Source organism: Saccostrea echinata, unplaced genomic scaffold (genome assembly GCF_033153115.1).
Source record: "Saccostrea echinata isolate AGI-Se365-2 ecotype Australia unplaced genomic scaffold, CSIRO_AGI_Sech_v1 ptg000004l, whole genome shotgun sequence".
Lineage (NCBI taxonomy): Eukaryota > Metazoa > Mollusca > Bivalvia > Ostreida > Ostreidae > Saccostrea > Saccostrea echinata.
The window spans coordinates 2,660,302-2,732,390 of NW_026889753.1; the positions used below are offsets into that span (position 1 = coordinate 2,660,302).

The window sequence follows — 72,089 nt, forward strand, 5'->3', positions numbered from 1 at the left end:
TTTACACACTGAATTGTTGACGGATTTTTCCGTTACTTTTCGATCATGACAAGGAGCACACGACGGGTGTGACCAGTCGGCAGAGGATGCTCACTCCTCCATGGCACTTGATCCCACCTCTGTTGTTTTTGGAGGTCCGTGTTTGCTCTGCTCCCAATTTGTATTGTTTTAATAGACTTTAGGCTTGAATACTGTTCGTTATCTCGATCCATATTTAATTGATAGAATTGGAAATTATAGAGTGTAAGATACACATTTAATTAGTGTAACTGTGAAGATAACGAACAATGATAAATCCAGTACACAAAACGTCAACAAGGCAAAAACACGAATGGTTGGAAACACCAGAGGTGGGATCAGGTGTCCAGGAGGAATAAACATCCCCTGTTGTTCGGTCACACCTATTGTGAGCCCTATATATATTGATACAGAGTACTCCGTAGTCAGACTAAGTACAAATGCAATGGCCTAACAAATTGTATCAAACGTCGTTTAAAAACGGCGATTTAATAAATATCATTAGAGAAATACAGGACGGACTTTTTAGGGTGATTAAACAGTAATTAACACTTGTAAACTCACCATTAACCCACGATCTCAATCCAGAGAGCACAATTAAAAAGATATGTGAAATAGCCACATTATCAATGTTCGGAAATTTATTTTAAAATAGAAATTGAAGGAAATTTCTTTTAAATTAAAGTATAATTTATTTATTTATTTATTTTTGACTAATCGAACCGTCATGCTAGCTCAGTCGGAAGGGTGCCCGTGATCGGAAGGTTTAAACTCCGGCCGTGACTGACAAAGTCGAAAAAAAAAGAAGTTGCAACTGTTCCTTCACCAAGCGCTCGGCACTTTGAAGTGAAAGTTGCGGGTCTTTCGGATAAGACCTTAAAAGCAAAGGTCCCGTGTCACGACAGGCATTGGTACGATAAAGATCCTGACTCGATATATCCCATTGAGCTGGAAATAAAAGATAACACAGATTCTGACACATCTGTTTCATATTTTGATATTTTACTAGAAAAGACATTAATGGTAACCTAACAACAAAGCTTTATGATAAACGTGATGACTTCAACTTTTCAATCGTCAACTTCCCTTACTTATGTAGCAATATACCATTATCACCTGCATATGGGGTTTATGTCTCTCAGTTGATTCGATACGCAAGAGCATGCTCTACGTATGAACAATTTCTAAAACGAGGCAAGCTATTGACAAACAAGTTGACGAAACAAGGATATCAACAGTCCCGTTTGAAGTCATCTTTTCGCAAGTTTTTCGGCCGATACAATGACCTTGTCAGCACAAACAACCTGTCATTAAGTCAAATGCTGACTGACTTTTTTAATACTGGTTGTTAGGCCATTATTTATACACTGAACTTTCTACGGATATTTCCAGTTTTTGTTTCCCGATCATGACAAAGAGCACACGACGGGTGTGACCGGTCGGCAGGGGATGCTCACTCCTCCATGGCACCTGATCCCACCTCTAAATTTTGAGGTCTGTGTTTGCTCTGCTCCTAATTCGTATCATTTCATTAGACTTTCGAGATTTAATACTGTTCGTTATCTTCATTTTTCATTCCTCACTGCTCAAAGTGCCTGAGTGCCGAGTAAATGTTTAAATTTGAAATCCTTCAACGGTATTTGGGGACGTCTCTATATAAGTTAAAAATTCTTGTTAAAACAACATATGTTGTACAATCAATCGACTACCCGATAACACATTTTCCAACCGATTACAAGTGGTCCAGCTGAGTTACCAATTAATCTGTAACATATTGCCATCCTTGAAAAAAAAGTTCTATCTATATTAGATAAATCAATTATAAGATTAATTTCTTCTGAGTTTTACCATATCTTATCATATCGATGTGACAGACTTGGTGGTGTCTCTCTGTCTTTTATTTCGAGTTTAATGGGAAACATCGACTCATGAGTAAAAATGAATAATGTTAATTAATAAATAAACATGTCGAATTCATTTACTTGCATTGTTTGTTTGGTTTGTTGTTTAACGTCCCTTCGAGAATTTTTCACTTATATTGAGACGCCACCACTTGCCGGTGAAGGGCTGCAAATTTGACCTGTACTCGGCACTTTCAGCCTTTGAGAAGTGAGGTACTTTTTTGTGCCAGCACCTACTGCCACGGGACTTCGATTTATAAGGTCTCATCCAAAGGACCGGTCTCCACGTCCCACAGTGGGGTTCGAACCCGCAACGTAAGGATCAACTCCTTACGCCGCGATTCTAGAACAAACTCTCTAACCACTGTGGTTCGTGAACACCAAATGTCGAATTGAAGTCCACAACAAGGTATTTGTTTTTTTAATGAATTCTGCTTCAGAAGAAAATAATAAAGGTTCGTTAATGTGAAGCACTATTAGAAAACATAAGGATTACGACAGATTATTGGAAGACCTGAGACTACATAGTTATAGTAAATGAGGAAATCAAGCAAATGTTTAATACCAACTTCAGAGGATATGTGTGCAGAATCAGAATATTTTTTCAACAAAATTAAGATTTTAGATGACCTATGCAAGTCACAGGTGATGTAATTTTACACCCTGAATTAGATTATGGAAGGGTTTTTTTAAATGGCCAACTGCTTCTAATCTAATAAAAATTATCTTATAGAATTTGCACGCCATATTTCTTCACCCTTTTATTTCTAATTTACATTGAATTGAAGTTATATATTGGTAATTAAAGAAACTATACAAGATGGAAATTGTATCGTTGCATTTTAGTGAAGAATATTGTGATATTTGATTGGTGTTTATTGAGCCACTAATTAAAGTTCATATGCCCTCTGAACGCCCGTATACCATTTTGCTTGAACGCTAATGATTTTCCAGAAGAAATTCAATTTATAATCGAAATGGGCAAAATTTCAGCATACTTTGTAGGGCAAAATTTGACAGAAATAACTTTCATTTTTTTTTTTACAGTATTATAAAGGATTGATAGTCATTTATATCCAAGTGGGAGTTATCTCCTCTCTTTTTTCAGAGGGTCGATAAACCTTATATACTTATAATTCCAGTAAACAAAATTAACGCGAACATGGCAAACAATTAAAAAAAAACAAAATCAAAAATTCCACCTACACTTTTCGCTTACAGAGGTCAAGATATCTAAAGATTACTGATTCAGTGTAGGCTGTATGTAAAAACAGGATATATATCGTCTAGATCATTTATATAATCCGACTTAATTCAGGTGGATGAACAAGATCATCGACCCTGGTAAAATCTTAAGAGGTGAGAACTGTTCTAATTCAAAACAAGAGGCCCATGGGCCACATCGCTCACCTGAGTAACTTTGGCCATGCTGTTCTTTGCCAGATTTTCCCATTGTAATACCTATTGTGGCCCCCCAGGATGCTTCCACATAAGTTTAAGTTTTTTTGCCCAGTGGTTCTTGAGAAGAAGATTTTTAAAGATTTTTCTTACATATTTCAATGTAAAACTTGGATTCCCTATTGTGGCCCCGTCCTACGCCCGGGGGTCCTGATTTGAACAATTTAGAATCTACACTACCCCTGGATGCTTCCACATAAGATTCAGCTTTTCTGGCCCAGTGGTTCTTGAGAAGATTTTTTTTATGACCCCACCCTATTTTTGTCTTTTCTTGATTATCTCCCCTTGTAAGGAGACCTGGCCCTTTATTTTAAAAATTTAAACTCCCCTTCACCCAATGATACTTTTTACCAAGTTTGGTTAAAATTGGCCCAGTGGTTCTTGAGAAGAAGTTGAAAATGTGAGAAGTTTACAGACGGACGGACAACGGGTGATCAGAAAAGCTCACTTGAGCTTTCAGCCCAGGTGAGCTAAAACAGTTGTCCAATAACATAGCCCTGGAAAAGGAATTTAAAATGTACTAAAAAGAGGGAAAATTATGAGAAAAAAGATAATCGCATGGACGGAAAGAAAACATGTACAGGAAAAGAATGAAGTTAAGGAACAGTGATCGATCTAAAAAAATATACAAACAATACAAATCTGTAAACAGGGCATTAAACACGGACCGACGGAAATAGCAGAGGTGAATCAGGTGTCTAGGAGGAGTAAGCATCTCCTGTCGCATAACACATCACAGTAAGCATCACACCCGCCGGGAACCCTATATATTGATCAGCTAGACTGAATATTCCGTTGTCAAATTAAGTATAAAAGAAAGGCCTAACAATTGATGACAATGACAATGAATTTATTCTCATAAACTGACATTAAGTACAGTGTAGAGACGGATTACAAATATAGTTAAACATATGTGCATGCGTGAAACAGAAAAAAAACTAACAATGACCTAACCAGGAGAGCCGATTCTCTCACAGATAATTTTTATAAATTTACACAGTTTTATCAATTTAACTGTATTTTTTGTATTAAAAAGTTGATCAAACTTATACACATTTGGATATAAATAGTAATACTTTGATATTAGTGATAATCTTGATTTCTGAATAAATGGATCATTACAATTGAATAAGTAATGTTATTATACTTTCATGTTAAATACTAAAATCTGATTGGTTTAGAGGCATTTAACAATCCGTAATGTTACCCTCAGCATTAGCAACACACTTGACAACGGGTAACATTACGAAAATATCACATGCGTTCAAATGATGCGCGTACGGTTCACCGTAGAATTCTCAAAACGTCGGTTGTGCGTTTGAAAGAAGTCGAATAAACGACGTCAATAAAAGCTTGCGTCCGATGTAGCTTACTTGAAAACAACAAACGACAGACGAAACATCCTTGCGAGTGCAAACTTTAGATGATAAAGGACTTTTTGAGTAGCAAACAAACAAAAAAGAGGTTGGTAAATCTTTTCCGAAGCTTTCTTATTGAAAAAATAGAAGTGGGGAGTGTGAAAGCTTTCTAAGCGTGAACTTAACGACGATCTCCGAATTTTTTGTATGATATCCGAAATCAATAAGACATTCAGTATAATAAAATAAATAGTGCACGTTTTTGAGGGTAACAGTTGAAATTGACACCCCTCGGAAAACCATTGTCAACCTCCGCTGACGCGTCGGTTGACAATGGTTTTCCTTGGGGTGTCAATTTCAACTGTTACCCTCAAAAACGTGCACTATTTATATAATATTCACGTCATTGATAAACACGTCAGCCAAAATACAACTCAATGATAGGCTACATTTGCTAACAAGGTCATTATAACAACCATAGAATTTACAAAATGCTGGCTTTAAACGAGGTTGTTGAAATCCCTGTAACATCAACTTTTACGTCAGTAGCCTGCTTCGGTTTAAAAAATTGATAATACTAAGAGCATGCTCTTGAATATCGAATAAGTTGAGAGACGTAAACACTATGTACAGGTGATATTGGAATATTACTACATAAGGAAAGTTGACTGTGGAAAAGCTGAAATCAACTCGTTTGTCATATAATTTAGTTGTAAGTTGGCCCTTATCTATAGTCAGTAAAACGATCTTCCAATATGAAACAGATGTGACAGATTCTGTGGCGTCTTTTATTTCGAATTCACTGGGATATATTGAATCGACATATGAGTGGAAGTAAACATTGTTAACCAACTGATAAAACGTCGTCGATATATCTGAAATTCGAGTTGAAGTCCACAGCAAGTGTTTTCTTCTTCGGGTTGAAGTTTTTGAATAAACTCTTCTTCACAGGAATATAAATAAAGGAGCACAATTAGTGCATAGCGGAATTCCAACAATTTGCTGGAATACCGGAGTATCTGTGTGTAGAATCAAGTAATTTTTTACAAAGTAATTCTATTGACGATCAGTCACAAGATATGAAAATTTTCAAGTTCCATTCTTAAAGAAGAAGCACTAGTCTTTAATACAAAAAGTCTAGTTTTTAATTTATCGTGAGGATTGGTTGTATAAAGTGGAAAAGTCGTGCTGACATGAGAAATTTTGGTAATTTTAAATTTTCTAAAAGTTATTTAGAGTTTTTGAGAATCCACATCTGATTTACACCACTTCTAGAATATGCTGTAGCATTGTACATCTGAAGTTTCTTCTTAATAGCAGTTAATATTTTAGTGAGGAGTTAAGATATTATGCCCTGTGTCTCATCTCTTAGAGACAGCAAAATTATACAAGAGAAAGAACTAGCTAGATCGTACAAAATATTAGTAGAAAAACTGCTTTTTGCCATTATCCCTTGAGTTAAAACTTAAATAGTAAAACACCACAATGTTATTCACCCAAAGACTCTTTCGTGAAATTGCGCAAGAGGTACCTAAAAAACCAAAAACAGGTCTGATTTTACCTTGGTTAGAGTCTGTTCAAGACCTATGCGCTGCACAAAAGGGTACTGGCTGATGCATAAAAAGATAGGGCTAGGAGGGAAAATACTAGAATATACTAGTACTTTTAATGGATGTGTCATGACCGCATACGATGGTTGTCCGGTAAAATCGTGGACAAAGCGCTTTTATCGAAAAATAATTGGCGCACAAAGCTGAAATTTCCAGCGAATGTTTATCTATTATATTTAAGAGCATCTTAATTGTTTTGGTAGAATATAGACAAAAATAAAGATTTTATTATGCTTGAATGTGCACAGGGTTCGGTCCTACGGTGCACGATCAAAAACCATGGTTTCATTGGAGAATGCATGAGTATTATTTCGAAATAAAAGTATTATCCTATTTTTAATCCGCTACATATTATGTCGTCTTTTCGAAAATTTCAAGGCATGTGCTTAATTTTTGACAGTTTCCCGAGCATTTGAAATGGGAATTAAAGTGGTAAACACAACACGTGAAAATGGCGACGTTTGATGACGTTACCGCGCACCGGACAGCAATTCAGTTTGATTTAAATGTAGTAATGACGCCCTAAGAGACTTTAAATGACTACAGAAGAAAAAAATATAAATATCAATAGATCTTTAGTATCAAAGTGAATGGGAGTTTTCTAAGCAAAATCTTTTTGATCGAGTCCCCGGGTAGAATAAAACATACGGACAAACAGCTACTGGCAATAGCGAAAGATGCTGTCACTTTAAACCGTCGAAATAAGATAGCCTATTCAATTGAATGATAGTGAGAGTACTGTCCATTACTTACTAATAAATCTTAAGACGGACCCATGTGTGAGCAAGATTGGTTCCTCGACTGTTTATGGAGGAATAAAGGAAACTTAAGTATGTGCATCAATGAACTTTTTTTAGCAATAAGGAAACATGACGCTGCTTTAGACACTTTGACGTTATCATCCGTCCGCCGTAAGGCGATACCACACATAACATAAAATCTCATAATTTGTTTCTTTATGTGTATATCTATTTGAAATTTGCTATGCATGTATATTCATGAAAAATATACTTAAGAGTGGTAAAAATTTTAGAACGCAGTGATGATTATTTTTCATTCTAGACAACTTGTCCACGATTTTACCGGACAACCCTCGTATTAGGCATACTTATAGATCATTGTCATTTAATGACTCCGGAAAGTACCTCTGTCTAATTACTCTTAAATATAGGTCTAATGCAGCATCCGAAGCATCTGTGCAAATTTGGCCACTGTACATAGGATCTATAATTTAAAAAAAAAATAATACAATTTCCACTTGATTGCAATATCTAAAGCAAATCAACAGATTCATTTGAGATTTTATATGCTCTAAAAGCTGTAATTGATCATTCATCCGGAAAATATGGGTCACATGCAGCTCTGAAACATGACTACGTTTGTATTTCTTGTGGCATTACCCATGAAAGTTTTTGAACATTGGATACGTGGGTACTTGGAATAGAAGTATTTTATAGACTTAGATCTGTTGATTCATGTACAGAAAATAAAGGTGTTGGAAGCACAATGTTTAAGGCAGGATATACTTACTGGATCCGAGAAAGCCGTCTTACTTGGCCTGTAACTTTAAAAACATTTTTTTTCTAAAATACTTCTTCGCCGAATGAAAGTCTTAGAGTTTTTTCATATATATATATATATATATATTGTAAATGTGTACTAGAAGAATAATTCATGAAAAAAATACATAAAAATATTTTTTGACCTGTGGGGCATATTGGAGGGGGGGGGGGTGTTCCTGTCCACAAGTACCTGTGAAATTACCTCCCATTTTCATTATAAATTTCCGTGCATAATTTATGCTTGAATGCTTTCATTTGGAGAAGAAGTATAAATGTGTTAGTCCCATGAATTGATACGGTATACTGAAAAATCCGTAGTCAAACTTAGTATAAAAACAATGTTTTGTTTGTTGTTTAACGTCCCTCTCGAGAATTTTTCACTTATATGGAGACACCACCACTTGCCGGTGGAGAGCTGCAAATTTTGACCTTTACTCGGTACTCAGGGCCATTGAGCAGTGAGGGATATTTTTCGTGCCAGCATCTACTGCGACACGGGACCTCGGTTTATACGGTCTCATCCGAAGGACCAGTCTCCACGTCCCAGTGGGATTCGAACCCGCAACGTAAGGATTATCTCCTTACTCCGTGACTCTCGAGCAGACGCTCTACCACTGCGCCACGCGGGCTATAAAAACAATGGCTTAGCAATTGGTATGAAATATGTCAGTCAAAAATACAACTAAAAATAGACTGTGTTTGCAAACAAGGTCGTCACAGCCATAGAAGTTGCCAAAAGCTGACGTTAAAAGAGGTTGCTGAAATCCTGTAACATCAACATATCTGTCAGTGGCCTTCCTGAATTATAAGAAATGGATAATTATTTAATCCTAAAATAAATCTTTCTCTCTCAGGTACTAAACACTTTCAATACTTTCATTACTTTGATTACTGAAGTTTGGTGTTTTTTTTTTAATCCTAGGGGGTTTCCATGTCCATTTCTTTCAATAGTTAGGTGGAGGTGCATTTCATGTGACTTCATACATTTTCTTATGCAAAAGAAGAAAAAAATTAACTTTATTATATTTTTCTATATTTTTATTGTAGTAAAAACTAGTAGAAAAACAAAGTTTCAAAAGGGTGGAAAATCTGGATATGAATGCTGGAACAACTTGACAACAAGAACAGGCTCAATGGAAGGAAGAGTTATTTGAAACAAGATATAATACAGCAAGCTCACATAATAACATGATTGTCACTCTACATGTTGAAATTCATATGAAAAAATCCTTCATCCATTCCATCAAAAGTGATCTAATAAAACTTTCTTTTAAAATGAAGTCAATAGACCCCATAATCATATTTGCAAAATACAATGATTGTCAAAGGTTAGACACACACAAAAACAGAATAGGACAAGACTTAGTTCTTGTTTTGGTAAATAAGCCAATATATCCAGGGTATTCAAGTTATCAGTGTTTCACATACCAAAGTTTTACTGTATTCAGTTGCAAACAATGAGCGCAAAAAAAAGATATCATGTTTAAAAAAGCCGATTTCTGTGTAACCTTCCTTCACCTACACATATCCTGTTTAGTCATGAAATAAGACCAGCTGCTAACTTGATATAATTTTATAAATAATTAATAAATCATGTATTTTGTATGGGAAGAGCTCTAATTAACAGTTCCAGTCTTAAAACGTGATAAATGTTAATATATTTTGATTTCACAATCAATCATCTTTGTGCTTTCCTCAAGCAAAACCCCTCATAAGAAAATCATGATGAATTGAAGAAAAAGCAAATGTTTATCAATTAATGATATCAGAAAATTTTAATTTTAAAAAATGTTTCCCCAATCTTTGACACTTTTTCAAATTTTTTTTTTTTTGAAATTGCTGTATATATTTTTGATTATTGCTATTTTTAGGTGCTTACTGCAAGTATGATTCTAAAGCAAATTATTTCTTTCAAGTCAGTTTAACTCCTTCAAATTTTTATTGAATTTTTAAAGTGCATTTGTAAGACCATAAAATGTCAAGAAATCAAAAAACCCTGTGTACAGATGTACATGTATGTATCTATTAAAGTATCTCATCCCTTGATGTTTCCATGGTTGAGCCTTAAAAATTTTTGAAAATAAAATCTATATCATTAGGAACCAAAAGAAAGTTAAATATCGGTATTAAGTGGAGCTAATATTTTAACTCCTTTGGCTCCTAAATGTATGGGTAGAATTAACCTTTTTAATCACTTTAGTTAATAAATGTATGGTATGTGTGCATGAAACTCAAGTCGTGTTTCATCTTGAAATATAATGGAAACAATATTATATTGTATGATATGCAACAACTGAGAAAACATAAATTCTTCTCGATAAACATTAAGCTTTACATACTGTCTAAATACTTTATAGAAGATCGTTTTTAAAAAAAATATATGTTGATTTCCTTTTTTGCTGAGATGAACTTTTACTAATTCCTTTTTTAAATGGTACAAATTCCCTTTTTAATGTATTATCCATCAATAAATATTTATGTCTGCTTTAAGACATTTCTGCAGCAAATCACTGCTTGTAAAATAATCCATTCAAGTTTGAAATGAAATGAGAAATGACAAATATTAACTTTCATCCAAAATTTCCATGAAATTTGGACATGATGTATTTTATGTACATATGATAAAATATGAGACAAAAATGTAACAATCGTAACAAATAAGTTCTGTGTTTGCATTTCACAGAACAGAAATCATGAGCATATAGATATCAAAAAAACTTCACCTATATACATGCCTGAAAGCTTTTGACTAGAATTTGAGATCACAGGAGTTTATATTTACAAAAAAGCAACAGTTCATTTTTGAAGATGAAAAATTTCCCATCATGCTTTGGAACTTGATGTTGTATTGTTCAGTAACTGTAAATATAAGTCTGATTCAAGGAATCGTGGGTAAGAGTCTTTCTCCATTAAAGCCTGAATTTTTTTCTGTGCATCCTCAAATGTATGCCGTGTGGGATGTTCTAAGTTTGTTACAGTTATCATTCGTGTTTTGGAATCCAAATTAATCTGGAAAAAAAAAAATAATTCAATTCATTAATTACTGCATTCTTCAAATATGATTAACATTAAAATATGAAATTCTCAAAACATTAGAACCCCAACCCCTCTCTTAGAAAAATTCTTATATTTTCTTAGAAACTGAACTGGTATGCTTTAAATCAAGCAATTAATACATGGAACTTTGTGAAATCATTAAGCAACTTAAATTCTTGCATTTAGAGCTCTAAAATTCTCAGAATAGATGGAAAGAAGAATAACTATCTACCTCCTTTGGTGCCTGAACAGCCACAAAGTCACCATAGATTTTCTGGCTCTGGGTTGGAAGCATTTTGGCATCTTCACACTGTTTGTACTCTTGACAAGCAATCCAGAATTCTAGGTTTTCCTCACTGAATTCCGACCTTAAAAATCCTCGGAACAACTCTAAACCACCTGTAAAAAGCAAAGGTCACATCTTTACAATTTCTGTTGATATTATAGTTCTTGATTTCTTAAATCATTCTTTTAAAGTTAAGTTTTTTTAGTAATGAGAGAAGTTGTACCTTTATCATTCAGTAAACTGTCGAAGGACCGACTCCACCTCTGAGCCTGGTCAGATGAGGGGCGCATGAAGGACGGGGTGTGACATTCCCCTCCAATTGCAGTGTCTGTATTCCTTCTTCTAAGGAACTGAAATTTCTTTTTCATATTCTTGGCTCTGAAATTAAAAATTGAATTGCATTAATCTACAATTATAAAAAATTTTCAAACAAAAATCTGTAAAAAAAAAATTTTTTTTAAAGTAATACATAAATTAAAATATTTACCTCTTGTGAATACGCATTTTAATAAGAGACATTATTCCATGCATTCTTCAATATTAATGACAAAAGCATACATATGTGACTATATATATATCATTTAAGATGGAGACAAATGACAATCCCTCCTGGTTCAACCAATGGAAACCTTTTGGTAAGAACCACTGACTAATCAATTGCAGAAGGAGTGTAGAGTATAATTTACATGTTCGCTTCTCTACAATTAGCACTCTCTTTTCTTAAAGACTCTGTGTATCCAATATTTGACTCATAGTTCAAAAAGTGGTCCTTTTAGAAATGCATATAAACAATCTTGAAAATTTGCTAGGTATAATTCTGAAGAAAAGGAAATCCAAAAATTTAAAGAAAATCTATATTGCTAAAGATCTATTTTAATATCAACTGCGAGAAGTAAAGACATCACTTACATTTAACCTATTGCAATGATTAATGTAAAATAAGTCCAGACAGTTTTGGCAATTAACATCTAAGAACACTGGAAGAACAAGAGACAATTCATTCAGATGAATTTTCAATGCAATTCTTTATTGTCCTTGAATTGTAAAACTCATCTGAGTATGTAACACCTGTAATTGTTGGTGATCTGTTTTACATCTTTGCCCATGGGTAAGCTCACCTTTAATTGTAAGTAAACAGACAATTCATGCAATGACCATTCCTGTACCTATAAGAGCACAAAATTCACTCAAAATCTTGCAAGTTCTGGACTCAAAAATAACTGTTTTTTCCCAAATTACATGTATTATCCACAATTATCCTTGGTAACATTAAGGTGGTATAGGATACCAAACGAAACTTCTCCTACATATTTATGTACCCATATTAGAAGGATTTGAAATACGCCCACCTTTCAGTATATTAAAGTGTAATTTTAATAATTTTTTATTATTTTAATGAGAAATACAAAAACGATTTTTTTTTCTTGCATAATTCTTTTTTCATAAGCTTAATATTATAGGCAGGCGTTTGCTAATATAAAGTGTTTATAAAAACAAAAATGACAAGAAATATGTCTTAGTATTTTTTTAATTTTCAACAAAAAATAAGCGTAAAAAACTGGGAAAACTTTATTTCTTGAAAACAGACGGATAACATTTCATGAAAGTCTACAATAAGAATGTATCTTAATATGTTAGCAAAGTGAAATAAACAAATTGAAAATATATATATAAATGGAAAATATAAAATGCATTTAAAAATTTTTGAATTAAAAGATCCGAGCGGAAGAGTTATCCTTCTTAATTTTCCAAGGGTTGAAAAAACCTGGGTGCTATTTTAGAAATGATGAGCATTTTTTTCCCAACCATAAAAAAATCGCACTTTGTAGTTTTCAACTTTGAACGGTTCTGAAAACAATGCATGGACAATCGCTTTCCAGGACGTGTCTTGTTCAGAGCAATTGCATTCATCTGAACGTTTTGGGACTACATATGTATATACAACAGCTAGCTGATTTGTGACCAAACAGTTACTTCTTGAATTAAATAACAAAAAAGTCCAGCTCTGGTTAACGTGATAATTGATTGGTGATAATTCAGCACAATTTGAAGTAATCGCACTTATCCATGCCTCACCGCACACAAGGTGCTGTACAGTTACTCAAACAATTGAAATACAGCTTTTGCTTAAAAGTGTTCAAAAGCAGCAATGTTGAAACTACCTTTTACAGGGGTTTGCTTTTTTAAATGTCCGTTGTACAATTATAAGTAAATTTATATACTTGCGATTTTTTTGTCTGTTTTTACTTAAAATGCCGACTTGTGAGAACTTGCATTGAAATAGGCTTCAGAGTGTTCTTTTCAACGGTGTATCTACAAATTTTGACCCGATAATAAGCACTCATGCAAATCAAAACAATACTTCAAACGGAAATACGTCATAACATAGAGGTATCCCATACTACCTTAAAAAAATACTGGTAGTAGGGAAAGAATTAAGCCCATGTAAAGCATATGGTTTCTGCCAAAGAATTCTAAAATATTCCAGTATCCACTGATTACATATGCCAAAAATATTGAACAGTTTAAATAAAGACCTAGTTACGATTTCATAATCTTGTCAATTAAACCTCAAAATTTTAGCCAACACATTCAACAAAGGACAGAAAAATAAGTTCACAAATTTGCGAATTGTCTTCCTGGTATCCCTAAATGGTTGCTAATGTGACAGAAATCAATTTTCTTGCACCATTGCAAGAGCCTTTCTGCCTTAATGTGACAAATGCAGCACTTCCTGTCACCCTCTTTGACCTAGTAACAGCAGAATCCTGACCGAATACCATGTGATGATGACAGTTATGTTGAATTTGTTTTCCATAAATGGGGAGAAATGGCTGAAAGCTTAGATAGGGGACAAACACCTTTTCTTACAGATGTTTCAGAAAATGCAAATCAATCAAATAATTCTAATAATTGAAGATATAATTTATCATTCACATTCTTATTGAACTATCTTTAATCTAACAAGATAATCATGTGACAGATGACCTTTAAAAGGTAGTCTGTCACATGATTATTTTGATAGTCTTCTAGATGACCTATAATTTAAAAGGATTGAAAATATGCATTTCATTCACTATATCCAAGGGAAAAAACTTAAAATGGGCTGGACTGGCCTCTATCCAAAGCTCTATACTGTACATTCCTAAATATACGCAAGGAATAAATTATCGCGTAATCACGTGAGAAGCACCACTCGTGAAATAAAATTACATGCTTTTATTTTTATGGTGCTTTAATGAATGTAAAATTTCTAGATAAATCACACATTCGCAAATTATTTTTCCCGCAATTTGATGCCCTTGGGCCATTTCGTGATATAAAGTACTTGCGTAAAATAAGGAATCTACAGTACCTGATGGAAACAGACTGTCAATTAAATGTTGTTGCAAGAGTAATTCTTGGTTCTAGTGACATGTATTAGCAATTATAACAAAATCACCAAATATATCCAGTCTCAAGATTTCAAAATTTCTGGAGACTTAAAAAATATTACAAAGAAGAGCATGACATAGAATTCAGCTAGTGTGCAATGACAGAAAAAGTAAAGGTGCAATGTCCCCTAACTTAGCATGATCATAAGAGAACAACGTAAAAAAAACACACCTGATATTATCATAAACCAAAAGTAAACAAAGGTTCAATACATGTAGGAAGAAGCAAGGGCAAACCCAGTAATGCCGGCCCACTCAAAAAGAAAAAAAAACTGACTCAAAAATATTCTGACAAACCAAAAGAAAAAAAAACCCAACTTATCCAAAACTTATGAAGAGTCCCTGTTTCCTGGGAGTGTGAGTGTGTGGGGGGAGGGGGAGGGGAGGGGGGGTCGAAGGTAACTACATGTATACTATTTAATTTTAATAACTCTGAAAATCCCAAGAGTGTCCTTGACTTCTAGATCTCCCTCTACATTCATTTTTATCTTTAGGTTTTTGATGAAAATGAGAGAAAAGTTCAACTTAAAATATAATTACTATTCGTAAAAAAAGCCTATTAGTCACAAAGCTCACTGGAGTCACCTTGACCCTGCTGTTCATCATCAGTTTTTAAAATTTTTTTTTGCCCTCTTTATTCCAACGAAAAATAAACATTGTACTAAATAAAATTCATACAACCTTGGTACCTTGGTACATGGGGAATATAACATGATAAATCTTTTATTGTTTATTTAGTGCAAATTATCCCTATCTGATGAATGGACAGACAGACACAAGGTCATCAAAAAAGCTCACTTGAACCTTCAGTTAATTAGCAGGTGAGGTGAGCTAACTATACTGACTGAAGCACACTCTCACCAATGTACATTACATGTATTCATAAGAAATCATACAGAAGCATGGCTAGACAACCATTTGTGTATTTTCTTCATGTAATCCAAACTGTACCTAGCTGTTTTTGTTTGCACAAGAACTTAAAATTTATTCTTAAAATCACTACAATGACTTACAAATTGCTGGACTTTTTGTGGCGAGATTGTGAGTTGTTTTCTTCAGTTCCCATTAAGGCTGCATCTGCTGAGCAGGTCTTGTAAACAGGTTTTCTAGCCGAACACTCCTTGCCCTCACCACCGTTCCCAATCAGTCGTTGACTGAAGACTGCCAGCTCAGATGCACGACTTTCCAACTGCAATAAGGAAGTGTAAAAACTCTCATTTCTTTTTAAAGTGGTGGAAGAATATTAAGATGTGTGCACTCTAATTAACTGTAACATTCAAATTACTGCTATAGTACTAATAAAGACAGAAAGATTTCGCAAGGCTATATTATGCTTGGGAAATAAGGGATAGGTTGTGCCTATAGCTTCAACTGTATTAAAATCATATTCAACTTATGAAATTAAGTTTTCAGTAAAATTATTTTATAATTAAGGTGTTTCCCCCTCATGTGATATCACAGAGTTTTGCAAAATCTTTCACTGAATTATTGTAAATGTACTTTTTTATTTATTTATTTTTTTTATTTTACACGAGGTCAAAATTTCGCAGAAACACCTTTTTTCAGATTAATCTGAGGATACAAAATTACGCTATATTTTCTTGGCCATTTAATTTCTAAAATGCACTTGAAATTTCCATGGAAAAATTGTGACTGCAAACATATAGCATGAATTAATCCTGCATGGAAAAATGTATTATACAGTTAACTTATTGCATGAAAGAAATACATATTTTGTAGAAATCTAATATTTACAATTAAGAATATAGATTCATAAATGATACTAATAAATATTAACATTAATTAATATTTCCAAAAATTAAGTCAATCGATCATTACCAAATGATGAAAAGGGCAAATCTCTTGTTTCTGCATTCATGCATTTCTATGATATATATAATAGATATGATTTCTCTGATATTCACAATAAACATTCTATATATATATATATTTTTTTTTTTACTAAGTAGCCCTTATTTGAAACTGTCAAAAAAAAAGAATGATGTCATATGAACCTTCTTTTTTTCTTCATTATTAATTGTGCTGTTTATTGAAAATATGCAGTTTAATATCGGACAATGACATGTAAATCTACATCTGATTAAAAAAGGTGGCTTAGCCTACCTATACATTTCTTGTGATTGTATTTAAGTAAATTGAGTGGAAATTAATACTCAATTTTTCTATTTTAAACCCATGCGCATGTATGTGTTCAGGTGGAGGCACTGGTATAGGCCGAGTTCAACAATTTTTCAGTTTAGATTAATTTCATGAAGAAAAAGACAGAAAAATTCATTAACAAGTCTTGCTGGAATTGAACAACGCAAAACAAAATATAACTTAAATAAGTACCTGTCAATGAAACAGATGTTATAAATCTCTTAACGAATGGTGAAATATGAATCTTAGCTGTGATATGAGCTTTGAATAACTGCATGAACTTTAAAAATACAAATGGTTCATCATAGCAGTCTACTTTTAATGTGTAGCATATGGGTCCACTCTCTACATTTTGAAGATTTTCTTTCAATAAAATGGAGCAGGGACTCACATGTATAGGAAAATGGGAGTTTTATAAAACAATACTTTTATTTCCAATCACATTGTGGCATACCCTGCATATATTTAACTGTAAGTGCATACTGATATTTTTACAAAAATTAACTTGGTACCATTCATCAAAATAAGAAATCAACAAATGAAATGAGGCATCCTGATGTAGTTAGCACTTTTGTTCAATTCAAGTTTTTAACAGCTACATTTCAAAATGTAAAGAATTTAAAATCTCTCTTTGAGTAACCATAGCAATGCCATTCACTGAAATCAAAATGCCATATCAAAAGCATGTATCTTATGTAATCAACACTAAAAGTACTAGTTTTTTGTTAAAAAATAAATTCAAATAATGTAAGAGTAGTGGAATTTTGAAATAAGTTGGAGATTTGTTTTTATTTTTAAAGACCATTGCAACACCACTCATCAAAAATAAATATGAAAAATTAGTTACATCATGTATATTTATTATTTCCAATTCATTTTAAATCAGAGGAGACTTACAGGAAAAGTATTATTTTGAAGATTAATCCATTAACAAATTGAAACACCAAATATCCTGATGAAGTCTATACTTACACTAAATTTTACACCAAAACTTGACATCAAAATCCATAAGTATACCAAAATCAGACAAAAATTGTTAAAAGAGAAGTGCTTTGAAAAAATGTTTAAGCTAGCTTTCCTCGTATGTGATCAGTAGAGCTAAGAAAGGAAATTAATTTACATATTTGCCAAATTAATAGATGTTGCATAAATAAATTAAAGGACAAAAAAAACAAACAAATTCCATAATATTATGATCGAGCAACATGATCAACAAATTATTATTATTTCATCAGTTGATGAAATTTATAATAATATTATGCCTGAGGTATGAATTGATCAAATGATCAGTTTGATGCAAACAACTTGTTTACGTTTTCCGTTAAGTTGTAACTGGTCAACATAATAAGTCTGACCAGAGGCCTAATTGTAAAGCAATCCTTATATTTAGTATGACTGATCTATAATGAGACACCAGAGAGAATCCGTAACATAATAATATGATACTCGAACAAAGCCAGGTCACAAATAGAACCTGCAAAACCAACAATGCTTCTGACAAGGGCAGAGAAAAATATTTTCTCCATTCCTCACAGTCAATATTTGCCCATAATGAAATGAGACCTTTTATTGGCAATTGATCATATTACACAAGGGCTAATGGATACACAACTTGTTTTCCAGTTAATTTGTTCTAGGATCATTTGCCGAGAGTGCCGATTAAAACAAACAATTTTTGCTTTTAATCTGCAACCGTGCAAACAGGCAATACTTTCAGCAGTTCAGACTTATTCAAATGACAAATGAGATTTATCTTTGACTTACTTTATTTGATTCTAAAATGTTTCTGACTCTAAAAACACCTCCAAACATTATCAATTCAGAAACAGTACTATAGTTTACAGATCTTAATGACCGGTAATACATCTATGTTAAAATTTAAGCATTATATGCTAAAATCAAAAACAAGTAGAATATTAAGTTATTCTTTTTAACAATGAGTAGATTATTTATCATATTGATTTAAACAGAAAAGATCATGATAATTCATTAAAAGAAATCCAAAAGGTGAGATTCATAACTAACCCCCCCCCCTTTCCCCTTTTCACTTGATTACAAACTGTTCTTGACAATAAAAAAAAAATTACTTCTATATGAATTTAAGCATATATAATGTACTAAAATTAAAGAAAACAAAAGTAAACTTGAATATAAATTTATTCTTTTGCACATGAATATATTAAATTTATTACAAATCTAAAGGGTGAGATCATTAGCGCCCCCCCCCCCCCCCCCCCCCCTTGACAGTGAAATTACATTTTAATGGATTCACTACTACATACATAAACTAATTCTAAACCTGGCAGGGCCTACACTGTTAAAATACATTACTGATAACTTATTAATGTTCATGCTGTAGCTAGAAAGTTCACAGTAAAAGGGGAATAACTCTTATTGAATTGTGTGCATTATGGTTCATCAATTACAGCTCTTTACTTCTTAGTAAAAAATAAATATAATTTTAAGTATTTTTTTTGGACAATTACTGCTAGAACTTTTTTTACATAAAAAAAAAAAAAACAAAACACAAGGATAATTTATTAAATTTAAGCTGAAAATATGAAGTGTATGTGTTATTGAATCTTTTCCTTGAGTTTTTTTCATGGTGGTAATTAAGGCATTCATTTCACGATCGGGATCGAGCCTCGGGTTTGACTCTCGATTACTTGCTGCATCGCATCCAACCTATGACATAAACAAAGGTAGTCACTCTTCCTTCACCATGCAAATTAACCCCTGGCATAAGAAGTGAAAGTTACATGATGGCATAATAAAGAACCCTTACTGCTCATTAAGGCTCAGAGTACCAAGCATAGGTCCAAATTTGAAACCCTTCACTAGCATATGGTGATGTCTCTACATGAGTAAAAGATTCAAAAACAGAACAACCTATAACCAATAAATCAATCCTAAATGACCCTTTCATTTTTCTTTACTTCACATTGATAACTATTCAGCTACTATGGAACCTTTTAATTCATGGGTGCCAATTTTTGAAGACGTCAAAAACTTCTTAGGCTCATGGGAATGTAATTCTTTTGGGGACAATTCATTATGAAAGACATTGCTTATAGTCAATATTCATCAAGATAATAAATTGGTGGATTAAGGGGTATTAAAATGCCATAAAAAATTGAATCTCTAAGAATTATAATTCAATTCATGGTATATTAAACAAACTTCCTTACCCCTCTGAAGGATTTGAGGTGCATGAATATATGGATTTTTACTGGTTCATGGAGGTAAAATATTAATTTACATCAATATCACTAGAAATGCAATAACCTCTAATTATACAGAGAGTGAGAGCTTTAAGTATATGTAGTGACTGCATGGTCAGAATTATCTCTTACTGAAATATAACCCAACGAACAAATGTTACAAGTTTTCTGTCACTATTTCCACATTTATTCCTGTGGTTTCTGAAAGATTGGATAATAGGTGTTTATAGGTATTACATCTGGAGTGGGTAATCACCTGGATAAAACACCAATAAACATAGATGTTTTACATTTCCTCAACCAGCATTTAGTACATATAGGTCACTGTACTCTCTCTCTCTCTCTCTCTCTCTCTAGCTCTCGTAATTTTGGAAAATAAAACTTTATATTTATTAAATCTTGAGAATTAACATCCATAACTTTAGATAACACCTAACACTTTCATAAATTTTAAAGACGTAATTTAAAGTTGTAATTCGCTTTTCTTATCAGAAAATTTGAGAGGGGCAGGGTTGAAATTTTTATCAACATGAGGCTGTAGGAAGTTGAAACTTTCAATACTTTGAAGAATTTACATTGTCACCTCTCACCTCAACATTTCAAAAAAAAAATGCTTTTATCGAGGTACATTTAAAAAAAAAAAATGCCCATTCAAAAACTTTTTTTTGAAGGGGGGGCTATTCACAAGGATTAATTTGAATCTTATTACTTAATATTATTAAGTTTTAATACATTACTTAATAATAATTGGTTTTGTGCTCTCTATAGTTATTAAAAAAATTAACTTGATATAAATTTTCTATGATTGCATTACTATAACAAATTACCAGTCACCCAAAAAGAACACTTCCTCAGAAGCATTTACCAGGTAACTTTATTATTGTAAAATTGAAACAATACAAAATCATAGATAACACTTACTGTATCTTCATCATCTGTGCTCTTCTCCAAGAAGTGTGTAGGAATGTCTTTCTCACAGCCCGCACTCTGACTACGTCTCAGGGGTCGGGTAATCATGCGTCGGAACCGCCTCTTTTTGGAATCTTTTTCTTTCTTTGTGTATTTCTGTTCCTTGTTAGCCGAGATCTGTGTTGGTTGGGACTCGGACTCTGAGGCCTCAGTTGACGAGTCACAATGAAATGATGGTCTATTTCCTGAGGATACACTGTCAAACGACTTATCACAGTCAGTGGATCCAAACGAGTCTGCCGGACTGCTGCGATCCTCTGCCTTGGTGCGACTCATTCTACGCTCCATCATTCGCTGTCTCCAATTTTGTTTAATGTCTCTTATATCCCCGGTTTCACTGATTGCACATTTCTCCTTCAACTGACTGGATAAATCTGTAGATTTCAGTCTCATTTTGTTCCCAGGATTGGCGAGCTTAGTGGCAAAGTCCTGAGTATGCTCACTAGAATCCTGTTTGGGATTTGTTAAATTTTGCACAAAGTCATTCAAATCAGTGCTGATTTGTTTTGATATGGGGGAGGTTGATTCTTCTAAGTGGACTCCCTGAAAGAGGAAAAACAATCTTTAACTATTGGTGCTGATAGAAAAAAGAGAAACACTTGAAAGAAAAAGACAAGCTCTTTCAACACATGCCTGATCAAAGCTTTTCTTCCCCCTTCTTAACTGTCAAATCTTATCCATGGCAAGTTCTAAATATCCCAAACATGCTGGAATTTTCACCCTTATCAATTCTACATGTACAAATATATGAATTCCTCCACTTCATAAATTCATATAACATGTTGTCAGCCCTATTACATTTTGACAGGTTGCTAATTCTCCATCACAGATATTAGGAGATACATTAGAAAAAATATCAAAACATAATTATAACAACCATCTTACTCTCAGTGAACATATAAACCAAAAAAATTATCAGAAGCAAAAATATATACCATGTCCTCTCTGCTAAACGCATTTGATAAATGATGTCAATATTCTCTTAAAAAATGTGATACTGTCAAGAAAAAAATCTAGAGAGGAAATGCTAGCTGGCCCACCCCTTCCTGTACTTACCGCTCACTGTGTAATAATATGCCACTGTAATATTATAGTCGATCTATAACAGCCAAGTGGGGGCATATGCCACGCCAGGTCCACACACGACAAGTAATATCAGGCGTGTAATACTCTAACTGACAAGAATTATGAATGGGAGAAAAAAGGACAAGCCCCCTAATAAATCAATGGCAGTCTTTCTGGCCACAGATATAAACAGGTATGCTTGGCACACCTGGTCACTTCTCTTATATTGTTTTTCCTTTCCAAACATTCACACCCCCTACATCCTAAAAACAACTGGGATGTTTTTATTTTTTTTCTTTCAAGAACTTAAAAGGAGCCAATACAACAAGGAGTTACAACAGATCGTGTGACACATTTTTTCAGCTTCAGAGAATCTCAAAGGGATATTTTGTCACAATAACCTCTCCCTGAGTACAGTCATTGACAAACAAATCATGTTTACATGAGGTACAACATTAAATCTGCTCCCATGTCACCTCGGGACTTTCAAGTCTAATTGCTTCATTCATGAAATGAGCATTTTTGCACAATTTTTCATTTAAAGTTGATATGAAATTATACATGAATCACAGAAGTGCCTGTAAACATTATGCAACACGTACACCAGAATACCCACAAAAGAATTAGAATTATAGTTTAAGAATATCAAAGAATAAATGAATAAATAATATTAGCTAGTATACTCATTCTTTGATTAAAGTGTGTGATTAAAAAAAATTTAGGGGTTCATTCTGCAATACATTAAGTAGACATAAGAAATTAAATGCTAAAACTTAATTAGATTACCTTTCTTAATTGCTGGAAAATTTTCCAAAACAACATTTTCAAATGAATATTTTATCACTGTTATATCAACCTCTAAATTGATACTGAAATTAATTTTGATCTACATGTACTCTTGTTAAACCGAGATGTAATTTTCATCAGCTAAGAATACTTTTGACAGTTTTGGGGTGGAGTTTAAAGAATGACGCCATTTTTCGATGTTCCTGCACCTAATCCATCTGTAAAAATCTCCTTCCCTTCAATTTCACACATCAGGGGGGACATTTTCACCATCACTGAAAGACGGAATTGTCTAGGAGTGATATCCTACGTGATTTTTCTCACAGAAAATACTCCTGCCATAGCAGTCTTGTATTGATAAAAAAAAGATGACTGTATGGATATTAACAAGCAGACATACAATACATTGAAATATTTATGGTGATGTATCCAATTTTTTTATTTTAATTGAGATTTTAGTTAATCATGTTATTCATAAAAAAAAAAAATAACTGGAAACGTTTGTGTAAATTACAATCCCTCCACAAATCTTTAACATTTAATCCTCTCTCTTATACATGCTCACAGATGATCAGAAAGCATATATTAGTTAAAATCATTTATTTACGTACTGGACAGGACTATATAAGTACATGTATCACTCCCTGACATATCTATTTTTAACATCAAAGTTATACATGTACTAGATCATTATTATTGCTTAGAAATATTATGAATACATAGTTTGTGGTTCAGAATTTGGGTTTCTTTGCAATTTCCAGCAATGAGTGGTGGTGTAATTTTGGTCACATTGGTCGTCTCTTGATCAATCTTCTAAATTTGGTAACCATTAATCAGTTAATCCTTGGGGTTACCAAAAATTATCATGAATGATATGTCAAGCCATGTAACCAAGAATATTTTTAGAGAATGATATGGACATGCCTAATATGCAGCATAAATACATGTTATGCATATGGTTCCTTAATAATATGCTGACAAGCAAACCCCCCAACCACCTCCACCACCCAAACCCCTTTCACAATGCAATGCTATTTATGAGAAAAAGACCCCCCCATTTTCCTCTGATTCTTTTTGTAAATTTTTAAATTGATGTTTTTTTTCCAGAAATGAGAAAGACAACAAAAAACCTGAGGAACCCCACTTTCAAAGGGCAGTGATATAAGCAGCCCCCCCCCCTTCATAAAGAGTCAGAGCATAATTGCTAATTTCCATGTTTCTTCAAGTCACTGTGGAATCATTATTGTTTGTGGGGGGACCAATGTTCATGGATTTTGTGGATCATCCTTACCCACGAATTTATATCCCTACGAACGTTTATTTTGTAAACATACTGGTTCATTGAATCTACCGCATAAACTAGTAACCCATGAAATTACGTCCCCACGAACAAGTAAAATGTGGCCTGCCCACGAACATTGACCCCCACGAATTAAAATGATTCCACAGTACCTGAATAAGCTAAGACTCCATATGCTTAAAAATTACACAGTTAAGGTAAACCCATGTCTACAGGTCAGATTTGACTGGCCTGACCACATGCCCGAGGAGCTTTTCCTGTGCTTGACAACTGTCACTCTAACCTACTAACTAACCACCATTTCTTTAAGTGTGTACGTGACAGTGATCAGCATGGTTCTTACAGAATTCCACCACATGTGGTCGACACAGAAGAGACACAGCAGACACCATGCATGAATGTAGAGACACTAATCATATTGTTCAACCATCTCAGAGTTTAGAAGGGAACCCTTGTCTTAAGTTTACATTAATGGCCAGATTCATTCATCAGCACAAACAGAAATTTTTCTTCCTATTGATTTTAAAAATATTTCAATGTGTTAAAATACTGTTAATTAGAGCAATAAAAAAAAATATATAGACCACATATAAAGATAAAATTTTACAAATTCTGTTCATGCATGCATACATTATTATAACATTTCAAAGTTTTATTAACAAAAAAAAGTTTTTATTAAAATTGAAAGACTAAAAGAAAAGTTGAACATCAAAATTCATTCAAAACAAAATGAAGATCAAAATTATACACACTAAGCTAAAAAAAAGAAATTGAAAATTCTAAGAAATATATTTGAAGTAGTAGAGTTCTTACTGTGAATCCCTATTTTGTCATTTCATTGTTTTACAGAAAACCTTTTATACTATTCAGTCTTAGATTGTTGCATTACGCAAATAATCATTTATTAACAGAAATAAATAAACTGATACTACTGATTATCTGCTGCCATTTCACAATTACGCAATAATATTGGGGGGAGATTCAGTACACAATTGTGGCTATAAACAAATTAATCCTTCACCAAAAGTTTAATGAAATATTACACATTTTTTACTGAATAATTAATAAATGATATGACGTAAATAGGAAAGGGAGACCATATGGCAAACTGCATTCTGGGACCACTCATCTAATAACATCAGAGCACTGACACAGTGTGTGAATCACTATCAACTGATCTTCTATTGACGTTGTGTTCTGATGTCCTTTTACGATGTTGTCATCAAATAATTCAAAATATTTACACAAAAAGAAAATATCAGCCCATTTTTCCTTTGTTTGTGGTGTTCATTTATCTCAATCAACAGTAATTAAAGTGCCATATTGAAAAGACTAATGTGTATTCAAAAACTCATGAGACATCACATGCAAAATCTACGCATCACTTCATCTCAAATTTCATGTTGTCCTATATGTCGTATACTAACGTGATCATGAAATAAATATTTACGTTAGATTTTTAAAATTGTTTCTTAGGATTATGCAATACCAGGTATATATGGCACACAATAGAAACAGCAAGTACATTTTGCCTCCCAAAATGCCTGCTGAGTTCATCCAAAAAAAACCCCAAAAACTTCAGTGCTACAGTTATGTATAATTCCTATGTTTACAAACTCAGACAATGAGATCAGAAAATGACTTTTAATTTTCTTCAATTTAAAAATTATTATGGGGTGGGGAATGGGAAGCTATCTGAATGAAGCTTTTTCCAATTCACATCCTCAATTTTATTTTCCAAAATAGGATGATATCTTTACTATGTGAATTGGAGTTATATAATGTGGCTTCAAGTACTCATGTTACAGAAAAGCTGATGCGAGTTTTAATTTTCCACATCTGATTGGCTAAAACCATTTCCATCTGTTTGTTGTAAATAAACACAACAGTAGCAATATGGTACATTGGTTCCTATATTAATATAGATGATCAGATTATGTGTAATGTTACATGAATGATACAGGTTAATCTTCATAGCTGATTTATAAACCACCCAAACAAGTCTGTATTCCATAAGATAATATTTAATCAGCTAGAAAGCAATTTCAGTTTGGGGGGGGGGGGGGGGGGGGGCACAACCATAAATTTTCAGTTGGAGGTGGGGTGGGCACAAACATATTCCAAAAAATTCCTTGACAAGCAAAAAAGAAAAAAAAAGTCATCAGACATTTTTATTGAGGGGGCACAAGCGTATAGTAGCTATGTTTTCTATAGTATTCTATATATCGGCAAAATTATTGGGGGGCACCCCCCCCCCAAGTTTCTATGGCCATAAATTTCCAATATATCTTATTCTCGATTTTGAATAAGTCATAACTAAGCAAACCCTCTCTCTCTCTCTATATATAATGTATGTATAATTTTGTTGGTACCAATTCATTTAGAAAATATAAGCCTCAATAAACTGAGATAACAAACTGGTGTTGGCCAACTCACAGCAAATACTGATAAATTATTGAAGCCTAATTGATCAAATTTAGGCAGAAAGTGAAGTAAAAACAAGTTCACAATAAATTTCAATATTTTACTGCATCCTGTTACCCAACCTAAATCTGTTTTGTGCTAAACAAATAGGAACTCCCCCATCTTCCCCTGATTCTGGGAAGTATTGAGTTTCAAAATTCAATATTTACCACAGATTTCTCAGCCCTGAACGGAAACTCCAACTATTGACTCCATTAAAATAAATCCCTGGAATTCAAGGCTAATCCTGTCCAGACAGCAAGTGTACCTAGTTTAACCTTGTAAACCATACAAAGAAACACGACAAAAAACATGACAATGTATTTAAGATTAGTGATCTCTATGGGTGGGGGGTCCAACAGCTCAGTAGTTCAGCTTTTAGTACGTTAAGGACAATCTGTGTGCAGAATTTCTGTATTATTGGGAACCTATACATATAATTTGCTGTTGTACCTGCACAAATTCACTCAAGTTCAATCCATATAGTGAAAAATTCTATACTTATATGTTTGTCTATAGCATTTAGCTATATGATCATTGAATATTTAATACAAAGATACAGAAAATTGTAATATGTATTCTAACAATAAATGTTTTAATAAGCTAGCATACAAATATTTATAATACAATTTACAGTCAAACCTGTATTAAGCATCTTATCCAGGGAAATTCTAAAATGGTCACATAAAATAGGTAGTCTCTTAAATCAGGGATTCATATTCTATTGTGATTTTCAAAATAAATGCAAGAATACAGAATAGTAATACATGTATATTTTCCTGTTCACTGCATGTCCTTCATCATAATTTTGAAGCATAATTTTCATTCTTCTTGATAAATAAAATATATTCAATACAAATTTGTTTTATTCCTAATTGTGTGTAACTTTTTTTTAAAAAATAAATCCAAAAACATTTTTTTTTCTCCGTGTTTCACACTTTTATGACAGCTAGTGTTAAGGATAAAAACTATTCTTATAACAAGATTATGTAAGCAATGAAAAAAAAACCCACTATGATAATCACAAAACTTGTTTATACACAAACATTCACAAATTATACAATTCTTATTGGAAACCATTTGATTTCAAAACTCATCTTAAGTTACTTTTAAAATGTTTCCTATTTCAATAAGTTTCTACTTGATAGCTAATAAGCCACAAACTTTGAAATATTCCATTTATGAGTACGTTTTATAAATATTTTTCTGCAAGGTGGGGGCAAGCAGCAAAAAGGAAAGCATTTAATTACTTTTCTTATCAAATGCAGGGAATTAAAGTCACCAACTTAAACTGCTTTGCGACAAAAAATGATGGTACTTAATTAGGCTTTAGGCAAGGAGTTGCTGAATACAGGTTAAATACAAAGCAAAATTCACAGAAGGAAGTTTAATGGTCACCTGTGACAGGAAGTCGCTAAATACAGGTGGTCGCTAGGACAGGTTAGACTGTATTTACATAATAAGCAGTAACTATATAAAGAATGATGCACTGAAATGACATGTGCACTGTAGAAAATATGCATTATATTATACTAATATATTGAAACTGATATATAAAATGATACACTTATGAGAACTGTGTTTTAAATACAATACAAATAACAAATGTAACATCACAAACAGTATTTCTTGTCCCTGAATTACCAGTAACTGAATTATTATTGATATGAGTTTAACTGACTTCTAAATTTAATGATGCTTAAGTATAAACAAGACTGTCACATATTTTTTACCCAGCAACATTTTCTGTACTGGGTAACCTTATTTTTAAACCACTAATAGCTTACCATTGTCGGAGAACAAAGAAATTTGATTCTAAAATATCTAGAACACCTCTTCACCATTATAACTGTGTGTAGTACACTTCAATAAATTAGGATCAATAATAAAAAAAAAATCAAGTTAATATATATATATATATATATATATATATATATATATATATATATATATATATATATATATATATACAGAAAACTCTTTCCGTTTTTGCATCCGTCATTCTTCAAAAAATGGTGACAATTTTTTCCTTATCCAATCGAAATAATAATATTAGGACTACAATTCTAGAAAACATTGTTTTACAAAGTGGCACTTGGAAACAATACAAGTTCACTTCCTCTCCAGCATACGAATCATTGACATTTTCCCGGGAATTGTTACACTTAATTCAGTTCAAGTGCATGTTTGGCTCTTTATAAAACTGAGTCATTCAATTAATGGATCATATTCCACATATCAAGGATGTACGTGCCATATTTATTGTTTGATATCAAACAAAGCAAAACCTCAAACCATAATTACAAGAACATGCTCAGTGGTACAAAAAAATATATTGCAAGAATAAATTTTAATAGTCACTCTACCATGAAAACATCGTAAATTGCCTAAAATTTCCCACTTAAAGTTGCTGAACTTACTTTCATTGATAAGAACTGTGAAAATAGATGCTGAGATACCATATCGTCAGATCACAACTTTAAGTTGAACTTGGGTGGAACGATTAAATGCATTAAAAATATAAAACAAATTTCATAGCTGAATAAAATTACAGAGTTTGGTCCACTCACCAAAAGTTAGTTGAACTTGTCCTATCTGGCTTCTTCTTAGTAATGAGGATATAAAACCCAATTTTGAGAGGTTAATAAGTATGTGGTTAAAATTCTTCTTGACCAAAACAACTTAAGGTCTGACAAACATATGCACATTCACAATTAGAGTTGTTTACTTATCATCAGAAATCATAGGTCTGGATTATACATGTTACAAATAAATACAGTACTGGTAACTCAAAAAAAAAAAATCATGGTTGTTTGCCCAACCCCGTTGTTTATTTGCTTCTACAGTGAGTGGCGCTTCTCTTTCTGCTGATTAGACAATATCATTAATATATGATCTATCACAGAAATATTTTTGGCTCCACTCGTAAAGTTGTTGTTCTAATGATAAGTATTAGCAAGAAAGGTTAAGAAAGATTATATTAAGGGTCTAAGTTACAAAAAAAAATGTTATCCCATTTAATAATAATTTTAAATGATTTGATATGGCATTGCTGGGGGTCAGTCATTACAGAGATGGGTACAAGCTGATATTAATAATAAGTCAATCTTGATACACTTCAAGTACACTTCATTGATGGCCAACAGATTACTTCTGATATATCTGCAGGTCACTTTACAGTTAACACCATTACTAATCTAATGTAAAAATCAGATATAAGAATAGCTTCTCAAGAATTTGACCCCTTCAATCACTAAAGGTGGATTAACAAAATCTAGCAATTTGCAGAAACCTACCTGCATAAGACACCATAAATGTCACTTTTTTCATGAAAATCCTGCACAAAACCAAATCACAATAAGCATAATGAAAATCTCTGTCTACACCTTTGAGTAGAAATCTGGAGGTAGAAATTATTTTCAGTAAGTCTACGCTCTCCAAGACATTTACCACTAACTACGAAGATATGCAGAAGAAATTAAGCCACTATTCGGTACTCTGTTTTGTCATATGCCACAATAAATAGCTCACAACATGTACATCTTCAAGGCAGCCAGATCTGCAGTGGCTAGGTGAAATACCTTTCTGTTTCTCAGGCTTTTGTCCAAATTCCCCCCACTCCATACTGTAAAGCCTCCCCCCTTACTATAATATCTATTGACAGTCATACTCAGCAGTTTTCTATTCCTTCTTTCCCCCCAATATATGCATATTAAGGGACTTGATTCTCCCAACATGTATACAAGTTACACACAACCTTTAACCTCAAAAAATAAACATATAAAGTAGGAATTACTATAATATCCCTTAATATACATCAGCAAATTATATTCCAACCAAGACTTCCCAGTTTAACCCTTTCAGTACTTTATGCTTACAAAAAATAAGAATGATAACTGGCTCTGTAATGCAAGGTATTTTTGCCATGCATACAAAGCAGAGATTTGGCATAGTGTTGGGGTAAAGGTTGGTGTATCCTAGAATAATAGTTATTCCTCGGGAGGAACAGAGGAAAAAAATCTCACCATCTGCTTACACAGAACGACAGATCATTCCCACCAGCAACCCTAAATAGTTCCCTCTTATATCAAAACAGTGTGCCTACATTTAGACAAAAAATGTCAGAAAACACAAATCAATCAATGACTGTGAAACTTATCTTGACCACTGCCCCCCCCCCCCCCCCCCCCCCCCCCCCCCCAAATTCAATATTCAATTGAAAGATTTGCAGACTTAAAGAAAGTGTAATTTTGATCATCTTCAGAAAAATAATTCCTTTTCATATATAATTGATCAAACTCCGAGAATTTTCTTACTCCAAATACAAGCAAATACAAAACACTGAAATTGTTGCACTTTGTATTTTCCATTTAAGATCCACATCTCTCATGAAAAGCAACCTACCTCAGCTATCTTCCAAAGACAAGATGCAACAACTAATAGAATTCACAGTTTCTATTGTATTCATCACACCTTAACTAAATTATAGTCATCACACCTTAACTACCAGCTCAATGTACCATTCTGCATGAGCACTTCTTAGCTACAAATTGCTGTATACCATAGAGAATACACTTAGTTTAATACTGCTTGTATATCACACTAACTTTATAAAATTGAGCACAACTTAGCTACAGACATAATATTATTAAGCAAAATTTAGCTACAGACTATATCATATTGAGCACAACTTAGCTACAGAATATATCATGCTGAGGACAACTAAGCTACAGAAGATATCATATTGAGGACAACTAAGCTACAGAATATATCATGTTCAGGACAATTAGCTACAGAATATATCATGTTGAGGACAACTTAGCTACAGAATATATCATACTGAGGACAACTTAGCTACAGAATATATCATGTTGAGGACAACTAAGCTACAAGATTTATATTATTGAGCACAATTTAACTACTGGTTATATAACTCTGTACACAACTTATCTACAGACTATATTAACTTGGGCACAATTTAGCTACAGATTATATCATTTTCTGCACAATTTAGCTACACACTTTATCATACTGAACACAACTTATCTACAAACTTTATAATATTGAGCACAGCTACAGACTATATCATATATTGAGCACAACTTAGCTATACAGATTTGATAATATTGAGCACAATTTAGCTACAGATTATATTATATATATATTGACCATAAGCAACTTAGCTACAGTCTGTCTTATGTTGAGCACAACTTGGCTAAAGACTACAATATTGAACACAACATTGGCTAGCTACAGCTTATATCAGATTGAGCAAACTTAGCTACAGATTTCATAGCATACTGTAGATCACTAAATTTTTGTGGAACTTTATTTTCAAAAAATTGTTGTTTGGTATTCAAAAGAAAAACAAAATTTTCACAAAGTTTGGTTACTGCACCATATAATCTCCGACAGTAGAATTATACAGGAGAATGACGTCTTGCATAATTACATGAAAATAAAGTTCTTGTAAATAAAAAAGTGATTTACAGTATAAAGCATATTTAATTGCAGCCTTTTGTTATACACTACAGTGTGCTATACCTGACTCATATTTAATATTTGACATATTTCAGTTCTAGGCTATTATGCTATATATATACATCTTTAAAAATGTTTCAATGTCATATTGGGTACCAATCTCAAATCCTTTTTCAATGAAAGCAAACATTTTCTACATTGACTTGTTGAAAAAGAGATACATGCACATAGCCACATGCATTTAATATTGCTTTTAATTGATAACCTAACCCTTTACAGACTAATATGAACTTAAGCCTCTGCAAATTTTTTTTTTGAAGGATAAAATTTTTTCTCTTGAAAGCATAATTTTAATCATCGACAATGACAGGCAAGATATGAGAACATCAAAATAAAAACTTTACAATCTTTTATTCTTTCTGAACTTGCTGCAAACACTGATTACTGGAAAACCCAGCAGTGAATCGAGATTCCCAACAACGCCTTGTGCTAAAACAATTCAATACCTCGAACCACTGTATGGGGATAAGTGCTAATTAGCTGCTTAAATATGTACATCAATATTTCCCCCAAATTAGATCTGTATATTGTACCTAAGTACAAGTAGCGCTTGTATTTGCGATATGACACTCTATTGACTGCGATATACAAACATCTATCCTCTACTCATTCACACAATAATTGATGGAGAGGAAAAAAATCAATGTATTGGATACTTTATAGGACATTTATTATGTATGGCAAATCATGTTACAGTTCTTGTGAAATCCTGAAGTACTGTCATCCTTTTTTTTTTTTCATTTTCTGATCATTATTATTTAGAAAACTTACTAGGTTTAAGCATACAAGTTTTGCTGCAACATTACTGAGAAAATTACATACTCCATTTGTTCAATTGATTAGCTTTATTGATGAAATGATGAGAAAGGTACCTAAATCATGTAGGTTAATCTGGCGCAGCATTGTAATACATCCTTTAACCACCACTTGTGCTAAACTACATAATTCTCATATACACATCAACACAGTCCTTTAATCATTGGCACTAGAAAATTTAAAACTATTGAAAGGAAAAAGAATATGAGACAAAGAGATTATTTTTCTTCCTTCTTCTATTCATAGAAATATAGACTATCGATATCATGATTTCCTTTGATGTACAATTCTTGGTGAAATTATGAGCAAAATTTCCTTTCCTGTCTCCAGACTTTTACTTAATGACTATATGCTTCCCTTTCATTTCAAAGCAGATGCCTTGATTTGAAAGATATTAACTTAAAAAAAAGGAAAAAAAAAAGAAAACACAGACAATTACGAAAGGTCAATTTTATAAAACACAGCTAAAAAAATTCCTAAATAGATGATGTTTACCAAATGAATATGCCCTTCATTAATGAACTCTCCTCTTATGTTTTCTTAATAAATATATTTTTGATTTATTTGCATAATGCTGGTGATCTTATATATGTCTCAAACAATTCTTCAATACTTTTAAGCATTCACAATTTTTCCAGGGAAATTTTTCACAGCGTACTTAAGATTCATCAAGGACAAATAAAACATACTAATTAAGATATCCTAGTAATTTTATACTTGCGAATTGAAAAAAAAAAATTGTAATTCCTCGGAATTATGACCCTGTGGAATAAAGTATGTTTACAGAATTAATTTATTTGATATTCCATCATTTTCTGTCAACAATTTACCTCAATGTAATATAACTATTATGTATAGCTTAATTTCCCTCCAATCTGCACAAAAAACCTTTCTATACATTTATTATATCAATGATATAGTTTAATTTATATAAAAAAAATTATAGATCTGATTATGTGATTTCAACTTATCAGATAAAAAGAATGAAATCAAAATAAATACAGAGAATTAATATTAAACCAAGAAAAAATGGGGATGTTATTTAATCACTGAATCATTATTTTATTGAAAGATGTAGTCTCATATAACTGCAGCAGTATGTGCAAACAAAATGAGTAACACGCGTAATGCAGTACGAAAATTTGTTTGCACACACCATTGCAGTTATGAGACTATATATATATCTTTAAAAAAAATAATAATTCAATGCTTATATTTACATATTTTAATTCTTTGCCTTTCTACAAATGTGATTTATTTTTCCAAATCCCTGTATTACCCTTCAGGTAAGTTACAATTAATGGAAGAGCCAACAGCTTCTGTTCAATGTGAGTGTGAATTTTGATTTTCGCCTCTGAAGTTGCACTTGCATGGCGTTAAAAGTTTGTGACATCAAAATAAAATGCATACTTCAACCTTTTGACCCCCTGTCCATGTTATGGTGTTTTGAATGCTGTCACTTTCCACACACTTTATGAGCAAAAAAAATTGGAATGTAAACATTATAGGTTGTTTGTCATGCAAGACGGGTACATGCCACAAGTCACAGTTAAGGAATAGATTGAAAATTTTATTATGAAGAATTTCCTAGTCTTTGAGAGATAAATGCTTGCAAGGGGCATAACTCTCTTTGAATGATAAATAATGTTTCTTCATATCCAGTTACTATATATATATATTTTAATTGAAGGTGATTTTAAATTCCATCAAAGGTTTGATGAGTCATATGATGCAAAATTAATACAACTATACACAGCAATAATTAAAACAAAACTAACAATAACTCTAATCTACATTTGCCCTGTCTCTGTGAGACCCTAAACTTAAAAACTGTGATATCTATATACAATAGAGCTCACTCTAGTACATTCCTCCCTCCTTCTGTATCTGCTATAAACTTCCATCAAAAGCTCCTCATATAAAACCAAATATTGTCTGGTGAAACCCCGAGGGAACATCATCTAGGAAGATCTAAAAGCTGGGGAATCCTGCAGGACTTCAGCAATGTCATTCAGAAACGGTAGGTCCATTCCATTATTGTCAAAAACTCGATAACTCTATTACCAGCTTCCAAATATGATGACAAAGAATTGATAAGGTATTGATAATGTCCCCATAAGGCTTCCTAATTAAATCTGGATACTAAATACAGCTTGCTCTCTCAGTAAATGTGTAGTTCTTTTACTTCGCTCAATAACAATTATGGTTGTTAAACGATTAATTTTTTATTTTCCATGGATTCCGAAATTTACAGAGCCTCAATGTATCTCTGAATAGAACTCCAAATTCACCAAGTGAAATAATATTTCTACATTCCACAATTTAATGAATATATGTGAAAATTAATGTATAAAATACTGTAAATTTTCTTAAACATCAGGTGTGTATAGCACTTAACATTTGAGAATGTGTCTACATTGTATACTGTAGTAAAAGTACTGAACCACATTACCCAATATTCAAACCATTAAGATGACGTATGAATTAACTTACATGTAAGTACAAGCAGAAAGTTATAATGATATACATTGGTATAAAAAAAAAAATTAGACCTTCAAAACATTACTGAATATGTCTTTCATTGCTAAATAAATACACATGTAATTTTATGTAAATACATAATCATATATTTACAATCATATATATTACAAAGTAAAATAATATGCTTGCTAGTGCATTTAAAAATATTATTTAAGAAATTTGAAAATATTTTCAATATACACACCATACTACTTAATATTGCATCAAAGACAAGAGTCCATGCCATGCAGGTTCAAAGTACTTACACACATGAGTATTTGTATTACTGTATAGCAAATTATACCAAACACTTAGAAAGGTATAGAATTTCTTACAATCATGTACCCAAAAAATATAAAATTTCTTACAGCCAATATACGTCTCAATATGATATTCTACTTTTTTTAACCCTTAATAATAAACTCTGATATCTACCATTAGGATTTCTGATAGTCATGTAGATCAAAAGTGTTCAATTTCTTCTTGTCATTCTCACATGTATTAATTTCAGCTTTTACACTTCTAAATTAAATTCTCACCATTTTTTTTGCAGCTGAGTTTTTGATATTATTAATTTGTATACTGTACTTTTAAGTTTTTTCCACCCCTGTTCATCCATTTCCAACAGAAAGAGCAATTTGATTGTGAATTTTTCTTTAAATATTTGCAACTTATTCATAAATAACTCTTTAGTAACACAGACTGGGCAATGAACACTGTATTTAAAAGTTGTGCACTAATATCTTTAATATCTTAATAGAAAAAATTAAAATTACAATTAATGTTTCATTACAATGCAGTGATTATTGTTGAAAAAAAAAAATACAAAATATATTTTAAAACATCAAAGACAGATAAAAATCATTTTTTTAAAAAAAAAAAATACTTACCCTCATTGTAACATCAATTTTATCCACAATGGCAGAAAAAAAATTCTCTGTGTTTGGCAACAAATTCTCTGTTTTATGTTCCCCTTGTACGCATGCCTTCTGTCTCTCTTTCTCACTTCATTCACAAAAGTTCCAGTCCTGGGGCTAAACTTCATTCAAATAAACCTAATGAAACAGCTCCTGATTGGTTGACGGTTTCCCCTTCAATTGATTAGTTCCCTTTCCAATACTGGCTTAATTATGAACCTGTAAAAGTCACCCCTGAGTGGTGACTGGTGCACACGACTGAATTAATATTGATGTAACATCAGGGTTTTAACACACTGACTGTCCACTCTCATTGGGTACTTTCCCAATAGACTCAGATAACTAGGTACTGTTGAGACAACACTATAGCACTAGATGCCTTTAAAGATAAATTCAATACTTCAGACAGCTTACTCAGTCTTGTTCCTCATTCCCATTTTTTTCCCAGTGCATTGTAATCTGACCTTTTTCTTCTTGTAACAATATATATATTTGTACTTCATAATGTAATAATACCTATATACATCTACTTTGATGAAGCAGCTGGGCTGAAAAACTTCTTTTCTTGTAATGAATGTTTTAAAAATATATTTAATTTACTGAGTCAATAATTCCAAAGTACATGCACACTCAGTCATTAAATAAGGTATAAATTTTAAAGCTATTATACAGTTCTTACTATATAGAGCTGTATAAATTTTCACAATTTTACTGATATTAAAATTCACCATATATTTCACCATTAATAGAGAAAACTGTTCAAAGTACAGACTGATTAAAGTTGAACTTTACAAATATTTAAAATTATACTGTTGTAACACCCAAAGTGAGAAAAATTAATGTATAGTTTAAATTAGACTAAACATTTGCTACAACCTGTTCAGCTAAAAGAGCAGAAACTTACATTGACAGAGCTGTACTCATTTGATGTGGACACTTGGTTAAGCAGGGAGTTAAACTACCTTAGAAACCCCCCTCCCTCCCCCCCCCAATGACTCCAGGGCAAGAGGTGGCCATGCTGAGGCTTTAAGCTGAGGGAATATTTTAGACATTTACCAGACATTTTAGACCTATGTTATTTCATTTTGTAATCCTGTTTAATTATTTTACTGTCTCTATCATTTTTCCAATGATTTCAAATAAGAAACATGAAATAACCAAAAGCCAACATATGGATTGCAACTTTCTGGCTGCATGCAGTCAAGAATTATTAATGTTTACAGTGAATGCATTGGACATTTTAATCTCTAAATATAAATTCTAGTATGGTTCTTTTTTAATATTTTATGCTTTCTCTTTCTTTTTTTAAACAATGTGGATGCTTAGGCGAGGACTGTACATGAGTATTCTTAGCTACAGTGTTATGTCACCGATTGTAATACATTATGTAACAGCTAGTGTAAATGAAGTATAAAAAAAAAGATTTCCTTCTTTTTCTGAGAAGTCCAGTAACCTGAGCATCAAACTTGAACATTAACCCCATTATAACCACCTTGCAGGTGATTATCATATCTCATTTATGAAAAAGAATGACTAATAAATATCCCTTCATGAATGAGGAATCCCCATCAGAAAATCTATTCTCCCACCTCTTTGAAAGAGAAAGAAGGATACTTGTAATAATGATGTAATTTATATATGAAAATCCTTCTAATACTTGTTACAATAACATAATTATTATGTTACAAACAGAAAGGTTTTAATTATCTCACTGTTTATCTTTCACATAGATAGAAGGACACCATGAAATGAGAGGAAGATGAAATGAGATGTAAAAAAGTGTTTTACCACCGAGATCATTATCTGCTGGTGTTGATGAATTGGATTTCAGGCTCATATTTTCTGTATCATTAATTTATCACTGTATGATCTTTATAGAATATTTGAATGTTAATTCCTTTGAATACGAAACCAATTTACCATCAATAACAGGGGAGACAGATGCAAATCAGCGGACGGCAATCAGTAAATTAGATTCTCCATGATCCTCCAGTCTGCCCCAGCTACCACAGCCCTGGGTGGCAAATAAATTCCACTGCTAATCTTCTCCAGCCATAGATCACCGGGGAAATTTGTTTGACTTGCCTCCTTCTAAAACAACCAAAATAACAAGAATGAAAATTAGCACCTGGATATCTCTTGGAAAAAAAAAAACCTGACATGTGCCTAAGTGACGACTTAACTAGCACTGTTACCTTTGTTCTTAGTTTGTTCTTCTTCCATAGGCCGTCAGGAATGTTTAAAGCTACCTACAGACAATCCAGCCTGATGATTTAATGAATTAATGCATAAAATGTGTTCTTGAAAATATGTATTGATTTAAAAAAAGTGTCAAAGTCAGATAAAGACGCTTATGGGTCTTGTACTAAATAGCTCATCAGAGTTTCTTACAGCTATAATACATTTGCAATTCAGGGAACCCTCCCTACTACACCCCCTGACCAAATGACATCAAATGTCGACTCCGCATCATTACAAAAGACAAAAAAAGTATGCAAGCCTTAATTTCCAAATCTTGTACTAAATAGCTCATCAGAGTTTCTTACAGCTATAATACATTTGCAATTCAGGGAACCCTCCCTACTACACCCCCTGACCAAATGACATCAAATGTCGACTCCGCATCATTACAAAAGACAAAAAAAGTATGCAAGCCTTAATTTCCAAATCTTGAACACTCAGGTATCTCAATTTTAATTGTCTAAATTCTGCTGAGTTCACAATTATTAACCAAGATATAATGTAGACTTCACTGAGTTAAAATCTCTCCCCCCCCCCCCCCCCCCCCACCAAAAAAAAATTAATTCAGGAATACATAATGAATGAAGTGACATCTATATATTTAAATACTGTCCAAAATTCCACATTAATTCATATTGATTTTTGTTGGAATCTACCAAGTGATGATGAAGGTTATGTCCTCCGTGAGTATATATTGTCTCCATAGTTCCATTTATTTTACCATTCCCTGGCCATCAACAATGTACTGTAATTATAACCACAGTTGGACCAAGAGTACAGAAAACAATGGCTGACAACAGAACTGGGCTGAAACCACAGGGACCAGACACTTATTATGATAAAACTAATTACTGTATAGAAATAGAGGAGTCCTGGTATATTGTAATACACAATGGATCCCTGTAGCTGAAACTGTACAATAAAAGAAAAAGTCACCATTTACATCTGTCTATATGGATTGTCAGTAACCATGCATACATGTACATGTATTAGTAAAACCAAGGACTTCATTATATATAATATATCTCTTTAGTAGGAAAAGGAATACCAGAATAGGCCAGGAACAATACAAAATTCTCCAGAAGTATATACAATAAAACATGCTTGTAAAAAAGTGCCAGGGACAGTTATTTTTGATTCATAATAAATGTTATTTGTTATATCTGCTAGTATCTCGATAAAGTTTAAAGTCATGGGGAATGAAAATCACTTTGCTGTAAGCATCAATTCATTATAAGCGTGTTCGCTATTAGCATATTTTACTGTATAGAGAATATATGCTTTCTTTTCTTTTTTTTCTTAACCAGAATTATGATCACACTGTGAGCATGTGATACATACACAGTCAAATCTTGTTATCTTGAACTTGAAGGGATCACGAAAAAATTGTGCGATATCTGAGGGTTCAAGATATTGATAACAAAATATGTAGAGAAAAAGTGGTTTGGAATTCCAACTCACTTTAACATATCCATGGTATTAGAGAATATCTGATGTTTTAGACACCACAGTTTGTTGGTAATCTTTGCATAATTTATGTAAATTATCACAAGCTGCCAGATGGTTATCATCTCAAGCACACCAATAATAGATACATTTTTTATTCCTTAAGTAAATACACCTAATCCAAACTATCTTCGCAGTAGTGAAAATTTTAGATTGGCTTCAAAGCATTTTGTTTCTGTGGGTTAAAATGTAAAAATACAGTCAAAAAACATCAAGATACTCACCTGAAGTCACTTGTACCTTTCTGATAAATGAATATTTCTATAATAAATGAAACCCTCTTAGTCTGTAGCCATCAACTAAGAGTCTCTGTTTTCAAATTCAACACTTCTTAATACATTCACTTCTGTGTCAAATTATAAATTATAGCCTTGCTTCTCTTGCAGAAGTCTTGTATATACTATGGTGTACAAATTTGTTTCACAATTTTGGCCTGACCCTATCTCCAGGGGCCATTATGGGAATAACAAGAGGCACAAGGCCCTAGAATAGCTCTTCCGAAAATTGTACAACCTATAATCTCATCCGTTTTAACCCTCTTGGTAACCTATATATAAGGTTAAAGTCTTGAAAATCCAGAAGTAGGTCAGCATGGCAAAAACTGACAAAAGTTGTTGATTCCAAGTCAATTAGTATCTGAAATATTTAAACTTAGCCATGAAGTTGCAAAAGTACGGTAGGTCACAGTGACCTACTTTTAGGTTGATACACTCCGAGGGCTCAAGATGCACCGACAAAATTTGATAATTCTAAGCCAATTAGTATCTGAAATAGCAATCAAAATTCCAAAAGTAGAACATGGTGACCTATTTTTTGGTTAACACACTTTGAGGACTCAAGATGCAACAATTGACATAGTTTGAGGATTCTAAGCCAATTTTATCTGAAATAACCATAAAATTTCAAAAGAAGGTCATGGTGACCTACTTTTTGGTTGACAAATTCAGGGTACCCAAGATGCATCAACTGACAAAAATTGAGAATTCAAAACCAATTAGTATCTAAAATATTCAAATTAAGCCATAAAAGTGCAAAAGTAGGTCACAGTGACCTACTTTTTGGTCGATACACTCCAAGGACTCAAGATGCATCAACTGACAAAGTTTGATGATTCTAAGTCAATTAGTCTCCAAAATATTCAAATTAAGCCATGAAATTGCAAAAGTACATTGTAGGTCAAGGTGACCTACTTTTTGGTTGACACACTCCGAGGCAAAGTTTGATGATCCAATACTTCAATATGATATGAGGTCCAAAGATGCATCAACTGACAAGATTTGATGATCCTAGGCCTTATAGTGCACAAAGAACAAGGTTCACTTAGGGCCTTTTTTGGTCCTGTGAATTTCTGAAAAACTGAAACTGCTTAGTTTTAGTTGACAATGCATTAAATTTCATTTAGACATTTGGTGAATACGAATCTGCCAAAAATGACGTAATTTTTTGGCTATAGTCAATGCATTATGACGTCATGAAATGCGTCATTTTCCTCATATCCTGAACAATTCAACAAAAACAGCCAATTTTTAAAGCTATTTTTCGATATTTAATATAGAGCGCAATCTCTGATCTAAAATATGCAATTATTTACTGATAGAACCGTTTCTGAGGATTACAAAACATGTTTTATTTTTTAGATCAGAGGGTGCGCTCATATTATTTTTCTTCTCTGAAAGTACTTGAATATACCTGTTTTCCTTAAAATTCAAGGACATTGCAATTCCATAAAGCTTGTTTTTCAAGACCTGGACTTTAAGGAGAAAAATTTTAATAGGAAATGAAAGCACTAAGTCTCTACTTTATCTTGATGTTTAAAATGGAACATAAGGTGTTAATCAATAAATTGGTATATCTACAGGGCCATTTTATGCATAAAGTGAACCTAGCTCTTTAAAAGATTAATCAAAACGTAAGTTTCCTAATTATCTCCCCTTGTTTAAGGGAAACATGCATCCTTAGTTTTAGTATAAATGAAAGCCCTTTGGCCAAGGATACTCTGTGACAAAATTTAAAAAAAAATTAAATAAGGCGTTCTTGAGATATATGGCCCATTTTCCAAAACGTTTACTCATACCGAACAAATGGCCATAGCATTAGCTCTTTGAGCCTTTGACTCAGAAGTCCCCACTAAAGTATGCTTGCATATTAACAAAATAAAACATTGTGGCCTTGCTGATCTTGAGAGGAATATAAAAGATACTTTCTATGTATTTCTATGTGAGCTTTTATCCTCTAATTGTTACCCCATCATAAAACTGAATCTAAATTCCAAAAAGAAGCTTTCACATCTTCTGTTTTATCTGACCCTACCATATTTTCCCTGGATTTTGATGTTTAAGCACCATGACCAACAACAAACATCCACCTAGTGCAAGATTCCTCAAACTCTTATACCTCAGCTTTTCAAGTGGATGTTTTGTCAGTGATCACTTCTTAAACAGCACAAAATGCAAATTAGTAAACATGAAAAAGTGACAACCTTCTTGCAACAAATTACTGAGAATCAAAGATTGGGCACTTTGAAATAGAACATGTTACACATACCAGCTGGTTGTGGGGAATTCTGGGTTTTTTAGTGCGAGGTCCACTACCTGTGACTCGATCTCCAAGCCTGCACATCAAAACATAAAAGTAAACGTTAAAGAGTCAGAAGAATCTCAGATTAATAATATTTGCCAAATATTAAGGCACTGCAACTGAGGATTCAATTTGACAAGGGAAATAATATTCTTGACATAGTCACACAGTCCTATGCTTTTTATACTTTTTTTTCATAAGATCTGTTTACGATGACCATAAACATTTATACTCTCTGTACAAAAGAATTCCAGCTCCCACCTCCCCATCATAATTATCTGTTACTATTTACCCTACCTACAAAAAGTTATTATTCATGTGGCAAATGACCAGAAAAAATTATATCAGGTATTGTTTTCAGTAACATCAGCCATGACATTTACTGCCAGAAAGACTCCGAGCATCAATAAGCAACAAAACCGGTGTTCCACAAATGACTTCCTGCATGACAACCAAACATGCACTAAAGAAATCAGATATAAGAATTTAAACAGAAATAATCTCTTGTTTCAAATCACATTATAAATACAGTTATAACGTATTTTGATATTAATTTTGCAATAAATTATATAGAGAACATAGGCTTTTACAGAGCCATATCAGCCTCCACCCACACTGTAATGCCCAGGAACTATACATTTGCATTTGCAATTGTGACGTCACATCTCGTATTTCCTCTCTCTCTCTCTCCATTCTTAATGACATCACAGATGTACACATTTCACGTCACAAATATTTGTTACTGAATATTGTATGACCAGATATACTATTATGAGAAGGAAAAATTATTTGCATTAAAATATGTAATAAAAATGTTATTGATTGAAATCAGGAAATATGCCTGTCCTTGTTAAATTTATACAGATTCTTAATAAAAGAAACTTGAATTTCTAAAGAAATAAGTTTCTTTAAATGCACACTGTACTAATTCACAACATTTCACCCTGTGAAATGATAAGGAAAACAATTAAATTTGCTATTAATGTAAAGTAAGTGGCTTCTAATTTTGTCAAGAAGTTAAAAATGTATTTCACTCTATTAAATACTGTAAAAGCAGGAATTTTCATTGAGAATTTTTTTTTTTGTTAAATTGTTTTGTGTTCTGTTGATTTGTGTGAGAATTTTGTGTTTAAAATACTTGCAAATTGCTATAAGTAACAATATCTTGTAAAAATTTCATCAAGGGTTTTAAACTTCATTGATAAATATTAATAAAAAAAACCCATAATTTAATCCCCAACAAATATTTCTGCTTTTACAGTATTTACTTGGCTGAAAGTTCAGGCCTCTAAGTGGACTCTAAAATTTAGGCACCAGCTTGCGCCTTATCAAACAATGAGCTAGGTTCACTTTATGCATAAAATAGCCCTGCAGATAGACCCATTTATATATATATATTCACAAACACTTTATGTCCCATTCTCAACATCATTATTAACATCAATTTGTGACGTCATAATGCATTGACAAGCAGGAAAATTAAAAAATCTGTGTGATCAAAGAGATAGAAGACAGACCTAATTTTTCTTTGACAGGTGATATATAAAATTAACTTCTTGGTCAGACAAATGCTTGAAGACTTAGTCATCTACTGTACATTGTTCTAATTTAAGCCTCAGCAGTGGAATATAGCAGAAACAAGAAAGATTAGATGCTTTCCGATTTTACAAATACCATTAAGAATGGAATTTCTTCTAATTACACAGTGCTTACCATAAATCAAAATATTTTACGCTATGTATATAAATGCAAAAAGACAAAAATTACCATGGATCAAGATTATTTATTACATTTTCATGTTATTAATACTAAAATTCGATTGGTTTAGACACATTTAACAATCTGTTATGTTACCCTCAGTGAGCAACAAGTTAGCAACAAACTTGACAACGGGTAACACAATGAAAATTGTCACATGCATGTAAATCATGTGTGTACGGTTCACCATAGAATTCTCAAAACATCAACTGTGCGTTTGAAAGAAGTTGGATAAACTTGACGTCAATCAAACCTGCCTCCGATTTGGCTTAATTGTAAACAACAATAGAAGACGAAAAATGCTTTACAGTGTGCAGAAAAAACAAAACTTTAGATGCTAAAGGACTCTTTTGAGTATCAAACAAACAATAAAGAGGTTGATTAATCTTTTTTGAATCTTTCTTACTAAGAAAAACAGAAGCCAGGAGTTTGAAATCTTTCTAAATAAGAACTTAACGACGATCAACAAATTTTTTGCTTACATCCTAAATCAATTAGACATTCAGTATAATAAAATAAATGGTGCCTGTTTTGGGGCGTAACTGCCCGTGGAAAAAATATTGTCAACCTCCCCTGACACGTTGCTTGACAGCAGTTTTCCTTGGGATGTCAAATTCAACTGTTACCCCCCGAAACAGTCACCATTTATATAATCACACCCTTTTGTTGCATACAACTTTCATATCATCAAGAATGTCAGCCCCTTGTATTTCATTACAAAATTATGGTCTGAACAAGTTTTTTTTTTTTTATCTTTTTGATTTCCAGTTCCTTCACCTTATTCAAATAACTGACTTTTCATAGATTTCATAGATTCCCTACCCTCAATGCCTTTTGACACTTTAGAATCTTTTATCACAAGCCCAAAACTTATATTCTCATTAATTTATTAATGTTAATTTGTAAATTTTTGACAACTGACAAAAAATCCTCCATCCCCCCTTCCCGGTTTTAAATGATTCAACAGTAGCTTTAGTATTTTCCCTTTGTTTGAGGATTTGTAAGTGATGAATGCACCAGGTACAAAGAGTCATGACTTTCAGGATGAAATGATGCAAAAGCTGTCAGTTTCTAGAATAACAAAGATGGTGGAAAGTGACAGTTGTGGTACAGATGGGACAGATACCGGGGTTAAGGAAGTAAGATTGCCACAAATTCTGCTCTTGTAGAAAGGTGACTTACTTGGGAAGGTATAATGACTGGAGTTAGGATGATACAATTATTTTCTTTATCATAATGAGTCATTAATGTTTCTCCTGTAGAAGCTCACTTAAGTGGTAGAATAAAATTTTATTTTCTTGTAAAGGTAGAAATTTATATTTGTTTTGTTCTCCAAATGAATTAGGTTTCACTTTAATGCAGTAAGGCAAGGTAAAAGAAATTGTTTGAAATTATTGCCTTGCCCATAAATTCTAAATTAGAAATAGGAGATGCTCATACTTGGAAAGAAATGTTTTTAATGTTTAGGAAGTATTAGACTCCTCAGTCCAGGCAACATATTGCTATTGTTCCACCCATAACATTGTCCAAGCATTTACTTGAAGATAGCTTCCCAATGGTCAGTTTTGATGAAACTAATCACTGAAATGAAGATCATCAAGTCTAGTTGTGCAATCAATTATCTAATTTTTTTCAAAATGGTCCCTATTGCCATGGAAACAGTTAAAAGTGGTACAGTGGAGCCTCATTAATCTGGACACTTTCATTGACAGTCCAGATAAGTGAAGTGTACAGATACCTGAATTGCCTTGATTTAAGTTATATGGACTTTCATGCCATGAACAATAATGATTAATGCTGCTTTATAAAACACAGCCAGGAACACGTTAAGTTCCTAGACAGTACCGTTGTCAGAAACCTTTAAAGTTAAGCACTGAAACTGGTTCGTTGTCATGAACATACAGGTGAGGTTATCATAAAATCTGTCCGGTGTCATGACTTGAGAAGACAGACTGTGAGAATTTTTTCATTTTTCAAGTTAAATTATCTATAACAATGTCTGAAATTACAATGGGAAAGAGGGCTGACACCTCATTTGGTGTTGTATGAATTTCAGCCGTTAAAAAGAAGTAATAAAAGAAGAGTTTGTGTTGGCGACATTAACCCTGTTGAAATCACTTGTGGATTTGATTCATTTTCCTACTGAGATGTTATATTTTTCGTAAATAGAATATATAATATACACACCAATTGGTGCAGACAGTATCAAGACATGTTCTAAGCCTTTACAGAAAAATGAGAACAAATTAAAATTGAAAATTTTGATTTATTTCATTTTTTGTCCGTTGTCATGACAAGATACGAAAATTCAGTCCATTGTCATCGGTCCGTTGTCGCTACTGTACTTTATACACTACTAAGGACGATCTTATGTTGTTTTAGGTATTGTTAAGCATGCCATCAAAAAGAGGAGTGTAACGGTACATATTGTCGTATTGTACATATTGTCGTCGGCGACAAAATGTACCTACCCTGACTGCACATATCGTCGTCCATCAGTACATATTGTCGCCGGTGACAATTTGTACCGAGACGAGCCTTTTCTTCCTCCTATTTAATGAAAGACAAAATGTACAGTCAAGCATGGGCACATTTTGTCGTCGGCGACAATATGTACCGTGAACATTTGCACATTTTGTCGCTGATATATTGTGTTGAATATTTACTAAGGCTGGCTGAAATTAATTCTACGTTTAACGTCACCTATAAACTTCAAAACCTACGAGGGCGGGAGGAAAAAATTAAACTTAAACAAACAGAATTTTCAAACAAATAAGTGGCTACTCATCTACATGAATTAAAATACTGTAAGTATTTGCAATCATGTACAGACTCTTGGTTAAATAATCATTTCAGTAAACCTGTATCTTTAAATGATAGACTGATTAGACTCAGCTCAAATATACCTCATAGAGGGCCCAAGTATTGTCTATCTCTATGGAATGTAGTTTTTTAGGTGCTAAAAGTAAGAGCAAACCGGAACAGAAACATTAAAAAAAAGTGGATTTGTTTGTTTTTTCAAAGTGCCAAATTTCTCTGAAACCTACGCGCGCGGGTGACGTTAAACATAGGATTAACTTTGGACAGCCTAAGGTCGTGAAGAGAGAGAGAGAGATTGACATACATACACAGAGAAAGAGAGAGAGACAGACAGACAGACAGCTAGACAGACAGAAGAATAGACAAAGTGTTTCGCTGATAAATAAGTAAACAAGTTGTATTTATTTAGCATTACTCGCAATACTGTAGGGAGAAATGGTGTTGCTCAGAAAATTGTGTCCAGCATTGGTTTACTTGACTATGATATGTTAAAATACCGTAGTTCTTGAGATATCTGAAAAATCAGTCTATTCTTTTTTTCTCATTACATATACATGGATATTAGATTGAAAGTTATTTGTTCAGTAGTAATGTTATCTGGAATTCATTTTTTTTTTGCTTAATTCTCATACGAGTACCGATATAATTGGTGTAGGGGTTGACATTTTAGCTCACCTGAGCTGATAGCTCTAGTGAGCTATAGTGAGCTTTTCTGATCACATTTTTGTGTCGTCCGTCCGTCTGTCGGTAAACTTTTCACATTTTCAGCTTCTTCTCAGGAACTACTGGCCAATTTCAATTTCAACCAAACTTGCCAGAAAGCAAACGTGGATAAAGGGAGTCAAGTTTGTTCAAATTAATGGTCATGCCCTTTCAAGGAAGTACATGTATAGTTAAGAATTAGTGTAAAATTAGTGACATCTTTAAATAATCTTCTCAAGTATCATTGTGTCAGAAAAGTTGAAACTTCTGTGAAAGCTTTATTATAAAGTGTAGATTCATTTTTATTCAGATCATATCTGGGGAAGGGTGGGGCTACAATAGGTGATCAAAGTTTAAATAGAATATTTAAGAATAACTCTTTCAAAATTTTCTTCTCAAGAACTTCTGGATCAGAAGAAATGATACTTATGTGAAATACATAGTGTACTTTTAATTTTGTAGATTCTGGCACGAAAAAGATCCCACACTTCTCAATGGCCCTGAGTTCCAAGAATACAATGTAGGTCTAAATTTTTGGCTCTCCACCGGCAAGTGGTGATGTCTCCTTATGAGTGAAAAATTTTCTAGAGGGATATTAAAAATACAAACAAACAAACAAAAACAAATTCAATTTTGTTCAAATCATGACCCTCATGGGTAGGGTGGGGGCATAATTGGTGATAAAAGTTGGAATATACGGTATACAGAAATTCTTTAAAAATCTGCTCAATAACCAAAGGCGGATATAGCACCGGCGCATACTAGCTAGGATGCAGGTTCCTAAGAGAAAATGAATTGAGAATAAAAACATCGCAGAATAGTCAGCACGTTCGCATGAGCTGCTTTAAGACGAACCCCAGATTCAATATTATCTGTAATATGATTTGTATTCTTTTAAATTAAGCATATATTTGATCATTTCTGTTGCATTTTATTGATTTACTTGCATGTTAAGAAAAATGACACCGGACCAGATAAACTTAACATGTACTGACAACGGACTTTTTGCTTATAAATTGCGTTTTCTTAAAACATGTTAGCTACAAAAGGCTGTCAGTTGCCTAATACATTGAAAATGAAGTTTCTCTTCATATTTTAAAATAAAAGTACCATTTCGATGAATTAAATATAAGAAATATATAATTTTCCAGCTCACAATCATGCCCTCACACATGGGCATGTGATCGCCAACCAAAACTCCTCAAAATGTATTAAGGATATCAAATACATATTAAATCTTTGTATGGAATACTGAATGTTGTATCTGTTTCCCAAAATTCAAATTTATTCTTAGAATTTGTCAAAAACTTTAAATTTTAGGCATTATGTATAAATTCTTGTATCTTAATTTTGTATGACACCGGACGGATTTTTTCATAACCTCACCTGTATGTTCATGACAACGAACCAGTTTCAGTGCTTAACTTTAAAGGTTTCTGACAATGGTACTGTCTAGGAACTTAACGTGTTCCTGGCCGTGTAAAAGGTACACTGAATATTACGTTGTTTATATGGTCATATATATTATTTCTGCTACTCAGTTTCTAAAGAATTAAATTCCCCTAGCCAACTGCCTGTAGAACTGCCCCTGCGAGATGATATTCATGACTTAAAGAACTTTTATGAGTTGTTCATCATTGTTCATGAATGCTCATAAAAGATTCAAAACAGCTTCAAAAAAGTAGTTCATGAATTTAATTCATGAACACATTCATATTGAAAAAAATTTATACTTCATGAACAATGATGAACCTTCATGAAATTCGAAAATCTTCAACATTACACAGCAACACAAGTTTCATGATTATTCATGACTCAATACAATTTAAATTCTATGATTCAAATTTATTGATATTGAACTTTAAGTACAATTTTAATTAACTGAGTGTTCTCCATTGGTAATTGCTTTAGGTAGAGATAAAAATATACCCAAGCAAACTGTCGTATACTTAATGTGACATTAACTGTACATGTATTATATCATCAAATAACAGAATCCGATTTGTGTATAAAATACTGTTCATAAAAAACTCTGGAGTCATATCTAAAAATAGCAATTCACAATTGCATGTAGGTATTCTATCAGTAAATAAATATAATTACCAACTACGAAAAAATTATTTATATACTAAATTAATTTCCTTAACCAATATGTATCAGATTCATGTCAGAGATGCCAGAATCTCGTGCGTACCTATCGACCTATAATTGACCTTGCAGTGAGTCATTGATAACAGGTTGCGAGTGATTGTCTTCTAAAACAAAAAGCCAGGCCAGTGATTTCCCAACAACACTCAGCTCAAGAAATTTCAGCTGAATTGAAAGACAAATTAAAACTTACCAACCAGATAAATCAATTTAAATGAACCAAAACATAATTAAAAAATGCATTTTCTGGTGAAAAAATATTGCCCAGATATGGAAAGTAGAATTCAGGACAAATGAGACAAAATAACATTAAAAAATTCTGTTCCCATGCAACATTGTCTGGAAGCTGAAGTGTCCGGACACCTGGATATTTGAAGGTCCACTTTATTTTTAAAATGTCATTTTTCTCAATCACTTCCAATCCAATCTTTTTGAAATTTCAAACAAGTGTACCTTGCATTCTCTAAAGAACTTTCTGCAAAAAATGGAAAATGATCGATGGACTGTAGAACAAATTAAGAAAAGATAATGTCATGTGACCAATTTAGCAACAAATTTCTAGTGATTTTGTCCATCAAAAGTTTTGGAGAAGACTTGTAAAATCTAAATGAAACTTTACAGAAATAATAATCACCAACTGTAGTTATGCAGTCACCCTTTAAAATTTTAAAAATGGCTACCGTTGCCAAGGAAACAGGTGAAAAGTGATAATTCTTTAATTTCATTATAATTAATTTGCAACCAATTTTTTTCTTTTAAAGAACAAGTCTCAATAAGGCTTATCTGTGGTCCCCGGTTACTCGTCAAATTTCGAACATTGATTAAAATTTTTAAAAATTAAATTTTATTATTATCTAATGCCTTTATTATTTGAATCATCATCTAAAAATGTCAAACAATAGATATAGGCAGCATACGAAGCTGCATGTTGAAGATAGGGTCCTTTGATTTTCATGAATATCAAAAGAAATCAGTGACAGGTACACACTTCAAAGCTTTCGTAAACACCGAGCACAGGTTTGTTCAGAGTCGAGTTTGAAATATAATGTGTATATTATATGTGTAAAGGTTCAGTGAAAATATCTTTGTTGAACAACCTTGTGCTCTATGTTTTCTAATTAAAAGTATTGTGATGTTGAATCTCTTCGCTGACTTCATTTACATGCGATTAACCTCTTTATGACTGTTTAGAATCAAAACAAGCCACGTGGATTTGTATCGTTACGGGTAATTGCCCCCAGTAAACGTGCTAGCTCTCAGTTGAAACGTACTCAGTTTTATATCCGTCAGCATGGACTTGTATGGTTCATCCTGTTATAGCGTTTTATTGTCAAAGATTTGTAAATAGAAAAATGTATTTGTAGTCGATTGTGAATCTTGAACATATAATTCGTCTCTGAAAGAAAAATATCATACCAAGATCTTCTTTTTATAGTATCTAATCTAAATATCTCCACCCATTTCCATGTAATAGAGAAACCGTAGTCTGATCGGGGGAAAATGTTCCGGCATTTTTTAGTGCAATAGCTGTTAAAAATTGGCTTGTATTTTTTGATATGTTTAATTATTCATTATAAATACACAATGTTTTAATTAGAAATACTTCATATTACACAAGAAAACAAACAAAATACCGTTTGCTAATATTTAACCGGTAAACCAAAGGTGTAAAAAGGGACCACACTACTATACTTAAGTAGAATACTCCTTTTTAAGGTTTTTCCTTATTCCTGTCAAAGTGCTTCTTGAAAAAAATTGGGATAGGATGGATGTAAAGAACCAATAATTTAAAAGAATATAGAAATAGGTGACCATTTTTGCCATCACCTATAGTTTTTCAGAGGTGGCTTAGACAATCTAAACAAAATTTTGCAAAATCATTTATCACCATTTGTAGTTGAGCTGTCAACATTCAAAATTGCAACAGTTGCCATAGAAACAGATGAAGGGGTTAACTTAACTAGTAACAGTTGCCTCTAAACTTCTTCAGGAGATAGATTTGCTAGCTGTTATCATGTGACTGCATGCTAATGTGTTCTTCAATACTGTGTGTTGTGCCTGCATAGTCAATCTCTAGTATTGTTCAGAATATATATTTCATTGAACAAAAGATGCATGTTTACATATAGTACAACAAAAATTAGTGCTTAATTTGATTACGTGGATAACATTTACCTGCAGTATATATTTTCACTTTTGTCTGTTCTAAAAGAATATCCTAATTAAGAATCATTATGATTAAATAGAAGTCTGGTAGAACTTAGCATTAAAAGATTTATTTATTACCGGGGATTTCGTTAAAATATAACTGGAATTGCATAATATTCAGTAACTGCAGAAACAGTATGGTAGAGATAAATAAATCCCAATTGTTAGCAGACAAACAGTTTCTGACAGTATGGTAGAGATAAATAAATCCCAATTGTTAGCAGACAAACAGTTTCTGAATACAAAACTCTTGACTAGAAATATGAAACTTAAAAATTAAAATAAATTTAAAATTATAGATGTATAAAATAGATCTTTGTGGAGAATTATTATTAAATTGGTTTATTCTAGTTTATTAATAAAAGTATTGTTTTTGAAGTTTTACATTATGCATATGACGTAGTCGCTGCATCACTGCATCACAGTATAAAAGCAGTAAACTCAATAGAAGCATTGTCAGATCCCTTACATGTAGGACAAAAAGAAGTTGATGTCAGTTGGTAGTGCCTCATTTTTAGAGTGAAGTTGTGCTTTTAAAGTGTTTGTGTTTGTGAAATTATCAACATGTCGCTAAAAGGAAGAGGACGGATCTCACCCTTTCCACCAAGTATGAAATCGTCAAACTTCTTGATCAAAAAGTATCTCAGTGGGAAATAGGACGCCAATATGGAATTGTACAATCCAGCATTTCAACAATCCCCAAGAACCGCGCAAAGATCAAGGAAAATTATGAATCTTGTGGAAATCCAGAGAGGAAATGACAGCGATCTGGAAATAACGCCCACCTGGACAGCGCACTCAAGGAATGGTTTCAGACAGCTAGACAACGAGACATCCCTATCAGCGGACCTATTCTACAGGAAAAAGCAGCCCAATTTGCCAAACAGATGAATGTGACGGATTTCAACACTAGTAAAGGCTGATTGTCGAGGTTCAAGGCCAGGGAGAACATCGGGTTCAAGAAATTGCACGGAGAGAAAAAAGATGCGATACAGATGCTGCCGACCGCTGGATCACGGAGGTTCTTCCGGAGATAATTCGAGATTATAAAGCCAAAGATATCTACAATGCCGACGAGACCGGGATCTACTACCGCGCCATTCCAGACAGCACCCATACATTCAAGAACGAGATTGCAAGTGGTTCAAAGAAATGCAAAGATCATGTGACAGCTCTAGTGTGTGCTAACATGAGTGGGGATGACAAAAGAAAACTTCTTATCATAGGGGAAAGTAAAGATCCAAGATGCTTCAGAGGAAAAAGTCTTCCTGTAGTGTATAAAGCCAACAAGAATTCTTGGATGACCGGTGAAATATTCAGTGAGTGGATTCGTGAGTTCTACCGTGACATGTGCCGCAAGAAACGAAAAGTTATTCTACTGGTCGACAACTGCAGTGCCCACCCTAAAGAATCAGCGGAACTTCTCAGCAACGTGTGTCTGGAATTCCTACCACCAAATACAACATCCATGATACAGCTGTGTGATCAGGGGATCATCAGGAATATGAAGTGTAAATACCGAAGTGAAGTTGTGAAGAAGATCATCAGCGATATCAACGACCAGAGTCTTTCCGCCAACGACCTTGCAAAACGCCTGACCCTGTTTGATGCCGTCCATCTGCTCAACAAAGCTTGGAAATCAGTCACCAACAGCACTATCGTGAATTGTTTCAAGAAAACCGGATTCTGCCAGGAAAAGAGTGAGGATAGCGAAGAAGCCGACGTTCCAGCTGGGATGACAAGAGAGGAGTTTGAGGAATTCATCAACCACGACAACACCCTTCAGTGCCACCATGTGCCTACAGACGAAGATTCATGGAAAACAGGGAGCAAAAGAAGAAGAATGTGAAGAAAGTGTAGAGGAAGATGAAGAATGCGAGTTTGAGTTACCGCTTACCGGCAATGAAATACGGAGTATGTTATAGGCATTCAGAAGATTCTATGAGGAAAAAATGAGGAAGATTTTCAGCTGATCTACAACTTGGAAGATAAGTGTGAAGAAATCCTAAACAGGGCCAAGAAACAGAGGAAGATCACGGAATTCATTGACTGGATCCCTTGAAGTGCGTAAGTGAAATACACAATGGTGAAGTGCATTCCGTAGTGAAGCTACTATGGTGAATAAATAAATTTTAAAAATGTTGTTGTTTATGTAATATCGATACGAAGACATTGAAAATTTTACGAACGCATTATCTAGACAGAATCGAAAGTAAAAGGAAATGGCAGCAGATAATTGAAGATTGCCGAAGTTTTTATTAAAAATGTGCACAAATATTTTAAAATGAAGGAAATAGAAGAAATAGCATTATGAAGATATCTATTCAAGATAAGTTATTAATAAATTATATGTATATAGCGTTTTAATGAAGAATTTGAACAGAAGAAGGAAACAAAAGAAGAAAAATACACCTTCTAATACAACAACATGCTTTCAAAATGATGTTTTACTGGATTTTATTGGGAACTTTTATTACGTTGCCCTCGGTATTACGATATTTTACAGTGACAAAATGAACATTGTAATAACGAGTCCGCACTGTACCAGTAAAGATTAAGGTAATTTCATATGTTAGTTAAGTTAGAAATTAGTTTTAGGACTTTTTAGCCTATTTAGAAATGGCGAAAAAATTGTGAATTCTTTAAGAAATATTTGAGAATTTTTTTTAAATTTTAAAGTATTAAAATATTGCCTAGATATTGACTACTCAGTGTGGGATTCCTGCATCAAAGTTTGTGTCTTAATTTATTAGTATACACTTATTATTATTGACTGTGCAAGTTTATGATGATGAATTTAGAATAATTCCTTCCATTTTTATTGAGAATTTAGCTAAAGTTAATTTACAGACTGCATTTTGGCACCGGCAACACTGAGCATCAAGTAGCACCCTGCACCTGGTTGCATTGAGCACTGTCTCGGATACTGAATCATTTTACGTTGCATATTTGGTGGTTGGCATTAGCACCTGAATGTAACACGTGGTAACTTTGTCCATACTTCCTATAACTTAATGTTTTCAACTTCAATATTGCAGTGTTTGGGTCTGACTCAAGTTTGGGGTGACATATACAAATTGCTTGCAATAGCAGAATTTCTAGTTATATTTTGCATTTATAAATAATGCATATTATCATGATTAATTCTACTTTGATCTCATTCTTGGGAGAAGAGTCCCCCATCTAAACCCTCCCATATCTATTTTCACTGCCCTAACACTCAAATACCTCTGCTGCCCCTCTAACGTAGAATACAGATTGACAATCATTTATATAAACCCCTGAAATTAACAGCTACGGACACACAACACACCCTCACCATAGAGTTACATAAATGTTATGTCTCTACCAGTCTGGTGCCTACATTTGGACCAAGAAATTACAGAAAAAGTTACCAAGTGTCAGACAAAACATTAAAAATCATTACAACCTGATACATGTACTTTCCCTGCTTTCAATTTTCTTTTTAAAAAAATCTGACACCCAACCTTGATAAAACATAATTAATGGTTTTTTTCCCCTGCTAGTCCAATAAAATATGAATCTGTACTAGATATTGTGTTAAGAAACAAAATTCTTAATATTCATTTAAACTAAAGATACTGTAGATCACTTTATTTTCGCAACATCTTATTTTCGCGAGTCAGCTATTTGTACCATTATAAGAGAAACAAAATTTTCGCGACCTATGGTTTTTGGTTGTGTATATTTCTTATTAATACAAATATACGTGAGAAATTAATTTTTTGCGAGCAGACAAACTCGTGTGATTACGCAAAAATAAAGTTCTCGAGAATAAATAATTGATTTACAGTACTTGAAGTGTTATCACAATTACACTTCATAGGTCTTTAATCCGAATAACAATTGGCATGTGGGCTTCAAATATTTTCTGTATAAAGATTGTGCCTTAATTGGACAACATAAATTTCACACTTTTTTGCCCATTTTCTTGTCTAAATGACCTTAGGTCAAGGTCAACACACACCCAGAAGAAGAGACCTCTCCATGTTTCTCAATGACAATAAGACACAGACATTATAAGCTTCAATATTTTTTTTTCTCCCTATTGACCTTGAACATGTCAAAATGACCTAAAATGCCATCCAAACACACCCTAATGGGTTCTATGCAATCTTTGTGCTGAGTAAAGTCTGCTACTGTTTCTCAACAAAAGTTAGGGATTAAAGACAAAATTAGCATTTTTTTCCTGCCATTGACCTTGAAGTTGCACAAATTACTTTGGCCGAGGAGTATGTAATACCTTTAGACCATATCAAAATTTATCCATCAAGTGTTTTCCTGTAAAAACAAGAGTTATGGCTCGTACATGTTTTGCATAGATATGGTGATTCCCATTTAGCCCACCTCTCTACTTAACAGTAGTTTGCAGAAATGACAAAGGTTTATATCAAGAAAAAAAAAATGGTACTAGGTTTGCTTTTCAGAATATGTGCAGAAAAGAAATATGCTGTATACATATTTTAACATTAGTCAGACAGAATTATTATATCTTTCTAAGACATTTTGAAACAAATCTAATTAAATGACATTTAAGCATAATTCATGACCTTGACAAGGTTGCATGCTGACATGGTTGGACATTTCCTTGTTACTAACTGTCTGTGTAGTTTAATCATAGATATTTAAATTTATCCTCTCTGATCAAAAGAATTCTTTTCCAACAATGTATATAATCAGTTATTTGAGTTTATTCAGGCAACTTTGTTTTATTGTTTTTTTTTTTTTTTTCTTTCAAGATCACCGGACCAAAATTTCAGGACTTTGGGGGAAAAAATTAAAATTTTAGACATTTTTTTTAAATTTGTTAATTCTTAGCTTTACTGGTCAGAGACCAGTATGGGATAGTAAGGTGTCCTTCGTCTGTCTGTCTGTCTGTAGGTCCGTCTGTAAACAATTTTTCAAAACGCTACTCCTCCTACAGTTTTGGTCTGATTTCAATATAACTATATACAAGGCACACAAGTAGACTACACTAAGATACATAATTCTAGCTGTGTATCGGTTTTTGATTTCAGTGAACGGTGTTTCCATGGTTACTAAAAATAGAGATTTCTTAGAAATACATTAAAATTGCTACTGCTCCTACAGTTTTGGTCTGATTTATTAGATATAATAAAAAGATGGTAATGCAGAGGCCAATTCGTAAAAAAAAAAAAAAAAAATCTGCTTCATTTTTCCAAAGTTTTGTACTCAAATTTTCCCTCTGTTTGCAAATATGAAAGTGACTTGGCCACTTCGTTTAAAAAATTTCAAAGTTAATTCCTTGGATGTTGACATGTTGAAAAGCAAACCTATTGATCTGACATTTAAAGTATTACAATTTACAAGGTACTGAATTCTAATCATATCAAACAAGCCATCCCCATACATTCGTGTTGAAAAAAAGAATAGGTGCAAATGCAATTTATGCAAATAATAAATATACACCAGACTAGGTATAACTTTGACACGATAATATATTGTCTCCATTTATTTATCTTAAATGGATTTGCTACAAAAAGTTCAAACAATAACACATGGTTTGCCACATGCTTCACAAGTACAGTTGAACTTCGGAATCTCAAACACTGAATACCATGGATATGTCAAAGTGATATGGATCGAAGTCCCAACTTCTTATTCAGGTTGGGTACACACCTTTTATGGATGGCACTTTTCAACACATGATGATGTTTTAGTAAAACCCATTCTCCAATCAATTGAATGAAAGTGCAAGTTTCGAGATTATTTCCATTGGTGCGCTCTTTCGTTATGGAGGGGAGTTTTGTTTCCCATTAAAACGTTAATTAAAGGGAGGCAAAATTGACTCTTATCGTATACAGTCCTTTCTATTAACCAAGAAAACATTATTTATTGCAATCAAAATTAGTGAGAAATATTTGTAAAATGCAAGTCAATTTGAAATATGCAAGTGAAAATGAAGGACTGAGATCATGAAATTTACACATTTTCTTCCCATTTACCCATGCAAATGCCCTTCTGGACAATGACTTGCAGAACTAACAAGATATATGTATAATTGCACTCAGCTCTTAATAAACTGCTGATAGCAATTTTTCAGAGAAACATCGCAATATAATGAAATAAGAAATTACGCAGTAGTTTTAAAAAGAACTTAGATATTGGGGGTCTAAATCACTATTGGAAGGTTAACAACTAAATTCACGTAATTTCATCCTTTTACTGAGCTTAATTTAAAAAAAAAAAAATTCCCTATCCAACCTAAGTTATCAAATTGCTTGTGTTCATTGGTATTGTCAAAGAAGATTTGACTTATATCTGAACCCTTACTGTTTTTAATGGCTGTCTGCAGTTATAATAATAACTAATTGCTATATCACAGTATTGGAGCTGTTGTGTTATTTGAGAATGACCTAAATGGAATACAGATGAGTTCTTTTATACTGAGTGTACATTAAGGCAATTCATTAAATCACTCCTGAGCCAATCAGGATTACATCCTTGAAAGGTAAAAACAATGGAACTGTGAAGAGAATTAAAATTGAGTTTTCCGCTCTTCAAGAATTCAAATACCTGTTAATTTATAATACATGTTTTTCTGTTACACAGATATTGTTTTCGTTCCTTTCAAGGATATTTTGATACAGTTACTGTAATCTCACTAAAACATTTCCAAGGAGATCAGTGACAATCTTCGAGATGAACTAAATTCATGGCACCTGATCCCACCACTGATGATTTTAAGGGTCTGTGTTTGCTCTGTTCAAATTTGTATTCTTTCAATGGACTTTTGATCTTCATTACTGTTTGTTATCTTCATATTTCATTCAGATAATTCAAGTGCATTTTAATTTACCAAAAACCAGATTTAGTACTCATTCTTAAATTCTTGCCTATTCTTTCTCTGACATATTTTAATCTACTCATGGACAATGACCTTAGCAACTGACACCTGCAGAACCCATGTTTTAAGGTTCTGAATGAGAACCTTGGAAAATTAATGCCTAATGAAGACACATTATGGAGATACAGAGAAAGGTCACACATAGATCTCTGCTAGTAGAGTTACAATTTAGTCTTATGTATCGAACTTCCTCAGGAGAATCCATCCATAAAAACAGACCAGAAAACAAAACAAATGACATCGGCCTCTCATCAATCTTACTCTTTGTACAGATCAATGGAGACTGATTTACCAACTATTTATTTACTTTCCCAGATAATCCACTTTCTTCAAAAGTAAGAGGTAAATGCCCCATCACTGTAATGCCGAAATCAATAAAGTGTGAGGAAGGTGTGAATGACAATAGACGTTTCAATGATCACCTTCATTATGTAAGAATCTATACGTACTGACAATTGCATTTGTATAATAATTCGGGTTTCTGCTTTGCATCTGCCTGATATTAGCAGCATTTAATAACAATCATCACGTACATGCAGGCATGATTGTAATGAAAGCTAAACTAGTTAAATCTGTCTGTCATTAACCCATCCTTACTAAAAGATATCTGCATGCAAACTGAGTTTTTTTTTTAATTTCACCTGATTAGTCTTCTTGAATACAGATTGTTCACAGATACCTCCAATAATTCTAATAATTAAGCCTACACAAATGCTGTTTTTTCTTCAATACATAATAATGTTAAAGCAACCCTTAAGGGATGCTCACAAATGGAACATGACCAATTCTCAAACTGGACCAGTTTTTAGACAGGTCACTAAACTTTGAATTAGCAAGAACTGTAGAAGTGAAATATGTGGAGATTATGAACAGTATTCGAGCTCAAAAGTCCATTATACATTACAAAATAGGAGCAGACAAACATGGACCTCTAAGACATCAGAGGTGGGATCAGATGCCATGGAGGAGTGAGCATCCCCTGCCGACCGGTCACACCCGCCGTGTGCTCCTTGTCATGATCGGGACTCTGTGGTATCTTTTATCTCAAACTCACCAGGATATATCGTGTCGACATAAAAATGGAAATAATCATTGTTAATTAAAGATAAACAGGCTATATAAATGCGATTTTTTTATGAGAAACAAAATGATTAAATGATTTGAAAAACATGATTTGTAATAAAAAATAATTACTTTCCACAAAGTTTTACTAAATAAGTCGTTGTAATTACAAAACAATTAAGCAAGATCTGCAATTAAGAATTCAGCTTATTCATGAATATTGATGAAGGAAGTGTGTAAACAGTATGTAGACATGCATGTCCGCGGGAAATCATAGACAACAAGGTACGTTGCATTTTGAATATGATTTTGAATAAAAGTTAATATCTGTCATTACAGAGTAGATGGTTAATACTGGTTGTTTCAAAGATAAGTATCTTTAAGCATAAAACGTATGCCATCCATGTCAAAAGTTATTTTGTATACCAAATGGCCTACCTCGTTTTCTTGACGCCATTTTTGTTTATCAATCTAAAAGTAGCGACGGTGTCACATGATGCATGAATTTAAATAGAGGCATTACTTTCCTAGTAGGACAATAAATAATTTTGTTATACCTCTAAATATTTGTTCCTATATAAATCAATACTAATAAAAGTCTAACGTTTCCAATGTTTTACTGAGTGGGCATAAAAAAAATCGATGTTTGACCGAGGAGTGAGATATTGGACCTGTCGATTAGATGTTGGACCGCTTACGTCACATAATGGGTAGGGTCAGCTACATCTCATTTGCATTCGTTGGTGTTCGACATACATGTATGTCAAAAAAAATAAAATAAATAAATAAAAGGTATAACAAAACATTTATTGACTGTGTTCTCAGGCAAAAAGCGTTTTGTCGGCCCCTCGAACAAAACTGTTTGCCTTCGGCCTAACCGCCTCAGGCAAACAGTTTGGTTCTTGGGTCCGACAAAATGCATGTTGCCCTCGAACCCAGTCAATAAATGTATAATAATTTGAGATCTTTATAATGCGTTCATTTCCAATTGTGTAATTTACAATATTTTCGTAACTTTATTTGGTAAACAAAATAAATATATTTCCAAGTTAATTTTTAACTGACGCAAGTTATAGCGTGTACATCTTTAACAATACGTCGTTGATATATCTAAATGTCGAGTTGAAGGCCACAGCCAGTGTTAGAAGCACAAATTTTCGTGGGGATAAAATTTTGTTGATTTGTCATCTAAAATGGTTTCACAGGCATTAAATTTTGTTGTTACAAAAGTAACACTATTCAATATATAGTCATGTAAAAAAAATTCATGTGGAATTTATAATTCTGTTGATAATTGTTCACAAGGAAATAAACGAAATTTCATCCCCAATGAATATTTGTGCTTTATTTACAGTATTTCTTTTATGATACTTGTATCATAAATTGAAAGATTAACAAAAAAAAAAAATACAAATAAAGAGAAGTTTTTGTATAGCAAATTTATGGCTAATGCGTAGTTTTCTGGATCCCATTTCTTTAACAATTGTAAAATTTTATGGTTATAACTAACTCTGATACAACAAATTTATGGATATAGCAGACTGGTTTTGAGCCCTGAAGAGGTTAAAAATAACAAAATTCATATTCAAAAACTGGAAATTTAAAATATTGAACTGACTTTATAATGATTATTTTTTCACAAATATTTATGTTTGGAATTTGTCAAAAAACTTTAGTACTCTAGAGTAAGTTTTCCATAAATCAGCTTTCTTAACAAATTCAGTAATCAAGCATATATACTTAAGGGAAACAAATTATGCAAATCATAATATAAATTATTACATAAAAGGTTGTATCATTGTTGTTATTGTCTATGTCCAAGTCAAATGATTTATTTATAGGAGCAAAGCAATGTTCCCATTCTGGGCTAGACAATAATTTTTTTTTTCTTTTGCCATAAAAGTAATTTTTTTATGTTCTGAAACCTCCAATTTCATGAAATCTAATACTTTCACGACTTGAACAAAATTTCCATCAACTAGGAAAAAATTCTATTCCCCCCAGTTTCCCTGTTTTTGTGTTACTGTGTCTATAACTAGCTTCTCTTCAGTGAAAAAAAAAATCTAATAAAATAACAAATTGTGTATGTTAACCAAGAAGTCAGAAAAAAATGTCATTTCAGGCCAAAATAAAAAATAAGTTTGTTTCCTCTAACGCGACCGACCCACTTAAATCTTGCCGACTGAAAAGTTTTTTTAATAAGATTATTCAAATATTTATTTTTATTGTTTTTCAACTTTATAAAACACAATTTCATCAAAATTCGTTTTTTATCAGAACGGCAGCTTTTGTTTTCCTCTCATTTGGCGCCCACAACATGTGGCCACAGAGGGTTATTTAGTGTTATAAAACAACGGCGATGTGTCAATCTTAATATACATCTTTAAAGGTCATATGAAATGGTTCAAAACAGTAAGTTTTACTTTTTAAACATAAAGACTTGTATGAAAGAATGTCAAATTACATTTAGTAAAAAAATTTTTGCCTTTGCTTAACTGAAAAATGGAGGCCTAAATTTGTCCACTTGATAAATTTGTTACCCGCTTATCGTTCTTGATTTTGTGTTTTTATGACGTAACAAAGACCCATTGATGTAAATAACGCATTAGATACAGTGTAATTTTACCGTATTTTATTGAGTTAATTTTAGTCATTTTTTGGGGATATAAATGTGATTATGTTTTTAGATGAGCTATCTGATTCTAAAGTTTAATTTACTCTATTTAAACTAATCGTTAATTAGGCCAACAACCGAAAATGAGAGCTTTTCATCGTAGGATGATCCTGATGAATATCCCATTGAAATCAAGATTTTTCTTCTCCAACTATGATTACTTATTTTAAATTAGTACTTTAGAGACAAAAATCTTCTTATTTCTATATGATTCATGATGTTTTTTCATTCCTAGTGAAAGTGTATAATTAACAACAAAAAACAGTGTAATTAATTAACATTGACCTGAAGCTTCTTACAATAAAAATTTTAATGGGCATGCAAAATCTGTAAAATAAAGTTGTGTCATATATTGAGAGGGAAAAATATCCAGCTCAAGGGTACCCCTTTTTTCACAAATAAACACGGGGATATTGAAGTTCATGATGAACAAGGATCAATGAAAAGTCGGCATATTTGAATGCACGCTTTCTGCAAACTGAAACACGAGGACTAATGTAAAACGATATAGAAATAGGGGTTTATGACGACATCGTAATTTTGCTGTCACAAGAAACATGATTTTTAAAAAAATGGCTCAAAATTACTGGCATCACGATCGCGAGTATGTACATGTACATGTATACATGTACATGTATATACATGCACTGTAATGTTACGGTACTGATACTTCTAACAGTTTGACTGAGCAATTGCAGTTTGAAAATACTCATACAGTTCGTGCATAAATTGATCAGTTAAAAAAAATCCATACCCCAATTATTTGCGCGATTGAACCTGAACAATTTTTAAAATTAATATTTTTACAGTTAAACATTTTTTTTATATCAGACTATATACTCTGTGTTGAAATAATCTGATACAAATTTAAACAATTCGGTCTGTATAAATATATTCACACAGAAAAGTAGAATTACATAGACAGAATTGTGTTTGATGTCTGACTTGTTAAAAATTATTACGATAATATAGTTACAGTGTTATGTGTATACATGTACTGACTTTTTGGTAAGAAAAATATACGGGAAGAGAGAGAGAAAGAGAGAGAGTCATCGAGACAGGGAAAGCCAGAGAGAAAAGGGAAAGCGATTGAGAGAGGGAGAAAGTGAGAAAGCGACAGAATCATTTCATTTCCCATGAATAAATGAAATAATTTATTTGCAGGTTTAGTTTCACTTTCACACACTGCGGGCAATCGAATTCAGCTTAACTTATAAATTTTAAACAGAAAACAAATATTCTTGTGTTAGAAATTTATTCAATTGTAAATTATTTGAAAGCGTCTATATTCACTTACTCTAGTACAGATCCCCTCTCTTTGTTTTTTCTCTCTCTCTCTCGATTGAAGTGTCGAAGGACGACAATAAATTACAAAGATAAAACATGCTAAAATCTTGCAAATATGCAATAGGATGTTAAAAGACAAATACTATCTTGTTTGAACATCGTCTATTTATGCGATGTTTTAGCCAAGATGATGATATTTCTTAAAAATTACGCTGCAAAAGACATGATCGGTTGTATAAATGTTAGTACTGAATGTAGCGACTGGGTCTTACTGACGTCATAAGCAAAGGGAAATAAGCCGCGCTAGTTGAAGTTCATTTTCGCAGTCAAGTAATTTTGATCGACTCTGCTGCCGCTAACTTGCATAAAAAATCCAAAATGTAATTTCAGGCTTATTAAAGTTACTCAGATGAACTCATTTCCGTATACAACCCAAAATGCTCAGGGCATTGTTTCATATGACCTTTAACTTATTAGAATCCTACACTCTTGAAACATTTCGTTAATTAAATATACCATGACTAAGGAGTGTTAAGATAGTATTAACAAATGTGTCTTCTAAAATTAACTTACGTAGTAAGCATGACAAAGCCTGCCTCATGAGCAGAAGAGGGGCCCAATTTGTGTATGCATATCAATAAATTTCACTCCATTTCATTCGTTTCGATCTAAAAAAAACACTTCATGTATATTTTTACTATATAGGACCATAGGATTTGTAAATATATCTTTGTATAATTATTTCATCTTGATGAATATAATTCGGATGTCGTTTCTTCATTCCTTTTATTTATGGGGTAAACTTCGTGACTATAACATTAGATATATGAAACTTTAATCATTTTTGATATGGTTTGGTTGAATTAAATATTGTTCAGGCCCATAGGAAGCAATTTCAGTTTGGGGGGGGGGGGGGGCACAGCCATACATTTTTCAATTGACAGTTGAGGGGGCACTACTAAAAATTTCCTGACAAGCAAAAAAAAAAAAAAAAAAAAAAGGTCATTAACTACCAAAAATTCCTTGACAAGCAAAAAAAAAAAAAAAAAAAGAAAAAAAAAAGGTCATCAGACGTTTTTATTGAGGGGGCACAAGCATATAGTATCTATGTTTACTATAGTAATCTATATATCGGCAAAATTATTGGGGGGGGGGGGCACAGCCCCCCCGTGCCCCCCCCCCCCCGGTTCCTACGGCCATGTTGTTTATACAGGTACTCTCTTTTCAAATAGTGTTGAAATCTTTAAAGTTGGCTTATGGTACGGCTTCCTGAGACGTCCAGTGTATTAAGTGTAAAATACATGTAGTTTGATTCTTTGCTTTAAAATACCTTTAAAAATTGTTGGGTAGACATTTGAACACCTGCCTGGTGGAGGGCTCTTAATTTAGACTTTTTCTCGGCACTTATGGCCATTGATCATAAAGCATCAGTAAGGGATCTTTATTGTGCCAACATCTACATGTATACTGTGACACTGCATGGCCCTACGTTTTTTTACGGTCTCATTTGACTGACTAGTTTCCACGCCCCACGTCGGACCTGTGACTTAGAATAAGTTCCTGAATTACGGCGTGACTTCAAAACTAAACACTAGAATTACTTCGCCACGCAAGGCCCTTGACATTTTATATGTGTAAGCACTCGAAGATGATAGTAGGTTTGAAAAATATATACTCGGATGGCCGATGGTTGAGTATTTGCGAATCATGTCTTTTTGTAAAAATTCAATAATTCAAAATTCAATTTCAATAAATTACACTGGCCTGAAATATTTCACAAGTTCAAATGAATAATATTTGTGAATTACTTTACCATACATGTTGCTTTTAAATTTCATTTGTATGATATTCGGTTTAAAAATCGGTTTCTTTTGTTCTTTCTTATTTATAGAGATATTATTCAATTTTTAGAATGTATTTTCAAAACTGCTGTCAGAAAAAAAAAATAATTTACCTACCTACCTACTCAACTTGAAATTTTGGGGTCGGGTTAGGGGAAACAAAGATATTTTTAATGATGGCCTCATAAGAAGTGTCTGAGAATTGGTATATTAGGCCATTCCAAGTTTTTTCTCTGTTTAGCGTCTACCCTTCTTTCAAAAACCTACCTACCTATTCGCAAAAAACACACAAGCCAAAAACTAAAAACACAGACTTTATAGTCATAAAAATGATGTCATTCAAAGGATTTGATTTCATAAATCTATTTTTCCTACAGAAAGATCTATTCTTTGGCAAAATCAAAGTATTAAATGCTTAAAATATACCTAATATGACATATAGTAGACACATTTTAAGAGAAATTGACAGAATTCAAAGGTTTCGACCACAATAATCAATTTCAGGACTCATGATCTTGTTTGTTTTTTCTGATATGGGGTCAAAAACAAAAGTGCATGTGGATGCTAAACATAGAAAAAACTTGGAATGGCCTTAGTAAAATATGTACTAAAATTACCTATAATATATTAACCATGCTTTTTTTTTGGCACTGGACTAGAATGACGCTCTGTCATTGGATAATGGACGTCATGTGCCTGTCATCAATATTTCTTTGGAAGTGAGTAGCAAACTTTCAATAGCAACATATGGTGGATAAAATGATGTCATCCATATTTACACTCAGTGATCTCATTGGACTAATAGATATCATATTGTTCTGTATGCCTTTTTTCTATCATGAATAATGAAATTTGATAAAATGATGTTGCTAATTATTTTCTCTTTAGATAATGTAAAGCGAGGTCAATGTCATTCAAAAGGTCAAGGTAAGAAAATTTTAATAAATGAAGGTAGAACATGCACCTGTTTAAAACTAGTTTATTGGAAATATCTTGCCAGCTAATTTCTTTGAAGCTATAAATGCGAATTACTTGGTAAGATATATAGAAAGATAGAAAGGGGGAGAGGGGATATGATAAGCATTAACTATGTCCTGGCCCAGGGGCCATAAAACCTAGACAAGCTCACTTTTGATCTCAGTCTCACTTTCACCAAAGGAATTAATAGTAAAAAATGATGATGCACAGAGATCAAAAGTGAGCTCATCTAAAATTTATGGCCCAAGAACCAGGTTATATGAAATACTGCAAGTTTAAATCATAATATTCTTATTAATAATATCTTCTATTTAATACATTAATTGAATAATGTCTCTTTGGATATGTATTTAAAGTTCCACTCTGACCATGTACTGTCTACAAACACGGTCTACTTAAAACATGTCACAATGTATTTTAAACCTGATCTTGCAGGCAATATATTATAGAAGCTGTAGCTACTGATGAACAAGCAATACATTAACCGGCTGAACCCCATGACCCAGTGCCTGTTAAGTCTTTGTTAATCAGTTGTTTGTTTATCTTGGGGAGATGAAGCACCTACTAGCAGGCACGAGAAAGTGACTGGATGTCATCAGCTGTGGTTAACCTCACGGATCATCACAGAATGTAAACAAACAGCTTTACCGACTTGGTCATTTGTATGCATGGAAGACTAATGATATCCCTGATAGACAAACAAAATAGATGAGAAAAAATCTACTTAAGTGACACTACTCCAACTTTACTGCGGAAAGAAATTTTGTGCGAACTCATACGGATGTTAATATATTGGTTTTTCTCAGTTATGAAATTCAGGAGTACGCTTTAAACCGCTTCGTCTCTTCAATCTTTTTTTTACTGCAGACATAATCAGGAGAGCTTCAGACAGATTCCATAAAAATATTTTTATTAAACTTCCTCTTAAACGGATCGTATATATTCAAAGGTAGACTGAAAAATTTACACCTTTTCTACAATGTTGACTTAAGCAAAAAAAAATCCAACACTAAATTGTGTATTTAAATGACAAATATAAAAAGTAAGAAATATATACTATAGTAAAAACTAGAAGCTGCTAGCAAACATTAGCTTTCTCAATCAAAATGGAACTCTCTTAAACAAGAAGAAAGAGGGGGTTTGCCAAATGCATTTGGTGAGATAAGCATCAAAATTCGTAAGAATGGGATGAAACAACAACAGAGAGAGCAAGAGACAAAACAAAAGTCCCATGGGCCACAAAGCCCACCTGAGGCACTTTGGCCTAGCAGATATTTTTTAAATTTCCCATTAATCTTATAAATATTTTGACTCCGTGTTGTGGACAAAACATGACCTATAAAAGGAGTTTCCATTTCATTCAAATTAAAATCAACTGAACATTGGGAAACTTTAATATCAAATACAGTCAACATGGTCCTACTTTTTCCTGTATGCATGCATTGTGTAAAATTTGGATTTCTGATTTCAGCTCAACTCTAACCCAAGGGCTCATAATTAAAAAAAATCTACTTTACAATCTTTGGTATGTTAATTGCTTATCAATAAGATTTAGTGTGATTTTGCAACTCTTTTTATTTTTCTATGTAGCTCTTTGCAAAACTCTGATCCCTTATTGTAGTTTCAACCTATCCTAGAGGATACTGATCTGAACAACTTAAATATAAATTATTTGAGGATGCTTGCATATCAATATGCCTTATCATGGCTTTGCTGTTCATTAGGGAATTTTTAAAATTCTCCTATATATATTCCTGTGTAAATCTTTGATCTCCTATTGTAGCCAGACCCTACCTCTGAGGGTATTGATTTGAACAAATTTGAACCTACACTACCCAAGGATGCTACCAAATTAATATAACTAAAACTAGCTTTGCTGTTCTCCAGAAGATTTTTTTGAAAATATGCCTATGTATAAATTTGATTCCCATTGCGACCCCACTCTAGCCCCAGGGGTCATGATTTGAACAAAGTTGAATCTACACTATCTGAGGATGCTTCCATGTAAATATGACTAATCATGGCTTTGCTGTTCTTGAGAAATTTTTTTAAGGATTTTTCCTTTGTACTCCTGATGTTAAACTTTAATTGCCCATTGTGGCCTCACCCTACTCCTATGTACTCCTGATGTTAAACTTTAATTGCCCATTGTGGCCTCACCCTACTCCTGGGGGTCATGATTTGAACAATCTTGAATTTACATTACCTGAGGATGCTTCCTTATAAATATATGACTAATCATGGCTTTGCTGTTCTTTAGATATTTTCAAAGATTTTTCCTTTATATTCCCATTTAAAAGTTTGATAACCCATAGTGATCCCATCCTACCTCTGGGGGTCAAGATTTGAACAAATTTAAATCTACCACAGGCACTTGGGAGATGGAACCCCCCCCCCCCCCTTTCCATTTTTTTTCTTTTTAAATCTGGGATTGACACACCTTTTTCCTATTTTTGTATTCTAATAAAATAAGAAGGCTTGCAACTCTTTTCTATTCATTCGCCTCACCTTGCTTAAACTTCGCATGATTATTTATTGAAAGCTTAATAAAACATGGAATATGCATACAGATTTCAATTTGTTACACATTCTTCTTCCTTTTCATATATTTCCATTTAATTTTTAAATGCCACCAATTCGTAAATATTTTTATTAAATCACTTGCATTTAGGGTAAATTTTATTGGTGTGCACCAGTTTGTGACAAGATTATATTCAGAGAGGTCTTGAAACAGGTAGAGCACATGTCTAATATAAATCTTCTCTTATTCAAAAGTTAGCAGCAATGTTAAATTTTTGAAAATTAGGTCAAACTTCAAGGTCATGGGGTTAAAAATCACAGTACACTTTGAAACATCTTGTCACAGGTAATGGAAATTTTAAATATGAATGCCCTAGCAGCTCTCTTCTTTCCTTCAAAAGTTAGCAGCAATGATAACATTGTTGAAAATTTGGTTGAACTTGAAGGTCAAGGTCATAGGGCCAAATACCATAGCATATTTGGAAACTTCTTGTTACAGGTAATGTACTTGTCAAATATGAACATCATATCTTCTTTCATTCAAAAGTTATCTCGATGTTAAAATTTTTGAAAGAGGTATAGTGCCCTTTCAAGGTACAATTGGATAGGCAAGCAGCTCAGAGCTTAGTTTAGATTTGTCGATGTATTACCTAGTCCTTGTTTTAAAAAAAGCATTTCTAGGTGATTTGCTGACATTCAAAGGTCACTAGTATTTTGGCTGCATGGATTTCTTTTGTTTCTTGTTTCATTCTTGTTACACAAATCCAAAATGACACTGAAGGGGAAAGATTGAATGCAAAAGAAATCGTTTTTGTTCTCAAACTTCTGTACTGTTATAATACAGACTCTACTCCATGACTCCACAAAACTCCACTCCACTCCACTCAGCTTTTTACCCCAATCCACAATTACAAGGCACATAAATTTCAAAAATATTGTGTAAAACCTTAAATCCTATTTATAACTAAATTACTGCTCAAAAGCAATTCATTTTTTTTTCCAAGGTTTGATTTAGTTTCAGGAAGAAGCCATTAGATTTGGGGATTAAAGTGCAACTGTTCTTTATCTAAGTGCAGAAGAAGCAAGGTCCTTTTGGATTATATTTCTTTGAAGAGAATGAAGACTGATCGACATACTCAGAGAATGGACAATCAAAAAAAACATCTTTGCTGCAGTTTAACAAGTGCTTGTTATATTTCTATCTAAATCAAGCTATGAAATCAATAAATTCCTTAACAAAAAAAACACAACATATTTATGCTACCATCAGAATTGATGTGGCACAAATGTTTGTGTGATAGTGTTAATTTATTTGTAATGTAACTTGTTGAAAGATTTTGCTGTAAGTCCAAGAATTGTACTTTGGAAGGAAATATTCTTTTTTATTTACAGCTGTAGCTGTTTTTCCTCCTGATTACTATTACGGAAGGTGTCTGGTAAAATCCTTATATAAATACGAGTCTTACAAGACTGCTGAATCATGGAGCAGGAGACCTTGAATTAAATGCTGATCTTCGTAAAGTCCACTCTGTTAACAGTGTTCATTATTATCTAACCTATTACATAAATTGAAATTAGGCATTATGAACTTTTTCTTGATTTACTGCATATAGTAGAACAGTCAAACTGCACCCCCCATGACATCAGGTGATTCAATCATATTACAGCTGTTGACCTTAATTTCTGAAGGCTGAATGAAATAGCAGTTTTCTAGAACAGGTTGATTTTTTGAGAATTGAATGGCTAATATGGTGGGTGGTGTCCCTTTTTCATGACATAATTAAATGTAAGAATTAATTAATTAATTAATTAATTAATTAAAAAATTAATAACTTGGTCCTCAGGCCAGTTTTGTCAAAAATTAATGCGGTAGGGAGGAGCTTTTTTTTTCATTTTACCTCGAGCATAAAAACAAATGCTGGATTTTTTATTTTCTATTTTTTTTAAAATATCAAAACTAGCAACTTTTAATTAACAGTACTTCAACATTGAGTATAGAATTCAAGATCATTTATTTCCTGCTTTTCTTTCTCTTTTCTTCTTGCATTTTCTACATTTGTGTAATGAAACGACTGCATACTAACAACCAGACATATCTTAAACCCGACACTTTTAGTAATGCATCTAGTCAACTACTTGTGTATCACAACTAATCTAAGAGTGTTTCAGCACTATAAATGGTGTTTATGATTTTATGAAACATTGTCAAATTTATCAGTCTTTGGTTTACCCACACTAAATGAAATCAGCAAATCTTGCTGATTTTTTTTCTTGAAACATCTAAGTTCCGAGGATTAGGAAGCCGTCTTTGATAGCGTTATAGAGTTCTAGCATGGATCAACCTTTAGAAAACCCCCACTATGTACCATGGAAGTATTACAGTCATTCCCTTATGAATTTGCATGGAAATCAATGCCATCATGACCAAACTTAATGTAGACGTCAAGATTAAGTTCG

At 32.9% G+C, this 72,089-nt stretch overlaps 2 protein-coding genes and 1 long non-coding RNA gene across 5 annotated transcripts; 1 reads left to right on the forward strand and 2 right to left on the reverse strand.

Annotated features, from left to right (window-relative positions):
- Positions 1–10,470: 10,470 nt before the first annotated feature.
- LOC133179002 (regulator of G-protein signaling rgs-7-like) lies at positions 10,471–38,493 on the reverse strand. Of its 3 annotated transcripts, none has more exons than XM_061313677.1 (6): positions 38,342–38,493; positions 20,966–21,556; positions 15,677–15,852; positions 11,453–11,607; positions 11,176–11,342; positions 10,471–10,916 (listed from the first exon to the last, which is right to left on the reverse strand). In XM_061313677.1, the coding sequence occupies exons 1-6, from the start codon at positions 38,342–38,344 to the stop codon at positions 10,731–10,733; spliced, it is 1,278 nt and encodes a 425-aa protein (XP_061169661.1). In that variant the 5' UTR covers positions 38,345–38,493; the 3' UTR covers positions 10,471–10,730. The 3 variants fall into 3 exon arrangements, with proteins under 3 accessions (XP_061169661.1, XP_061169660.1, XP_061169659.1); XM_061313676.1 differs by lacking the exon at positions 38,342–38,493 and adding an exon at positions 36,395–36,417; XM_061313675.1 differs by lacking the exon at positions 38,342–38,493 and adding an exon at positions 29,924–30,050.
- Positions 38,494–50,568: 12,075 nt separating this feature from the next.
- On the reverse strand, positions 50,569–56,658 carry LOC133179003 (uncharacterized). Its single transcript, XR_009720083.1, has 2 exons — positions 56,603–56,658; positions 50,569–50,648 (listed from the first exon to the last, which is right to left on the reverse strand). It is a non-coding gene; the product is annotated as an uncharacterized LOC133179003 (long non-coding RNA).
- LOC133179202 (tigger transposable element-derived protein 4-like) lies at positions 52,945–54,230 on the forward strand (the record flags this gene model as incomplete). Its single annotated transcript, XM_061313995.1, has 2 exons — positions 52,945–53,119; positions 53,320–54,230. Coding segments are annotated over 2 exons (1,086 nt in total), but the record flags the coding sequence as incomplete, so codon positions are not given.
- Positions 56,659–72,089: the final 15,431 nt, after the last annotated feature.

Coding starts and splice junctions, on each gene's coding strand:
- LOC133179002 (XM_061313676.1), bottom strand. Junction 15,853..20,965: donor GCACAGATGATGAAGATACA/GTAAGTGTTATC, acceptor TCCTTATTGCAG/TTGGAAAGTCGTGCATCTGA. Junction 11,343..11,452: donor CAGTTTACTGAATGATAAAG/GTACAACTTCTC, acceptor TGCTTTTTACAG/GTGGTTTAGAGTTGTTCCGA.